A 72,089-nucleotide genomic window follows, 5' to 3' on the forward strand; every position below is an offset into this window, starting at 1 on the left:
AGATGTGTAATTCTTCACTGCAGGATTTGTCTATGCAAATAATGGAGAGTGTGGGAAATTAAGAAAAATGTAATTTCCACTGAATCAACTTCAGTGTAATCTTTACTACTAGAAATGAATAGATGTCTTTAGAGGGCTTTTCTCCGTATGGTCTCTCAGTCCCCTTTATATACCATCCACGAGAAGAGAGAAGAACCACCGTTACCTAATTGAGCATCAGTCATTCCACACCTGTACCAAGGCCACATAATGACAAATATAGTTACCTGGCATTTTTCCAGCATGACTAATTGTCACAGTACTAATTCACTCACCTGTGGAAGTTTCAACTTCCCCAGCCTGCTGTCAAGAAGATGCATAATAATGGAATAAAGGTTTAAAAATGCTGAACACTGTGAAATATTTCACTTATATTCCAACAGAAAACTTCCACTTAAACATGTGTTGGGTGGCTATAATTATTCATTGCTGAGGTTAAAAAAAAAAAACTGGTCATATATACATTTACCTGGTATAAAAATAGGAGAAAAGGGAACAAATCTTTTCTGACATAGAGGGAAAAAAAATACTGATCAGATTACCTACAACCTGTTTCTTTATCTGCACTTATTTATTAACTGTACCAGCTTAATTACTACTATGTTCTACATTACAAAGCCCTTCATTTTTTTATTAGTATTATTTAAGAAAATATATTTTCTATATCAAATAGTAAGATGAAGGAGTAATTTATTGGATTTTTTTTCAAGAAACATGGGAAAGTTTAGGAAGGAGATATAGGCATGTATTACTTAATTTACATAAGATATTAAACCAAATTGTGACATCTTTGCCAGGCACTCTGGCCCAAGGATTTGTTTCAAATGCTAGGTTGTGTTTTTGAAAATTAGTATTTGTCATGGAAAATTATTACCGCAATTATAATAGCTGACTTATCTGAAGATCTTGACGTCGATTGCCCTCACTGTGGTATTGAGGTATATCTGATGTACCTGTGAAAATTACATAGAAATTGTTGGACCAATTTTAATATATATACTTGGTTGCCTCTGATACAAGTAAAATTTAGAGAGAAAAGCCCACCAGGATTTCCTAAAGAAATTGGAATAGAATTGTTCATTTTATTCTTTATTCTATTAAATACAAATTCCATAAGTTGTTCATTAACCCATCCTGTAGTGTTAATTGGGTTGTATGAGGAAAAAAAGTTTCCTGGTCAAGTTTGGGAAATACTGGATTAAATGCAGGCTTATCATCATTGCTACAAAATTTCACTTCAGAAACATCAATATGTATAAAAATATATTTTTAAGACAAAAAAACTTCAAAAAAAAAACAAAAAAAAAGAAACCTCAGTATGCTAATGAGCATCCTGAAGGGAAGGCATTAGGTCTTTTCCAAGCTTATTTGACCCAGGCTGTTCCATCACAACACATCTCCGAAGCCAAGAGTCTGCAGAACAGGCTTCTGCCTCCACATCACAGGTGCTCGATACACTGTAGTGAAATTTCAACATTATCCACTTTCAATTGAATCAAAACTGTCTGTGATATTCTTTCATGAGGATAAATATGCAAATAGAATCAGAAACACAAACTCATTTCCTCTAACCAGATCTCACCCCACATACTCAGAGGTAAAAGAGTAGTGAAATAATCCACTCTGGCATGTTGACCTACAGCAATGCTATTACTTAAAATAGGATTTTTAAGTGATAGAAAAGGAGAGAGGAAAACAGCAGCTTCCTACTTCCATTTAGCATATCTGAAAGACTGTTTTCCTCATTTCAAAATTGATTGACAATTTATTTTTTGTTGTTTTGCTATTCAAATTTATGTCCTCTTTTTTCCCCAGAGCTTATTTGCTCTAACGCTGAATTTTAAGCATCTCTAAAAATGCTTAATATGTTATTATTCTTTCCAGATATCCTCTGAGAGCCAAGCCAAGAACATTAAGGAAGAGAGGAGGAATGAGGCTGGATACAGTGCAGTGAAAAAAGACACTTCAGGGAGAAGGGTACCCACTACTCAGAGACTGGACTGTGTCATCAAAATGAGAACTTACCGATACTTCTTGCTTCTCTTTTGGGTTGGCCAGCCCTACCCGGCTTTCTCAACTCCATTATCTAAGAGGACTAGTGGTTTCCCAGCAAAGAAAAGGGCCCTGGAGCTCTCTGGAAACAGCAAAAATGAGCTGAACCGTTCGAAAAGGAGCTGGATGTGGAATCAGTTCTTTCTGCTGGAGGAATACACAGGATCCGATTATCAGTACGTGGGCAAGGTAGGATTCCACTGGGCTCTTTGACATTCTGGTTTTAAAAGCCTGAAGAAGTTACTTCTCATAAATAGATGGGGAAGATGTGAAATATTCCCCCAGTACAGTAAGAACTGTTGCTTATCTGGTAAGACTTTTTTTTTCACTTGAGTAGTTTCAGGAAGACTGTAGCAAGAAGCTGAGAAATGTTAGCACTGCAACAAAGAAAGAGAAATGCTTCCACTGAAAATGAAACACCTACAACCAGCTGCATAGGATTATCATAAATCCTTGAATTTTTACTTTAGCTTGAAAAATGTGGTCCAGCTATTCTATAAAGTAGTATGTATTAAAAAAATAGGAATAGAGCGATTAAGCTGTAAGGAAAAGAAGTTTCCTTTTTCTCATTGTGAAAGGAAACATTCTGAGCTTTAGTCCTTTGGCCACATTCAAATTAACTATTTTTTAACTCCGCTACCTACAGCGCCATCCATTCTCTGAGCAAATGGAGCCCTTTTTCCTCAAAACCCACCACTGCCTTAGATTTAGTTGTTACTGCTGTTGCTGCTGTTTTGTCTTATCTCCAATAATTGGCAAGAGCCAGGCATTTCAAAACTTATGATTTAATTGTGGCAAGGTTCACAAAAGAGAAAAAATGGTTATGTAAAGGTGTTATTTCAAAATATCATCTGACTATCTTATTGACTCCAGAAAGTAAAATGAGGACGTATCGCTTATTACAGCCCTTCCAGATTACTGGAGCTGAGTCAGGGAACCAGCTTAGTTATACTGTCATCATGAGTTTCACTGAAATTTTATCATCAGCTACATTCCCACTGCAGAATATCTGCATCCCACAAATAAGTGAAAAAAGACAGGGACACAGGTTTGTACTTCGTAGGTTCTCTGTTTCAGAACATGGTATTGATAAGAAAAATAATTGTCATACATCCTTTACATAAACAAACTGGGAACAAACATAATAGAGATGATAAAATGTCTTTATGATTACAGCTACAATTTTAGAACATCTATATTTGGATATCACTCAAAAAGCATAAATTTTACAGATTCCAGGGGCTGCATGTTCACGCTTCAATCTGTTATCAAATATCCCTGAATAACCCTGTGCCAATATTCTCTTTAAGCATTTACCACAATAAATGAAGGAAAGCCATCCATGGCTTGGGCTGAGGTAACCAGGCATCGTTCCAGTGAAGTGAATTATTAATGTGGAATAAAGTAGGAGAGGAAGTATTCAGTGAAGGGGTGAACATCAACATGGATCCCCAAGGGTCTAACCTTGTATTTGCTGTGAAATTCACATACTGTGTGACTGCTGAAGACAGTCCACTTACTTGCACTTCACTCCATTTCCTCTGGGAAATTTGAATAGCACTACACTAACAAGGCTAAAAAATTATTGTAAAAATAACAATAATCTTATAATCTTTAAAGCACTTTCTACAATACAAGTAACATTATTGTTATAGAAGATTAAGTTTTTTAAAGTGCTGTATTTAAATAATTGATCCCCCCTTTCTTTTCTTTTTCTTCTCAAATTGTGATGCCATTTTACATAAAAATACATGTATTTTTAAAGAAAGGCCAGGTAGGGCTTCCCTGCTGGCGCAGTGGTTGAGAGTCCGCCTGCCGATGCAGGGGACACGGGTTCGTGCCCCAGTCCGGGAAGATCCCACATCCTGCGGAGCGGCTGGGCCCATGAGCCATGGCCGCTGAGCCTGTGCGTCCGGAGCCTGTGCTCCGCGACGGGAGAGGCCACAACAGTGAGAGGCCCGCATACCGCAAAAAAAAAAAAAAAAAAAAGGCCAGATATTTCAAAATACTAGAAGCAACAATGGATAAAACCTCAGAAGAATCAGTTTTATGATTATAATTGTGAGAGGTAATATTGCCATGGGGAAAAATTGCAAGCTGTGGAGTCAAGCAGATCTGAGGCTGCATCGCTGTGCTGCCAATTGCCAGTTGTCTGGCCCACGGCAGGTTATTAACCTTTCCAGACTTTAGTTTCTTCATCTAGAAAATGCATGGAGCAATGCCTACCTACGGCATGGAGTTGCAGTGTAAAGTGAGACAAGAACTAGTGGCTGGCACGTAGTAGGTGCAGAAAGAAGTTATTGATGAAAACTCCATTGTATACACTCTATTAAATCTGTCTGTAATGCATGGAAGTGGATTATTGACTTTTATATCATTGAAAAAGTAAAATGATATAATTAACGGATCTCTCAGTGGCTGGCAAATGTAGAGGACTGTGGGAAAACCCCTTCACAATCACAGCTTCAGTTTGATTTGTTGGACTTGGATATTTTATTGGCAGCAAGATAAGTTTCCTTTCCTCATCATTATCTGCCCCTGCCCCACCTCCTTGAAGTTATAACCCATAAAAAATATACACTGGAAAAAAAAAGTCAAGGGCAATAATTGAAGTTATCGTAGGTGCCAGCATTGCTACATCAGATGCATGTAAGAAGTGTTATTGAACTATTGATAAGGCATTTTCCTGAATCTGTCTTTGGACTATATGTTTTATCAACAGACAAAGGGATTAGACTACAATTTGTTTTTTACCACAATTAAACGTAGACAAAAAAGAAATATTTAAAAAGAAAAATAAAGGTTCGTTCTCATGTGGCAACAGGTTGGTCCACTTTTAAAAGATTTGTAGTAAACAGGTACCTGATGAGATTATCCAAATCCACAAGGTCAAGAAATTTGGGGGAGAAAAAAAAATTAGACTATAGCAGAGGTTCCAAAACTTTCTTGGTTCGCAATGCCTGTAACATCTCGATAATTTTTTCACAATGCCCTTAGGCCAAAAGGAATAATTAGACACAAACAACTTAATACATATTTATGTTCTAACAAATAAGTAACCAAAATAACAATTAATAGAAAAAATAATATTTTTATTTCACTCTTAAATAACCAGTTACTTCCTAATGGAATGTGGGCACGTATTGGAATCTGCACAACTTCTCAGATTGGACACCGACCCCTGGTTTCCTTTTCCACATTGATTTTCACACGGTACTTGCTTTTTAACACGGGCACTGTGGGAAACCCATCTTAATAAGTATATGACATCATCGAAAGGAATGTAGCACCACCTACTGTTGAAACTGTGATCTACGCTGAGCTAGTAATTCGCAAGATGTCTGATAGCTCGTGTTGCTGTTATTTCCCTCAAATTTTTAAAATATTTCCTGGTGCTGCAGTGAGTTCCCTGCTGCACCCCAGGGTGCCTTGGTGCACACTCTGGGAACCATAGGAATGTGGTTAGATTGGTATATAAAGGTGTACAAAGGCTAATAGAACCTTAAGTTGTGCCATTAGCCCTACTAAATAATAGCTACTTAGAGCCTATTCTTGAGACCTAAAACTGAAAAGGTTGATCTGTACATGTAACATATAGAAGCATTAACTAAGGAAAAGTAATGTGGTTGAGCAAATACACTTAAAGTAGAAGAAAGAAGTTTTTACATTATAAGCAGCTGTTTATATGTGTGTTCCTTGGTTCCAGTTATTTGGAGGTAAGTCAATAGGGATGACAGTGACTTCACAATGGGGGAAAATGTGAGAATGGGTATGGGAGCAAGAGGCTACCTGGTGTAGAAGGAGAAAAAGAAAGTCACATAAGCATCCAAGAAGCAGCAGAAGATGGAGTCTGGAGGCTGGAGTGACAATGAAGTGAATATACAAGATCATGCTTTAAAATTGAAGCACAGGGACTTCCCTGGTGGCACAGTGGTTAAGAATCCGCCTGCCTATGCAGGGGACATGGGTTCGAGCCCTGGTCCAGGAAGATCCCACATGCCGTGGAGAAGATAAGCCCATGCGCCACAACTACTGAGCCTGTGCTCTAGAGCCCACGAGCCACAACTACTGAAGCCCGTGTGCCTAGAGCCCATGTTCCGCAACAAGAGAAGCCACCACAGTGAGAAGCCTGAGCACTGCAACGAAGAGTAGCCCCCACTCGCTGCAACTAGAGAAAGCCCACGCGCAGCAATGAAGACCCAAAAGTAGGTTAATAGCCAAAAATAAATAAATAAATTAATTAACTAATAATAATTTAAAAATTGAAGCACAAGCAAAGGTAGCAAGACCTTCCTTCTCATGCTGTCTTAATGCTCCTCAGCATTTCTCTGTGTCCAGTAAGATTAACGCAGAAACATGGACATGGCACAGCTAGGGAGGGAGGGACTTGTAAATAGAAGTGAGGAAGGCCAGTTACAGCTGAAATATTGACACCCAAACTCTGATTTATGAGACAGTTCTCAACACCTCTACATACCTGAAAAGGTGGTGGCAGGTAGAGGTATCAGAGTAGAAAGAAGTGGTCTTATATTGGGTAAAAGTTTGTGAGCTTAAGATATAGATGTGGATACGGATACAGATAAGGAAGATACTATTTTCTGAAACAGGGGTCACAACCCCTGGGCCACGCGGCCTATTAGGAACTGGGCCGCACAGCAGGAGGTGAGAGGCGGGCGGGCGCCCAGGCGAGCAAAGCTTCACCTGCCGCTCCCCATCGCTCGCGTTACTGCCTGTACCATCTACCACCCCCTCCCCCGCCCCACCGCCGTGGAAAAATCGTCTTCCGCGAGACCGGTCCCTGGTGCCAAAAAGGTTGGGGACCCATGTTCTAAAATACATAACCATTTGGGGGAACGTTTATGCTGATTTAGCATAAGTGGCATCTGTGTCTGGGAGCCTGTTAGAACTTTAGAGTCTTAGGCCCCACCTGAGATCTATTGAATCAGAATCTGCTTTTCAACAAAAGCAGAATTTTAGGTGAATTTTATGCATATTAAAATTTGAGAAGTGCTGCTTTTAACAGTATGTACGTTGTTCTGGGTCTCACTTCCCCAGAGATTCTGATTTAGTTGGTTTTTAATTAAGTATTTATGATCCGAATATATGGCGAAACTTGAGAACCATTGCCCTAGGAGAATATTATTGGCAATAATTATAATTAGGTGTGGCAAGCTCAGTGATGAAATGGGCATCCCCAAAGTATTGTGGAAATATAAAGGAGAGGGGCCACCTGGGCTCAGGGGTTCAACAGAGCTTCCTAGAGACAGTGATGGTGTTGGGACCACATCTTAAGGGAAAAACAGATGTTAGCCCATCTGGCAGAGGGAGAATTACCAGGACTTCCCAATTAACTGTTTGCAGAAGCCAAAGGAGAGAATGCAGGAGGTTCAAAAAGTCGGAGATTTCAAGATAGAACAATCAGAGTAGTGAAAGTGTCACTGATGCTGGCACAGAAAACAGAAAGAGGTACATATTTTCTTGTCAAGGGCTAAAGGAAAGAGTATTTGACTTTATGAAGACTCACTTAGATTATCTTTGGCTTTATGTAAGCTGAATAGAAAAATAAGAGGGAAGCATTGTAATTCCACATTTTCAGAAAACCCCATGCCCCTTCTTCCAGATTTACATAATACAGCAATTCTTTGACAATAGCTGGTATATGGTCTAAGATTAAATTCAATAAGAAAAAAACATAGGTAGATATAGATTAAATTTTGAAGACATGGTTATTCATTAATATAAGAATGAATATCTTTAAAATCTCAAAACTATACACAATTTTAGGCAAAAGATTCGCATTTTATCATTAAACAACCCACAGCAACACTTAATTTCCTTGTCTTCACCATTTTATCCCTCACAATGTTCTTAATCCTCTCCTTCCACACAATGTATAGTCTCCATTAGAGGCATTTAAGATGCTTCTATTTTTAGCAGCATATCAAGAGATCTGTTTTTGTGGAATCTGATAAACCATATATTTCATAGATATTTTCTGATGTTAGCTTTTTGGAAGTTGGTGGTGGTTTCTTTTTTTTTTTCAATCTGCAATTTTTTTAATTCCTAATATGATTTATCTATGCCTGCCCCCTTGGTTTATTTATTAGTCTTGCTCAAAATCTTCCTATTTTGTCTTTTTTTTTTTTTTTTGGAAATTTTGAATTTTATTTTATTTATTTTTTTATACAGGAGGTTCTTATTAGTCATCCATTTTGTACATGTTAGTGTATACATGTCAGTGTATACAAGTCAATCCCAATCTCCCAATTCATCCCACCACCACCCCCACCCTCCACTGCTTTCCCCTCTTGGTGTCCATACGTTTGTTCTCTACATCTGTGTCTCAACTTCTGCCCTGCAAACCAGTTCACCTCTACCATTTTTCTAGGTTCCACAGATATGTGTTAATATACGATATTTGTTTTTCTCTTTCTGACTTACTTCACTCCTTATGACAGTCTCTAGATCCATCCACGTCTCTACAAATGACCCAATTTCATTTGTTTTTATAGCTGAGTAATATTCCACTGTATATATGTTCCACATTTTCTTTATCCATTCATCTGTCGATGGACATTTAGGTTGCTTCCATGACCTGGCTATTGTAAATAGTGCTGCAATGAACATTGGAGTGCATGTGTCTTTTTGAGTTATGGTTTCCTCTGGGTATATGCCCAGTAGTGGGATTGCTGGATCATATGGTAATTCTATTTTTAGTTTTTTAAGGAAACTCCATACTGTTCTCCATAGTGGCTGTATCAATTTACATTCCCACCAACAGTGCAAGAAGGTTCCCTTTTCTCCACACCCTCTCCAGCATTTGTTGTTTGTAGATTTTCTGATGATGCCCATTCTAACTGGTGTGAGGTGATACCGCATTGTAGTTTTGATTTGCATTTCTCTAACAATTAGTGATGCTGAACAGCTTTTCATGTGCTTCTTGCCCATCTGTATGTCTTCTTTGGAGAAATGTCTATTTAGGTCTTCTGCCCATTTTTGGATTGGGTTGTTTGTTTTTTTAATATTGAGCTGCATGAGCTGTTTATATATTTTGGAGATTAATCCTTTGTCCATTGATTCGTTTGCAAATATTTTCTCCCATTCTGAGAGTTGTCTTTTCATCTTGTTTATGGTTTCCTTTGCTTTGCAAAAGCTTTTAAGTTTCATTAGGTCCCATTTGTTTATTTTTGCTTTTATTTCCATTACTCTAGGAAAAGGATCAAAAAAGAACTTGCTGTGATTTATGTCAAAGAGTGTTTTTCCTATGTTTTCCTCTAAGAGTTTTATAGTGTCCAGTTTTACATTTAGGTCTCTAATCCATTTTGAGTTTATTTTTGTGTATGGTGTTAGGGAGTGTTCTCATTTCATTCTTTTACTTGTAGCTGTCTGGTTTTCCCAGCACCACTTATTGAAGAGACTGTCTTTTCTCCATTGTATATCCTTGCCTCCTTTGTCATAGATTAGTTGACCATATGTGCTTTCTATCTCTGGGCTTTCTATCTTGTTCCATTGATATATATTTCTGTTTCTGTGCCAGTACCATATTGTCTTGATTACCATAGCTTTGTAGTATAGTCTGAAGTCAGGGAGTCTGATTCCTCCAGCTCCGTTTTTTTCCCTCAAGACTGCTTTGGCTATTCGGGGTCTTTTGTGTCTCCATACAAATTTTAAGATGTTTTTTGTTCTAGTTCTGTAAAAAATGCCATTGGTAGTTTGATAGGGATTGCATTGAATTTGTAGATTGCTTTGAGTAGTATACTCTTTTTCACAATATTGATTCTTCCACTCCAAGAACATGGTATATCTCTCCATCTGTTGGTATCATCTTTAATTTCTTTCATCAGTGTCTTGTAGTTTTCTGCATACAGGTCTTGTGTCTCCCTAGATAGGTTTATTCCTAGATATTTTATTCTTTTTGTTGCAATGGTAAATAGGAGAGTTTCCTTAATTTCTCTTTCAGATTTTTCATCATTAGTGTACAGGAATGCAAGAGATTTCTGGGCATTGATTTTGTATCCTGCAACTTTACCAAATTCATTGATTAGCTCTAGTAGTTTTCTGGTGGCATCTTTAGGATTCTCTATGTATAGTACAATGTCATCTGCAAACAGTGACAGTTTTACTTCTTCTTTTCTAATTTGTATTCCTTTTATTTCTTTTTCTTCTCTGACTGCCGTGGCTAGGACTTCCAAAACTATGTTGAATAATAGTGGTGAGAGTGGACATCCTTGTATTGTTCCTGATCTTAGAGGAAATGGTTTCAGTTTTTCACCATTGAGAATGATGTTTGCTGTGGGTTTTTCATATATGGCCTTTATTATGTTGAGGTAGGCTCCCTCTATGCCCACTTTCTGGAGAGTTTTTATCATAAACAGGTGTTGAATTTTGTCAAAAGCTTTTTCTGCATCTATTGAGATGATCATATGGTTTTTATTCTTCAATTTGTTAATATGGTGTATCACATTGATTTGCATATGTTGAAGAATCCTTGCATTCCTGGGATATAGCCCACTTGATCATAGTGTATGATCACTTTAATGTGTTGTTGGATTTTGTTTGCTAGTATTTTATTGAGGATTTTTGCATCTATATTCATCAGTGATATTGGGCTGTAGTTTCCTTTTTTTGTAGTATCTTTGTCTGGTTTTGGTATCAGGGTGATGGTGGCCTCATAGTATGAGTTTGGGAGTGTTCCCTCCTCTGCAATTTTTTGGAAGAGTTTGAGAAGGATGGATGTTAGCTGTTCTCTAAATATTTGATTGAATTCACCTGTGAAGCCATCTGGTCCTGGGTTTTTGTTTGTTGGAAGATTTTTAATCACAGTTTCAATTTCATTACTTGTGATTGGTCTGTTCATATTTTCTATTTCTTCCTGGTTCAGTCTTGGAAGGTTATACCTTTATAAGAATTTGTCCAGGGCTTCCCTGGTGGTGCAGTGGTTGAGAGTCCACCTGCTGATACAGGGGACACGGGTTCATGCCCCGGTCCGGGAAAATCCCACATGCTGCGGAGCGGCTGGACCCATGAGCCATGGCTGCTAAGCCTGCGCGTCCAGAGCCTGTGCTCCGCAATGGGAGAGGCCACAACAGTGAGAGGCCCGCGTACCGTGAAAAAAAAAAAAGAATTTGTCCATTTCTTGCAGGTTGTCCGCTTTATTGGCATAGAGTTGCTTGTAGTAGTCTCCTAGTATGCTTTGTATTTCTGTGGTGTCTGTTGTAACTTCTCCTTTTTCATTTCTAATTTTATTGATTTGAGTCCTCTCCCTCTTTTTCTTGATGAGTCTGCCTAATTGTTTATCAATTTTCTTTATCTTCTCAAAGAAACAGCTTTTAGTTTTATTGATCTTTGCTATCATTTTCTTTGTTTCTATTTCATTTATTTCTGCTCTCATCTTTATTTCTTTTGTTCTGCTAACTTTGAGTTTTGTTTGTTCTTTTTCTAGTTCCTTTAGGTGTCACATTAGATTGTTTGAGTTTTTCTTGTTTCTTTAGGTAGACTTGTATAGCTATAAACTTCCCTCTTAGAACTGTTTTTGCTGCATCTCATAGGTTTTGGATTGTCGTGTTTTCATTGTCATTTGTCTCTAGGTATTTTTTGATTTCCTCTTTGATTTCTTCAGTGATCTCTTGGTTATTTAGTAACATATTTTTTAACCACCATGTGTTTTTGTTTTTTACGTTTTTTTCCTATAATTGATTTCTAATCTCATAGCGTTGTGGTCCGAAAAGATGCTTGATATGATTTCAATTTTCTTAAATTTACTGAGGCTTGATTTGTGACCCAAGATGTGATCTATCCTAGAGAATGTTCCATGCACACTTGAGAAGAAAGTGTAATCTGCTGTTTTTGCATGGAATGTCCTATAAATATCAATTAAATCTATCAGGTCTATTGTGTCATTTAAAGCTTGTGTTTCCTTATTAATTTTCTGTTTGGATGATCTGTCCATTGGTATAAGTGAGGTGTTAAAGTCCCCCACTATTATTGTGTGACTGTTGATTTCTTCTTTTAGAGCTGTTAGCAGTTGTCTTATGTATTGAGGTGCTCCTATGTTGGGTGCATATATATTTATAATTGTTATATCTTCTTCTTGGATTGATCCCTTGATCATTATGTAGTGTCCTTCCTTGTCTCTTGTAACATTCTTTATTTTAAAGTGTGTTTTATCTGATATGAGTATTGCTACTCCAGCTTTCTTTGAATTTCCACTTGCATGGAATATCTTTTTCCATCCCCTCACTTTCAGTCCGTATGTGTCTCTAGGTCTGAAGTTGGTCTCTTGTAGACAGCATATATATGGGTCTTCTTTTTGTATCCATTCAGCAAGCCTGTGTCTTTTGGTGGGAGCATTTAATCCATTCACATTTAAGGTAATTATTGATATGTATGTTCCTATGACCGTTTTCTTAATTGTTATGGGTTTGTTTTTGAAGGTCCTTTTCTTCTCTTGTGTTTCCCACTTAGAGAAGTTCCTTTAGCATTTGTTGTAGAGTTGTTTTGGTGGTGCTGAATTCTCTTAGCTTTTGCTTGTCTGTAAAGCTTTTGATTTCTCCATCGAATCTGAACGAGATCCTTGTCGGGTAGAGTAATCTTGGTTGTAGGTTCTTCCCTTTCATCATTTTAAATATATCATGCCATTCCCTTCTGGCTTTTAGAGTTTCTGCTGAGAAATCAGCTGTTAACCTTATGGGAGTTCCCTTGTATGTTATTTGTCATTTTTCCCTTGCAGCTTTCAATAATTTTTCTTTGTCTTTAATATTTGCCAATTTGATTACTATGTGTCTTGGCGTGTTTCTCCTTGGGTTTAGACTGTATGGGACTCTCTGCGCTTCCTGGACTTGGGTGGCTATTTCCTGTCCCATGTTGGGGAAGTTTTCGACTGTCATCTCTTCAAATATTTTCTCTGGTCATTTCTCTCTTCCTTCTCCTTCTGGGACCCCTATAGTGCAAATGTTGTTGTGTTTAATGTTGTCCCAGAGGTCTCTTAGGCTGTCTTCTTCTTTTTTTTTTTTTTTTTTTTTTGTGGTACGCGGGCCTCTCACTTTTGTGGCCTCTCCCGTTGCAGAGCACAGGTTCCAGACACGCAGGGTCAGCAGCCATGGCTCATGGGCCTAGCCGCTCTGCGGCATGTGGGATCTTCCCAGACGGGGGCACGAACCCATGTCCCCTGCATCGGCAGGCGGACTCTCAACCACTGTGCCACCAGGGAAGCCCTGTCTTCATTTCTTTTCATTCTTTTTTCTTTATTCTGTTCCACAGCAGTAAATTCCACCATTCTGTCTTCAAGGTCACTCATCCGTTCTTCTGCCTCAGTTATTCTGCTATTGATTCCTTCTAGTGTAGTTTTCATTTCAGTTATTGTATTGTTCATCTCTGTTTGTTTGTTCTTTAATTTTTCTAGGTCTTTGTTAAACATTTCTTTCATCTTCTGGATCTTTGCCTCCATTCTTTTTCCGAGGTCCTGGATCATCCTCATTATCATTATTCTGAATTCTTTTTCTGGAAGGTTGCCTATCTCCATTTCATTTAGTTGTTTTTCTGGGGTTTTATCTTGTTCTTTCATCTGGTACATAGCCCTCTGCCTTTTCATCTTGTCTATCTTTCTGTGAATGTGGTTTTTGTTCCACAGGCTGCAGGATTATAGTTCTTCTTGCTTCTGGTGTCTTCTTGCTTCTGTAGTTCTTCTTGCTTCTGTCCTTCTAGCTTCTGCTCTCTTCCCTCTGGTGGATGAGGCTATCTAAGAGGCTTGTGCAAGTTTCCTGATGGGAGGGACTGGTGGTGGGTAGAGCTGGCTGTTGCTCTGGTGGGCAGAGCTCAGTAAAACTTTAATCCGCTTGTCTGCTGATGGTTGGGGCTAGGTTCCCTCACTGTTGGTTGTTTGGCCTGAGGCAACCCAACACTGGAGCCTACCCAGCTCTTTGGTGGGGCTAATGGTCAACTCTGGGAGGGCTCACCCCAAGGAGTACTTCCCAGAACTTCTGTTGCCAGTGTCCTTGTCTTCACGGTGAGACACAGCCACCCCCTGCCTCTGCAGGAGACCCTCCAACACTAGCAGGTATGTCTGGTTCAGTCTCCTATGGGGTCACTGCTCCTTCCCCTGGGTCCTGATGCACACTGTACTTTTTGTGTGCCCTCCAACAGTGGAGTCTCTGTTTCCCCTAGTCCTGTTGAAGTCCTGCAATCAAATCCCACCAGCCTTCTAAGTCTGATTCTCTAGGAATTCCTCCTCCTGTTGCCGGACCCCCAGGTTGGGAAGCCTGATGGGGGGCTTGGAGTCTTCACTCCAGTGAGTGGACTTCTGTGGTATAAGTGTTCTCCAGTTTGTGAGTCACCCACCCAGCAGTTACGGGACTTGATTTTATTGTGATTGCGCCCCTCCTACCATCTCGTTGTGGCTTCTCCTTTGTCTTTGCTTGTGGGGTATCTTTTCTGGTGAGTTCCAGTGTCTTCCTGTCAATGACTGTTCAGCAGTTTGTTGTGATTCCGGTGTTCTTGCAAGAGGGAATGAGAGCACGTCCTTCTACTCTGCCATCTTGGTGATGGTTTTCTTGGGGGAGTTTTTCCATAAATTGATATGCTGTGCTTTTTTAAATATCATGAAAATTTGGGTTCTCTTTGATGCTCTAATGTACAGGTCCTCCTAATATGCCTTTCTCTTGAGTCATTAATGTCTACCCAATTCAGTGAGCCACTGGTCATAGGATAATTAGACAGTAATGATTTAACAGCCCATAAAAATAAAAGTTGTCAGCCATATACACCTTTAAAATTAGGAAGGAACAATTATTTGTTTCTAATTACATAATCCAAATTCAGTCAACATGAAGCCATATTTTATTAATCTGAAAGACCATTTAAAAGATGCTGTCATTGGGCCTCCCTGGTGGTGCAAGTGGTTGAGAGTCCGCCTGCCGATGCAGGGGATACGGGTTCGTGCCCCGGTATGGGAGGATCCCATATGCCGCGGAGCAGCTGGGCCCGTGAGCCATGGCCGCTGAGCCTGCGCGTCCGGAGCCTGTGCTCCGCAACGGGGGAGGCCACAACAGTGAGAGGCCCGCATACCGCAAAAAAAATAAATAAATAAATAAAATAAATAAATTAAAAAAATAAATAAATAAATAAATAAATAAAATAAAAAGTAAAAAAATAAAAGATGCTGTCATTAAAAGATTGCTTTCTTATATTCCTTTTTTTTTTAAGAGCATAGACTTAGGAGTAGAGACCTCCTAAGGTGATTCAGAGACTAATTAACCACTGCTGCTTAAACAGGAACATCAGATTAAAGCATCTTCATAGCTAACACTTACTGAGTATTGTTTTGTTCCAAACACTCTGCTAAGTGCTTCAGGTGTACTATTGCAATGTATCCTCACCAGTGAGTTTCCACTGTAATCCCTGTTTTACAGAGGAGTAACCTAAGGCTCAGATTCGGCCAGTACTTTAGCCCAAGATCTCTGACTGCTAGAACCTGGCAGTCGACCTCTGTCTGACCTCGCAAGTACTCAGTTATATCCCCTACCCTGTGCATCCACTACTTCACAGAGACATTTTGAGGCACAAATGAAGAAACAGTCCTAGAATATGCTTTGGCATTCAATGATTGCATTCAACTCAATACCACAAATACCTACTGAGGACCTGCTGTGTGAAACCCAAGGGTAGAGAGAAACAGAAAAAAATTTTAGAGACTACTTTTAAAGAGCTACAGAACTGTGTTGCATTATTATTCCACGCATTCTTTTTAATTTTTCTTGTTTTAATTTCCAGAACACATATCAGTGTTATTCAAAATAGTTGTAGGTCAGCATTTTAAAATTAGATATGCAATTAGTGGTGTTTCTGGTCATCATGATGAAAAAGTCACTTTTCTTTTTATTTCCCTTGATAAACTTCTCTAAACATCTGTTCTGATTCAGTCAACTGCAATAATCTTTTCTCCCTGTGTCAGGACAAGTGCCTTGGGCACATCTCTCTTCTTCATCATTTAAATTTAATGCTCAGACATTTAACATTTTCATATTTCAACTGGTTAGTATATTTAAGAGAATGTGCCTTCACTTGCTCCTTGAACGTACTTTTTAAAAATGTTTCAAGAAGCAACTTCCCAACTGTCAATAACTGGCAGTAATGCTGATTTTGTTTCCACTGTCGGTCAACTGATTTCACTTTCTTTATGACAAACGCTTCAATTTGCTATCTTATGCGTAAGAGAATGTCCTGTGTAACAGCAGTTCTCTGAGTCTTAAACCTCCCTCTCTGCAGTCACTCACATGGAGAGCAGAAGAGTTAGAATGTCTGACCTTGGTCATAAACCCAAAGGCACTGTTTGGCTACCTGGGTCACACAAGCAGAGTAAAGTATAGAAAGCCAAACAAGGACCCAATCCCAAATCCTCCAACTTCCATGTTATTATGCCTGTGAACTCCTATATCCTCTGCTTATAATTCAATTTGCTGAAAAAAATGGAGGGATCAAGTTGAACAAAAGAGAGTTAAAGGTTCAAATCCTTTCCATTCCCACTGAGTTATTTTGCCTCCGTGCTCACAAGCCAAACAGAGCTAGAGGCTGTCAGAAAGTTATAGAGACTCTGCATGCTCGTTATAACAAACCCGCCAGAATCTAGCCTATGGACATTGTTAAGTATTTCTTTACTCATCACCTTAATTTGTTTATGAAACCATGTAAATATTTGATTTGCACCACAGTTCTTCATTTTTTGTCATGTATGGGTCCACCCTAGCAGAATGGGAATATAAATATACAGAATGCCAACATCCCAGTTTACATATCTTTTAAAATCAAAATCCCTAATTATCATTTTGATTGACTCATTTCAAAAATCAGTTAAAAATCCCTGACATATTGGCAGTCAACGGTCAACATATTCTGAAACCACTGATTTTCTTCATTTCCATTGATGTGAATTAGTACATTATTTTAAATATGAGAAACTAAGAATATATTGTAACAAGAAGTATAAATTTAACTTTTAGAGTACCCTACCTCTAGTCAAAATTAAAAACTGTCTTTCTAATATTCTACCCTTTTCTACCAAAAATAAATGGGTTTTTGGAAGGGGTCCTGCCTTTAACAACCTTCATCAAATTTAGAGATTATGTTTAGATGTTAATGTATCATTGGAAACTCAAGGATTCAACTCTTTTTGTATAGATGTAGGCTGCTGTTAGCAAGCTCCACCTTCCTACAAGTTTTTATGTTGCCAGTTATTAAGATGATAATGTAATATACATTGTCATCATATATTGATATATACATCATATATATCATATCCTCATGAGCGTGCTAAATATATAAATATTCTTTGAATACCTATCTTTCCACCTAGAATTGAAGAAGATATTTAAAGAAAGTACAGAGTTCTCCATAGAGAATTAGAGGTTTTTTTCTTATTGCCATTATTGATAACTAAGTAAAAATAACAACAGCTATTCTCAAAGGTCAATGTGAGGAATCAAATTTGAAATTATACAGCCTGGAGTAAGAAGAAAAGCAGCATGCCAAAATGTTTCACAGGAAAAATATTTATAGTTTCTTCCAGTTTTCTATTCACAGAGAACACATATGCACAAGAAAAGGGAGGCACTTTAAAAGATTAAAATGTATACATGTTTGAGATATATGGATAAATATTTTAGGTGAATTGGTGTGTTTCAGAAGACCTGAGGGCGGTAATGAAAGCATAACAAAAAGCCTGAAATATCCGTCTGGATGTGGGATTTAATGCTGACTAGAGGGAACAGAGATTGGAGTTAAGAAGGCAGTTGAAGAATTTATCTCAGCTATGGCATTTTCAAATAGATTTGGAGAGAAAATGGCTTTCATTCATTCAACAGTTATTCACCAGAGACTATAAAGTTAATAGCATGGGCAGCCTGACTATGTTTGAGCCTCAGCTACACTGTGACTATCTGGGTAATATTGGGCAAGTTATTTAACCTCTCTCTGCTCTCCATTTCTTCAGCTGTTAAATGAGGGGAGTAATAAAGTTGTTGAGGTGAGAATTAATTAAGTTAATACGAGAAAGAGCTTAGGATGGGGTCAGCATATGGTACTCACTAGTAAGGTACTAAGGGAGGACCAGAATAAGGAGGGAAGGCATCCTACTATCAAGTGCATCTTCAGAAAACAGGAAAGGTGAAGAGGATGAACCAAAAGTGCCCAGTTGATGATTCCACTAATGTTCAGTCTCATTCTCTGAAGTCAAGTATTATGGGCCAGAAGATGGTGCCAAAGCAGCTAAAGCAGCTGCAAACACAACTCATCACTAGCAATTCAGAGGGCCAAGTATATATAACAGTACAAAGTTTCCTTTATTATCCCAACCAAACTAAAAATAAAATGAGCACTACACTTTATGTAATTTGATGATCCTGGTAACTTTTATAGATCCTCCTATTAAGGCTATATATCATTTCATTTTAAAACATCATTACTTAACACCACAATTTGGAGTTTATGTTTTTGAATATTTAAACTACTGTGAAATGTTAAGAGTCTGGTTAGGTCTTGTTATTTTTTTCAATAAAACTTCAATGCATCTAACAATCAAAAATGACTATCACACTTAGGGTATAATAATGTTTTAAATTGGAATTATCATAGTTAAGTTAAGTAGGATTTAATATCATGAGATCCTTATATTATTGCCCCAAAGTTTATTATTGTGGGAAAATTACTTTTGATTTAATTGTTTAATTACATTTTTTAAGAGCAAAATAATTAATTCCTTGTTTAAGGTTAAACTTTGACCTTTAATATATTGAGTACTCTTTTATATTGGGTCCTAGGTCTGGTCTTTCAAATTAGTACTTTAGATATTGAACTTAAACCTTTGAATACTTATATCTTTATAAACTCTGCAGGACCTTAGACTACACCTCACTCATATTTTTATCCTTAAAGATATCTAGCACAGATTTTGCACATTGGAAACAGTCAAATATTACTTCAATTAAGCTGCAGGGACCACAAAAGATAAAAAACTGCTGTGTTATCTAAAAGCTGCCTCCCAATTTATTGATGTGGATGATTTGATATGGATATCATCAGTAGTGTTTTGTGTTGTTGACAACTGAAAATCTAGTCTTTAAAGTTCAAGGATATATTAGATAGTTAACATATAAACCAAATCATCATGAAAGTCTTTCCACAGAAACTACCTCTGGAAATTTCACATCAAAATGACATAGGTATTTTATGATATAATAGCAGAAAACTCAAGCTTCCTTAGTGCAAACCAGAGAAATTAAAGATAACACAGTTAGTTGTATGTGCATAAACTAACAGGAAAGATAAAAATGAAAATATATAGCAAATAATATCACATAATAAAAGTTGGTTCCTTTAAGACCTGTACGAATGAAAAATCAGACATTATTTAGGATCTCAGTAGAAGAAAGTTTGAAACAAAATGAGAAAAAGCCGTAGTTCATTAATAGAAAACAAAATTTTTTCTTAAAATTCCTAAGCTACACTGTGCAGATAATTCAAGTGCTCAGTAAAAGAGAAGTCATTTAAGACCTGAGAATGTTGATTGCAATGATTCACAAAAAAATCAACTATACAGAAAAATAGGATAACACAGAGAGAGAAAAATTCTATATAACGACCAATTCTTTTTGTACCAATTATATATTCTTCTAATCAACATATTTTGAGTTCTCACAAGAAATATAATCATTTCTGGAAAATAATCACATCTTAACTCTTTCTACTGTTTATATTATGAGTACAATTCAGAAGCGAACATGAAAGAGGAGATGCAAAGACAGTTCTGCTTTAAAACAGTTATGCAAAACTTTAGCATGCTTTATTGTTTTCTTTTCATAAATCGTGAAGCATAAGAATGTGGCTCATTTACTTAATCTACATCTAGGGTTTCTTTTTTGTTTTTCCAATGAAGATACATACCCTCCAGGAAGCAAACTTTCCCTTTAGAAATCATGTAAAGCAATTTTTATATTTGCATCTTCTCTAAGTTTGAGATTATTGCCAAATAAAAGTGTTTAAAATTTTTTAAAAAGAAATCAATAAGGTAGAGTGGAGTAAAAGAAATTACTTTATTATCCATTTGTATCTTGAGTGTTCTATCTGCCCTCCCAACTGTGTGTATTCTGTAAAAAGAACAAAAGGGGGGGAATCGTTTACCTTGTCTGAAAGCTATGATCTTGGTGATTACCAATCTACCTGCCTCTTAAAGGGAAATATTGTTTTAAAATCAAATCAAGAAAATGAAGTGACTTGGGCAGACTTCAGTGGCAGTACTTTATTCGGTTTTATCTCTTTTTCAACAGTCTAGACATCACTTACTTGAGTTTTAAAACGATAAGGAAACAGTCAGAATCTTTACTGCAATTCAAACCATCAAGTAACTTCAAGGAAGGGGAGGGTGCTGGGTGGGGAGGGACAGAACAGAAAACACAACACAAGGGAAATCAACCCCTGGTAGGTGAAGAGGCTTCTTAGATGGTTTTTTAGCAGCGTTTTATTGCAGAGAATTTGTAATGAGATAGGAGCAGTGATAATATTTTTCCACATTTTATCAAGTACTACAGTTTATAAAGTGTTTTCATGTGTACAAGCATTCCTCATGATCTGCCTAAGCACTCTTTCAGTTGAGCAGAATTCAATCATGGGTGTAAGGAAACAGTCCCAGAGGGGTTAAGAGACCACAGTGCCATTGCCAGCAGAGTGCCAAAGGTGAAGCTGGAGTACATGCTTTTTGACATGGTTTAGTCTAATACTCTTCCCTTATACCACATTATTACCATGTTCAAGTAGTAGAGAGTATTTCAGGCATGGTGGGCAATGGAAGAGTAGCACAGGGCTTAGGAGTTGGAGCACTTGAATTTAGGGCACTAACATCACCATGAGAACACTTTCCCTAGCATGACCATCCAGACAGCACACATTTCTCTTCACTGATTGTTTCCCAGTTATTCCCTTGAAGAAAAAACAAAACCAAAAAACAAAGCTGTTCAAATTATTTAAAAATTTATAAGCTGTTCCCATGCAATAAAACTAAAAACTAATTAATGAACTCATAATCATTTCTCCTAGAATTGCTCACCATTATTTCCTTGAGTATATGAGTGGGTTACAGAATTCAGTTTAATCATCATTTATTGGACATGTACAGGATGCTTGAGAGTTATGAATTTGAATGAGAAATAGTCTCTCCCTAAAGCAAACTACTTGTTTTATAAAGATATGGCTTTAACTTTTTAGATTCTAATTAAGAATCTACATAAGAATATTATATCATATATATATATATATATATATATATATATATATATATATTATCCAATATGTTTTTTACCTTTGAAGAAAATCACATTTGGGGAAAAGTCCATTAACTAATGAGGAGCATAATTTTTTTTTAATTTCTGCTGCTTGAATCATCACGTCTCAGATGTCTGCATTTATCTATTAATATTTTCTTCCAAAGTGTATTTGTCAGAGAGAAAGAGACAGGAGGCAAGGGGAGTGTGTGTGTGTGTGTGTGTGTGTGTGTGTGTGTGTCCTTAGATTTGATAAGTGCTGAAGAGATTACATTATAAGGCAAAAAGTAGGATTGTAATTGGTGAGTTACAATGCCTTATTAAATCAATTTTTGACTGGATATCTGGCTCTCAGCTTGATTTACCACTGGCTTTTTTAAAATGAAAATGTTAGACTAAGCAGGAGCTCAGACTAATGTCTCAGTCTGCCAAAGACCTTGGACTTCCAGAGCCAAGCAAAAGGCAGTAAACAATGCCTTTTTGGGGAAATAACTTCATGCAGTGAATAAACCAAAATGCATTTGTTTAGTTGATAAATCCCCAATGAACAATAACATCTATTACAATTTGTACCATTTGTGCCAATAGAATTTACAAATAATTTAGCCTGGGGTCTAATATAATAATATAATGAATCCAGAAACGTTTATAATCATGGTAGGGAGTGCTTTTTGGTAGTATTCTCTGATGTGAAGGAACAGACTTTGGAGTCAGGCAGATCTTGGTAACCTCCCTGGCTCTGCTCTTAACTTTGGATAAGTTACTTAACCTCCCTAACCTCAGTTTCTCTGAAACAAGTGGAGAAAATAAAGCTTACTTCCTGGAGTCATTATGAGTATTATTGATTAACAAACAAAGCATTCCTGCAGTACCTAACACATAGTAAGTGTTCACCAAGTGTTAGTTTTCTTCTTTCTTCACTGAAATTCTTGAAGGACCACATGCAGTTCCAGCTCACCTTGAATTCCAAGGGTAAAGAACTACCTTAGTGGGACTTCCCTGGCGGTCCAGTGGTTAGGACTCGGCACTTTCACTGCCATGGCCCCGGGTTTGATCCCTGGTCAGGGAACTAAGATCCTCCTCCCTCAAAAAAAGAACAACAACAAAAAAACTCCCTTAGTTTCCTATTGCTGCTGTAATGAATTACCACAAACTTAGTGGCTTAAAATAGTACAAGTTTATTATCTTATAGCTTTGGAGGTCAAAAGTCTGGAATGGGTTTCTCTGGGTTAAAATCAAGGTGCCTCAAGGTGTCTTTCTGGAGGCTGTAGGGAAGGAGCCGTTTCCTTGTCTTTTTGAGCTTCTAGAGTCTGACTACATTCCCTGGTTCATGGTCCCTTCCACCAAAGACAACAGCATACCATCTTCAAATCTCTCTCTATCTCAGTCACTCTCTGACCTCTGCTCCATTGTCACATTTCCTTCTTTGACTCCAGCTCTCCCCTACTTCTTTCCCTTATAAGGACCATGGTGATTACATTGGGCTCACGTGGTTAATCCAGGCCAGTCTCACTACTTCAAAATCTTTATCTTAATCACACCTGTAAAGCCTTTTTTGCCATGTAAGGTAACATAGTCATTGGTTCTGGGAATTAGGACATGAACATCTTTGGGAGAGCCATTATTCTGCCTACCACAACTATTATAGCACTAAAGTTTTGTTCGTTTAATAGTTACTCTGGTACTTTTGACATTAAATTCAAGGTATTGAGTGTAAAGGATAAATGTCAAGGGAATTAATACATTTCTTCTGAGTTTAGATTTAAAATTCTTCTGCTTTTAGCAGTTTTGTCAAAAATTCTCCTTCACATAACACAAGGTCTGTTTCAGTGCTTATTAAATCTAACAAAGGTAAAAGATTGAATTGAGTAGGGTCATGTGGAATCTCTGCAAATGCAGAACACTTTACGGTATTATATGAATGTATTTTTAAAGTTACAAGGTATGCAATGAGGAAAAAGAGATGGAAGGATAGATTAGATAGATAGATAATAGATGATAGATGATATTGATAGATGATAGATAGATAGATAGATAGGTAGGTAGATTATAGATAGATGATATTAACAGATAGATAGATATAGGATTCAATCAGTGGTTCTCAAAGGAGGCTATTTTGCCCTGCAGGGGACATTTGGCAACGTCTGGAGACATTTTTGGTGGTCACAACTTGAAAGGTGCTACAGGTATCTAGTGGGTAGGGGCCGGGGATGCTGCTAAACATCTTATAATACACAGAATAGAGTTACCCAGCCCAAAATGTTAATAGTGCAGAGGTCAAAAAATCCTGAATTAGATAGATCTTTGTAACTCAGCACTTAAAATATTGTTTGGTACAGGATAAACCTTTAATGAATGTCATAGAACTGAATGTAAATATCCAGAGAAAATATTTATGTTGCAGTTAACAGACTAGACTGTGGTGTCAGACTGCCTGGACTCCAATCCTTCTCCCGTTGGTTGTATGATTCTGAGAAGTTGCTAAACTCTTACCTTGCCTCAGTTTCCTCATCAGTTGAGGTGATAGGAAGAGGGTCATAATGAGTAACAAATTATATAATCTGTGCAACAGCAGCACATTTCCTGGCCCATAGGATGGGCTTCATAAATGTCTGCTATTATTATTTTCCCAAATTCCAGACAGACCCATTGCCAAATGATTGATCATATAAGAGAAAGCTTTAAAGATAAAATATTTACACTGTTCTAAAAATCAATCAAATTATGTATATTATATAGAAGGATATATTGTTTTCTGGTCATGATAAGAGGCAATGCAGTATAATCGAAAAAGAACTTGGGAGATGGAGGCAGCCTGATCTTAGGTTTTGTCAGAGGAAAAGAGATTGTTCTGATTCTTTTAGAGCCCATTTAACATATCAAGAGATGAGCCTGGCCAATTAGAATAAAACTTACAAATCCCATTTATAAATGTAGTTACCAAAAGTTATTGGTGCCAGGCTCTGGGCTATTTGTCATTCTTACCCCCCAGTTATCTTCTCGTTTTTATGGTGGGAATTGTCTCTTCCTCCCACCAAAACTTAAGTGGTGGGGTATTCCTGAAACTGAGGGAGGGATTTCACATTCCTGGCTATTAAACACAAAAACACACAGCCCTGTGTGTATCTAAAGTCATTTCTACTTCCCTGAGACAGTGTATCTGAAGTCTGGAAAAGGGGGAAGTGGGAAGCAGTGGCAAGTTTGTGGATAAAGGTGAAGACAAAGTGGGTTTTTGCCTGTTTCCCTTTGAGGCAATCATGTGGTGGAGGAGAAGCTCCTTTTAGCTCCTGGGCTTCTCCAGGGCAAGAAAATGGTGGATGATCTGTTTGATGGTACCTACCAAGGACAAAGCAACCCTGTGGCTAAGTCCACATTTGCTAAGGGCAATGGAGGAGTGATACTCAGACATCAGGTGGTATGTGATACCAAGGAGGCAGGCAGGGTGGGACTAGTCACCTTGGACCCTGGAGAGCTGAGATCGTGATTCCACTTGCCAAAACCATAGATGCCCCTGAGGAAAGTAATGGATGAGAGCTATTGTCTAGTGACCAGTGGACCAGAGGCAGTACAGGACTGCCCTTAGCTCCAAAAGCCCCGAATTTCCCTCTGATTTGTGCCATGTGGGTCTCTCCTCTTCATACACCCAGATGTCATCTTGGAATGAATCAGGGGCAAAGAGAGAAAGCAAAACCCAGAAAGACTGGGATTTATTTAAAATAGTTATCTAAAGAGACTGAATTATTGAATCAGGCAGATTTTATTGGACTGCACTAAATTACTAAATATTGACTGAATATTCAACCTAATATCGAGTTCCTAATACTCAATGGAATTAGAGCTTGAGGGATAAGCTATTAAAATAAAGAAAGAAATAATAAGGAAGCTGCATCTTTCCATGCACATCTGAATGCAGTGTGAGAAAATATGTGACCCTGCACCTCAAGGGAAGGACGCTTCTATTTTAGCTGACTTTATTGCTTTTATTATTCCAGGCACATACTCAAGGCCTTCTCTGATTTTCTCCCACACAGAGGCTTGAAACCATGCCACATGCTCATACTGGTTGCCAAGCCATTTTCCTCCCTTCGGTGATCCAACCTTCTCCAAGAAGTCTTCCTAAACCATCAAAGAGCTAACATGTCCCCTGACTCCACCTTGCCCAACTCACAGGTTCCCTCTGTATTGTTATCTAGCGTTTCCTTTACCTTGTTATTCCTAACTAATACTTAATAAGAATACCAAAGTGTCTAATTTCTGCTTTTATTTGCTTTCTTCTATGTATGGGTAAGTATTTCCAAGACTAATTTGCAAAGGTATAGAAGGCAGGTATTAGATGTTTTTTATTCATTGCCTTATGCGCTCTTCAGGCCAATAAGTGTTTTTTTTTTTTTTTTTTTGCGGTACGCTGGCCTCTCACTGTAGTGGCCTTTCCTGTTGCGGAGCACAGGCTCTGGATGCGCAGGCTCAGCGGCCATGGCTCACAGGCCTAGCCTCTCCGCGGCATGTGGGATCTTCCCGGACCGGGGCACGAACCCGTGTCCCCTGCATTGGCAGGCGGACTCTCAACCACTGCGCCACCAGGGAAGCCCCCAATAAGTGTTTTTAAATGGTCTTGGTTGACAGTTAAACCATACTTTAATAGAACCATGTTTCTGTGAAATGGAGAATTTTCCATTCATTTTCCATCAGCTTTATTCTTGAAACTTCTTCACCCTTAACAGATGACTTCTGTCCCAGCACTTATAATGGTCAAGGTACTTATAACTTCTGCTCTTTTGAACAAATCCAATACAGGTTGGCTTTATTATTGAGGTTTAATTGGTTATTAAAGAAAATTTTTTGTATCTGAGGTGATAACTTGTATTGCTCTCTGACTGCTCAGATTAGACAATGTGCTTAGTGTTTGGTAGTAATTGCTAAATCATCTGGCAACTTCAGGAACATATATTCTTGATACATAGAATTATCCTAAAATCAAGTGAGAAAGGGGGTGGAGGACACTAAGATTTATTGATTACCTTCTATGTTCCAGAAACCTTCATTGATTATTGATATTTTATCCAATTTTATCTTTATAACATTCATTCATTCTTTCTTTGCAATCATTAATTATTGAAGATCTATAATGTGCCAATATGTTGGGTGCTGAGAATACAGAAGTGAACCAGACAGGCTTGATGCTTTTTTAATCATGAAGTTTGCCATCTAGCTGTTTGCTGACTGAAACATGAAAACAGCTGTGAAATTCTCAAAAAAAAAAAATTGAGAATGTACTGATGGCTAACTGGGGAAGAAATTGGGAGTGTAGAAGAGGAGGCTATAACTTAGACTAGCAGCTCAGGGAGAACTTCCCTGAGGAAATCAAGATTACACAGACCTGATATATGAATTGGATTAACCAGGTGAAGATGTTCAAAAGGACTTTACACCAAGGGGACCACATGCAAGGAGGCCTAGATATGAAAGAGTCTAATGTATCTCCAACCAACTGCAATACGTACAGTACACTAGAACAAAGAGTGCCAAGGACAGAATGATGGCTGATGAAGCTAAAGAGGGGCAGAGACTGTGGTGGACTTTGGAGGCCATGCTGAATGGGGCTGGGGGCCTTATCCCAAGAGTAAAGAGAAAACACTGAAGGATTCAGTTAGAAAAGAGTGGTATCTTGAAAGTTGTTGATGGTGTTGTTTAAGTTCATCTAGTCACAGAAAGGAAAATAGATGGAAAGGAAGCAAGACTGAGTGTGTGTTCAGAGAGCCTCATTGCAATAGGTCAAAGAGAAATGGTGGTGAATTGGACCAGGGTGGCACCAGTGGGAATGGAGACAAGTAGGTGGTGAGTCAAGATATAGGTAAGAGGTAGAATTGGCAGGAGTTAGGGGCCTAATGAATTTGGAAATGGAGGCAGAAGGAAGGTTCTAGGGTGACTCTCTGGTGGTCCTTACAGAGATGGGACATACAAGAGGAAGAATGGTTTGGGAGAGAAGGTAATGATGTCAACTGGGAAGTACTGAGTGTGAGTTGTCCAAGAGACTTGCCTGGGAATCACTGTATCCTTGACTCTGTATCTCATGAAAATGTCTGTCCTGAGGTTATATAGAAATTTGGACATTAATGGCACAGAGATAATAGTTTTATCCATGAAAATAGATAATCTCATTTGGAGAGAGTATGTGAAATGAGGAAAGACAAGGACCTAAGACATAGGCCTAAGGAATATCCACATTTAATGGACAAGTAGAAGAGGAATATCTGGCAAAATTAATTATTTTGAGTTTTGTCTCAAAGATGACCTATGAAAACTATGATAACTTAATTAATTAAGTTGATTAATAGGAAAGTCAGAATTCAGACCCAAATGTTTCCACCTTCAAAATCCACCTTCTGAATACTTCCTGTTTGTGATGTAAGAATAATTTATTGATGCATATCTCTGAGCTAGGCCTTCTGTTAAGCATTTTACATACACTGTTTTATTAATTTTCAGAGCAACCTACCTGTAAACTAAGTATGGTATTATTCTTATGTAGATGAGGGAGATAAGACTTGGAGAAATTAACTAAGTTCCCCAAGGTTACCCAACTACTACATGCCCACTCCTCTCCCTTGCCCAAGACCATGCACGCATTATGATTGTACTAGTTAAGGCAGTGATTCTCAAACTTGAGCTCTCATCAGAATCACCTGGAGGGCTTCTTAAAACACAGATTGTTGGGCAACACCCTTTGAGTTTCTGATTCTGGAGGTAGATGGGGCCTGAGAATTTGCATGTCTAGTTCCAACAACCTGCCACAAAAATACGCTGCCCTCAGCATTTTAACTTGTAAAAAAAAATTAAATATAAATATAAATTAGATATAAATTAGTTAACTCATAATAATCATTAACATCCAAATACAGCATATTAAAATATGTAATATAAAATTTTATTAAAAGATATTTTTATTTACCTACCCCTATGATCTCTGAAACAGAATCTACTCCTAATCCCTGCCATGTACTTCAAGAAATTTCTTCCTGACATAAACTCTACCTAACAAGCTCTTCACGATTTTTACATTAAGCATATTTATTAGCATTATGTATACATGCCTTATGTAGAGAGATGTATGTATATACACACTCATATATACATATACATATTAAATTCAGTTAAGCTTCAATTTGTCCTAAGTTGATTGTAAATTTATTTTCCCAATTTAAAATAATATTCAATCTATTTAGCACAAAGGTGTTCTCTCTGCTGTAACTCCAGTTTCTATACTTCAGTCCCAATCAGACAACATCTTTTCACCACAGCTGTTCTCTGATTCTTATAACATCTCAGATTAGCAATCATTACATTTCTTATAGGGCCACATGACACTCTATGAGCATATAAGTCATAATCCATTTTTTTATTTCAGCAAAAAAATCACATAATTCCTTCCCTAAGCCCCTTTCAGGCTGTTGTAGGTACTTCCAGATGTGCCATGTGGGTAAACTTCTGTTTAAACTCTGCTTTCTTGTCTCAACGATGCGTATGCTTAGAAGATTCAGTTTGGTTACTGACTTAAGACAAGTGACTCAGTGACACATAGGGAATGGGGGGAATGGGGCAGCATTAACTAGCTCCATAAACCACTAAAAATCTGTACAGTTAGTGTTATACCTTTGAATTAGAGACAAAATCAAGTTGGGAGGTGGCATACGTAGCAGATAAAAAGATACCGGCACTGCTTTGGTGATGCCTGCAGTGGGGCCATATCTACAACCCCAGATCCCTGTATTTATTTATCAAGATGCTGCACTTAAAAAAATAATGATAAGTCAACAGAAAAACAAGCAAAGACCAAGAGCTCCTTCTGCAACAAAATGCTCCAGGTACAGTAGTAAAAAGTCCTGCGAGCCCCAGATGAAATGTGACTTTCCAAGGGAAGTGGATAATTTTTACTTGATGGTGAATCGTTAAAAGTGAACCAGATGATTAAACTTAATGGAACAGCCACATTAAACTGAAATTAGTAAAAACATGCCTCGGGCAGCCTACAACCTTTTATTTGTTGTTGTTTAACTTCTGCCTTTTACAGTGGCCATGATGAATGACATCACAAAAGAAAAAAATCCAATTAAAATCTAAGAGCTCAATAAACCCCTAATGTCTGCTTGTCACCACCGCTTTCACTTGCACTGATGTCTTATGTTTCCTCTTTCCCCAAGAAGAGGAAAAAGAACTGGCCTCAGGGAGGTTCAGTGGAAGGGGAGTAGAGGGGGGAAAGAGCACGCAAAGGCTTCTGGAGGTTTCTATTCTGTGTGCTCCATCAGATGCAGACACTACACTGGGAGGGGGATGAGGTTAAATTGTTTTATTATTATACAATGCCTGAGTGCAGAGATGCATTTTCCCATTAGTTTTCAAATATTGATAAATCAGAATTGGGATCTGCAGAGCAATCCCTGTCCACGCTCTTAGTTGGCATCTCCACTGCCCTTTTATATTGTCTTGGTGTTTGTTCTATAAGTCATCGAAATGGTCTCTCCTGACAGCTAAAAATGTTTCTGATTACTTTTACCTGAATAAATCTTGTGATCCAATATGGTATTCACCTACTAATTGTGCAACAACTATATATTGAATGTGATGAAAGAACTGGCTGAGAGGAGTCTATAATTTTGTGGAATGCAGAATACAATAAATCATGTGGAAAGATAGCAATGGCCACCTGATAGAAGCATATTGGCTTTTGATAACAGATTTTACCTTAGAGATACCATGTGTTTGTAAAATTAGGTTTTCAAAGTCCTCAGAACAAAGTTCTCAAAGTCAAAAGCAAAAACCTGTTTATTGTGAACTAAGAGCTAATAATAGTAACAATATCTTAAATTTGGAAGACACTTTATAATTTATAAAACACATGCTTTTATCGCATGTTTATGTAGGAATTAACATAGTATTTGTATATAGTCTCATAGTATTTGTATATAGTCTCTTAGTGCTTCACTACAGCCTTGTCCTGTAACTCAATTATCTTCATTTTCTGATAAGGATCCCAGGGCTTGGAAGTTAATTGACTGTTCTATTGAGAGAGAGAGAGTGAGCAAGGCCCACACTTGGGACTCCTGGTGTGGTGCCCCCTGAACTGTGCCAGGCTGCTGACCATGGCTGACCTAGAGCCAGATCCAATGAGCAGTGACATTGGTTTCATTACTCATGAGTTAATGAAATAGCTTTTTTTTTTTTTTGGCGGTACACGGGCCTCTCACTGTTGTGGCCTCTCCCGTTGAGGAGCACAGGCTCTGGACGCGCAGGCCCAGCGGCCATGGCTTACGGGCCCAGCCGCTCTGTGGCATGTGGGATCCTCCCAGAATGGGGCACGAACCCGTGTCCCCCGCATCGGCAGGCGGACTCTCAACCACTGCGCCACCAGGGAAGCCCTGAAATAGCTTTTTAAGAGCTCTCTTCAGTCATTAGAATTTGATGATGGAGAGTTAAAACTTTCCCCAGTGACTCTTTCTGTGTAGTCAGGGTTTCAACATTTTCTTAGCATATCACATTGCACAAATCATGGAGTGCTCTCGTTTTACATTTCTTATTGCGTTTGTCTCACTTCTAAGCAATTTCCTCCCCGTTCGCATTTATCTTGCATGATTTCTGTCAAATTGCTTTCAAGGCCACTAATTGTATAAATAATATTCTCTTCCTCAAACTCTGCTATTAACTAGTGGTAGCTGTGTGGCATTAGACACAGTTTATCTCTCAAAATGAGAAGGTTGCACGGAATAATCTATAAGCCTCTTCTTGCACTCAAGTTCTAATCTGACTCTCACATGAGCTGTGTGATTTGGGAAACAGTACATATAGGAGCCTCAGTTTTCTTGACTCTTGCAGTGATGGATTCAATTATCTCATGTTTCCCAAAATGAGTTTCTTGGAAAACTGTTTTGGGGAATATCAATATGGATCACACCCAAAAAGGACTCATTACATAAGAAAATTCAGGAAAGCTAGATTAAATGATGTTTAGTACAGTTTTGGACTATAGGTACTCACAGCCTTTCCTAAGTTAATGGGCACTGGGTGACTCTAAGAATGAGGAAGAATATGAAGTATTTCCCAAAATTATTGGGTCACAGAACGCTTTTTCCTCAGCATTTTGTGTAAATGATATTCCATGGGACACACTTTTAGAAAGGCTGGGTTACATATTTTTTAAGTCCCTTTTTCCCCTGAGACTCTATTTTCAAATGTGTTTGTAGACATTACTCTGAACATTCCATTCAGTATCAATCAAGAGAACACAGAGATGGTTTACCTGCTGCTGTTGTTGCCATTACTGTTGTAACATAGCCTATACTCCACTTAGACAGAGTTGAAATAAGGTAGAGATTGTTGCCAAACAGAACTTGGGTCTGCTCACCTGCTGCACAGCAAAGCCAATCTACTGACACCAGGTTGTAATGAAGGAAAGTACAGTGTTTATTGGAGGCACCAAGCAAGGAGAATGGGCAGCTCATGCTCAAAAGACCCAAACTCCCCAATAGCTTTCAGGAAAGGGTTTTTAAAGGCAACATTTGGCATGAGGATTGCAGCTCATGGACCTTCTTCTGACTGTTTGGTGGTGAGGTAACAGGGTGATGTTTCAGGAATCATAATCATCAACCTTCTGAATCTGGTGTCTGCATGCTTGTGGTAACATGTAATCACCATTCTCTACCTTGTGTGGGGGAGCTTAGTTTCTGCAGAACTCAAAGATATATGTCAGATTGTTATGTATATCTCTTCAGGAGGAACTAGGACTCTGTTTTATCACTGAACTATTTGCTTTTCCTTTGTTTCTGCATTCCCTCACTTACCTAATTAGTAACTGCTTGAGTCTGCTCTTTGGAACTCAGGAAAGACCTAGGAGACTAAAGCCTTTCTCTACAAACAAGAAACAGGAAGCATAGAGGGGCTTTTGTACCCAGGAGGGCCCCACAGGGTCCTACTAGCCATTAAAGCTGACTTGTCTGTATGTAGCTGATACTTACAACTGAGATCTTACAACTTACAACTGAGAACAACAGTTCTCCTTGGTAAAAAGCACTTTTTGAAAAAAACTGTGAATAGGGTTAGATTATCAGAAGACCTATGAGATACTGCCTAAACTTTTGCTGAGGTGGGGAAAAGGGAACTAAAGAAACAACAGGGAAGTCAATAGAGTGGATATAAAGTTCAGGACAAGTAACCCATGGGCTGCTTTTCCAAGTTAGGATCGCCCTCTTCACTTCAGTGGTATCTTCATGTTCATTACCGCAGCCCTTTACCCAGACCCATTTCACTGGCTGTTAATCTTATCAGAGCCTCTGCTTGATGACCTTCAGGAACAGAGAACCCACTGCTTCATAAGGCAGACTATTCAATCTAATCTTTTAGAAGGTCCTTTCCCATATTAAACTAAACTATGTGTTAAATATTCTTTTCCAATTTATCTTGTAAATTTATCTTATTCCAATTTATCTTGTAAATTACCTAGTCAGGGTGGTTTCAAGGCATTGTCCCTGGCAGCGCTTAAGATGTTTCTCAAACACTTTGAGTTGAATTTCATAAATAAATTTCACATCTTCCTAGAAAATTGACTATAATCTCCATCATATTAGAATCAAGAAGATTGACTAGCTTTCCTAAATTTACCAAGATAGCAACGTGTAGAGGCAAAATGTACACTCTGATTCAAAAACCAAAATCCTTTTCTCAGTAGTATATTGCTTGTCTAGTGTATCTGTGTACATAAAAGTGAGGGGGAGAGTATAGTAATAGATCTGAAAGCTGTAGTGAAAATAGTTTCGTTCTAGCCAGGCCTATTTGTCCTTGGGCATCTTACTATTGCTGTGGCCTTTAGTTTTCCATTCTTCAAAATCAGGATTACTAAATTTTATCCAAGCTCTGTTCCACTTCTGGAAATCTCTGTGATTATAAGGGAACACGTCCATTAACGAATGGCATTTACTACTGAGGATTTAAGTAAATAGTAAAAGAAAAAAATCTGCAACCCTTAGAAAGACTTTAATGAAAATTAACATAGCATTGCAGCATAAAGACAAACAGTTTAGGATCACATGCTTGACTTTTACTTTCTTTAATTTTTTTTTCTACACTAGTTACATTCAGACCAGGATAGAGGAGATGGATCACTTAAATATATCCTTTCAGGAGATGGAGCAGGAGATCTCTTCATTATCAATGAAAACACAGGAGATATACAGGCCACCAGGAGGCTGGACAGGGAAGAAAAACCTGTTTACATCCTTCGAGCTCAGGCCATAAACAGAAAAACAGGGAGACCCGTGGAGCCCGAGTCTGAATTCATCATCAAGATCCATGACATCAATGACAATGAACCAATATTCACCAAGGAGGTTTACACGGCCACTGTTCCTGAAATGTCTGATGTCGGTAAGTGAGATGTGATTCAACCATTTCCTCTAGTACATCAACTGAATAACAAGTCCTATGAGTGAAATTTGCTGAATTGAATGAACTTAGCTACTAAATTCTAGAAACACTGTGTTTCAGACAGTCTATTTATGTCCTTTTTGTAAGTGCACTGGTGTCTCCTAATATTACTCTAGTCTTATTATTTTTAAGAAAACAGCATTTCCTTTAGTGATTAGGGTATGAAAAGTGGCAGGGTGAGAGGGGGAGGGAGGAGAGACCATTTCATCTAATTCCTCTCCCACTCAAAATGCCCACTTTATTTCTTGGACTGAAAGGCAGCAGCCCTCTCTATTTCTCTTAGCCCATAGTGGTATTAGGCTTCAGGTAAGGATCTCCCCAATGGAAAACAAAAGCCCTGAATTTACAGTCAAGACTAAAGAGTAATTATATTTGAGAAAGAGACTCAAAGAAAACTTTTTTAAAAATCCATAAACAGTATGCAGACGATATCTAGAGGATATGTTCTTTACTAAGTGGTAACAATTAAGAGAATTTCATGACATTAATATGGTAAATTAATATTTTGTGCACAACTCTACTACCAATTTTAAAATTAATACGTGTGCATTTAATTTGCTTAGATTGGGAAAAGGTAAATAGAATTTAAATTAAGAAAAAAAATCCTACTGACATCACTGTCAGCCACATTAAAACACTTCAGGGGAGACAATGACAAATGTTCAACTATTGTGTAAAGGGTTATTTTAAGTTATATTCAGTGTCAAGTTCAAAAGGGCTAAATTACATAATAAAAAACCTTTCCATAATTCTGCAAGTCAGATATCAGAGACATTTCAGTTCACAATTCTAAGACTTGGAAAATATATAATCTACAGAAATGATTATAAAACATCTCAATTTTTCCCATAAAGAAGTTACTCATCTCATTACTTGAAGTCGCCTTTTGTTAGAAAAATCACAAACCATCACCAAAGTTAAGAGGAGGATTAGAATTCTTTTAAGAGGAAGATTTGTTAGGAAAAATATTTTTCCTCTATGTGGTAAAGGGCAGGAAGAATTAATGAAGGACAGCCTGGTCATCAGCACCACGCAGGGCAACTCTAACCAGATGTGCAAAGTGTAACTGCACAGTATAAGGGGCAGCATACTCTTGAAGTCATTATAGAATTAAATATGTTTTATAAATATTTGAGGATCGCTGGCAGTAACAGGTCTTGAGGAAGAGAAGGCTTTTTCCAATCTGCACACAGGCACAGTTATGTTGACATTCATCATTATCATAAATTAACATGTCACTATTGTGATAGTAAAGGCATCCCAAAGGAAGTACATGAAGGTAGTGGGACAATAACAAGGTAGTAAAAATGGACTTCGGTGTCAAACAGACCTATGTTTGAAACTATCCCTACTAATAAGCAGCAATGTGGCCTTAGGTAAATAAATGACTTGATGTCTCTGATCCCCCAGTTCCATATCTATAAAAAAGAAATAATAAACATCAACTCCTAATCCTTATCATAAGAATGAAAGGAGAAAACAAGTGCAGAGCCCCCAGTACCACATCTGACAACTAATAGGCACTCAAAATATCCAGATAACCATATTCTAAAAGCAATCAAATTTTGTATTGATGTCAAATAAGAATATAGGTGTTTGTTGACTTCTACTACTCCTCGCTTTAAAATCACATGCTCTCATTTTCCCTACATACCTTGTCAAATTACAAGGATGGGTGCTCTATCTCATGCATCAACATGCTACATCCAGAGCATCCAACCCTAACACAGTACAGTATATTTGTTCAATAAATGGAACTGGTTAGATATTACAAAAGCAATGTAAAAATTCTAATATTCCCTAAATGTGGCTTCCCTGCCCTGTTGATGGACAGGAGAATTCTAGCAGTATGCTTACTCTTTGTCTAATATGAATACCAAAAGTCAGCCATAAAATGATCTTAATCAGAGGGTCTTACCCTTTTTGGAAGTCACAGACCCCTTTGAGAATCAGATAAAGTCTATGGAACTTCTCCTCATTGTAATATACATGTAGGCATACACATAAAAATTTGCATGGAATTTCTTGGGGGTTAGGGATACTTTGAAGGTTATTATTAACTGTGGCCTCTAAGATAAGAATGCCAATCTAAAACAACATAGCCTTCTTTGTGCATTTAATTATAATCATCTTTTGGGATTATAAATTCTGGATGTGTATCCTCTGCTATTCCAATTAATTCTTTATTTAATCCAAAACTACTTCTCATAAGGTTCAAGGTCTTTCAACCTCTTAGAATTATCAGATAGATTTATCACTTAGGATGCTTTTATTTGTAAGTAACAGAAAACGCAATTCAAATTACTTTAAACAATGGAAGTATTTATTGGTCACATTACTTAAGTCCAAAAGTAAAGTGGACTTTGAACATAGTTTGATTTGTGTTCTAGATATTTCTCTGTAATTTTCTGTCCTATTCAGCTTTGTCCTCAGGCTGTCATTGCTAAGATCACAAAATAGCTACTGCATTTGCAGGCTCCACATCAGCACGTTATAGTCCAGGAGTAAAAGCACCTATGACAGAGCAAATTTCCAGCAAAATCACGAATGGCCCCCTGATTAAACAATACCTACACTAATCCTTGTAGAAAAAATAGTGCAAGATGCCAATAGATTTAGGCCTAGATAACTTGAAAGAATTGCCGTAGCAAGAATCCAATCAAATCTCACCCTTGGAGATGGGTTGGAATCAGTTACACCCAAAGTCATGATCATTCCCGTGCTTCCCTTTAATTTAATCCTTACAATATTTATTAATGTTGATCACATTCCTTCAGAGAAATCCAAGGCTTTTTAGCCTAGCATCCCACTGTAGTTCTTCACTCCCTTGCCATGATAGTTTTCTGTAGAAGTAAGATTGTGCTTTTTCCTTATGTGTGGGTATCCAGGACCCATCATTAACCCTTAATTTATTTTCAATTCATGTTTCTGTCATTACAGGCACATTTGTTGTCCAAGTCACTGCAACTGATGCTGATGATCCAACGTACGGAAACAGTGCTAAAATTGTCTATAGCATCCTACAGGGGCAGCCCTATTTTTCAGTTGAATCAGAAACAGGTTAGAATTCCTTTTGTATCTTCTTTTTACAATCTGTAATTTTAATTGACATGCTCAACTGAGCTAGCATATTTTTTAATAAAAACAATCAGTGTGATTGAATTTTCTTAGATTCATCTCCCAAACACCAGTGATACACTTGTAAATATGACATCCAGATCATTTTAAACAAGAAATCTGACATGTTTCATCCACCATGTTTATTCAGAGGAGATTCGGAAAAATTACACATTGTTTTATTGTCTTTTCCAGTTTGAGATGAAGCTAAAAGGCCAACCCCTTCTGATAGCCAGTAGGGCTGTTTATACATATTCTGATTCTTCTTTTTCTAGTTATTTAGTAGGAGTGCATCTCTCTACCCTGCTGGGAAGCTATATGTAGCCATGTGATTTATTTGGGCCAATAAAATGTAGCAGTGATACGAGTCATTTCCAAGCGAAACTTTTAGACCTGGTGCACAATCCACCATGTTCCCTTCCTCTTGCCACAGTGATCGTGGATGGAAACCAGTATCGAGTGGATCTCCAGCCTGAATGCCTAAGGGTTTTCACGAGCAGAGCTTCTTACTGGCCTGCACAGAGCACTACAGCTCTGTTAAACCACTGAAATTTTACTTTTGTTGTCATGTTGTCTAGCTTATCCTAACTGCTACTGCCCTAAAAAACAAAAGGGATTGCCTTAATGGAATCATTTTTCAACATCTCATTTTTCTGCACTATCTCCACAAAGTAGCATACTATCTTATGATGAACTGTTTTTTAAATAAATATCACTTGTATTGTATAGTAAATTCTACACATATTTTTGCTGTCATAGTAGGAGTAGAGTTCCTTTTATACGATTTTTAAGCATCCATTATTGTTAGTAGAAATCAAAACCTTTCTAGGTTACTACATCCAGTTGGAAATCGATATAAGAGGTGCAATGAACTTAGAAAGAATCCCAAGGAAAAAGAAAATGCTGAGTTTAAAAACAATGAGGATGAAAAATTAGAATTATTCAACTTAAAGGACAGAAGGCTAAGGTGACCTCCAGTGTTTAAATAGAGAAGTACTATTATCTGGAGAACAGAAAGCAGCTTCACTTTCACTGAAGCCAGCACTGCAGGAATGAAATTGAGGTATTCATTCCTACCTATTGTCTGAGGTATTCTTGTTAAAAATAAAAAAAGATCTTTTCAGCTTCACTAGTCATTAAGCACTGGAATGTGCCACCTGAGAAGGTTATAAAGCCTTCTCCAGTGATTTTTGAAAGAATGCTGCTCATTTAAGCATACGCCTTACATAGAAATTAGACAAACTTTTAGAAGTTCTTTAAACTAATTATTTTATAACTACCTAACAATAGAGATAAATTTTACCTAACTGAAGAATGTTGCTCACTGCTGGGACCTGTTGAACTAAAGTTCACATCAGCTTTAGGGAAGAAATTCTCTAGGATCATACAATATGACCATTATGAGACAACTGATGTTGTGTTTTTATAAGACCACAGTTTTGTGGTTTAGAAGATCCTCAGAACATTCATTATGGTGGGTATATTTGATGAGGAATTAGTTAATTCAGCAATGTGAAACTCAGGAGTCAGTTCAAGTATATATGACTTTATTAATTTCCTCATAATGCACCTACTGTCCTTTATCAAGCAGCTACAGTAGTATAGCACTGTGCCACATGCCAAGTTATATTTTGCTGTGTCATCTTATACCACTTACAGTCTGCACTATTGCAGGATGTGACTTGTGCTTGTTTTCATTCTCCTTGCATTATAGGTGTATGTTTTTTTCAATGTATCTATGTAACTACCTCCCCTATGTGGGTTTAATTTCCTTCAGTACAAAGGCTACCTATCATCAATCATCTTTATGGTCACCCACGACATCTGCATAGTGTTATGCATATGGTGGGTGACAATCTATGTTTGTTTGCGTAAATAAATGATTGTGTAAAGTATTTTTAATATATCCCTTTCCATTTCTGAACTTCATATCCATAGGTATCATCAAGACAGCCTTGCTCAACATGGATCGTGAAAACAGGGAGCAGTACCAAGTGGTGATTCAAGCCAAGGATATGGGTGGACAGATGGGGGGATTGTCTGGGACCACCACAGTGAACATCACGCTGACGGATGTCAATGACAACCCTCCCCGCTTTCCCCAGAGTAGGAACATTTGATTGAATGGGTGTCTTCAGTACACTTTTGTAAAACTGTAACTTTAAGAATGATATTTATTTCCCATTATTATTATTAATTGCCAAAGTTAGTGAACTTAGTAAGAACTGGCACATTTATTAAAATGAGTTGACAACACTGATGCTCAGTAGATGTGAACATTTATTGGTAATTAGCTGAGTAATAGCCTGATATGGCTGTTATTATAAAAGCAACATCATTGTTTTATTTTTCCTTATTAACAAGACTACCACAGGCATAAATATGCTTGTGCAGAACATATATATACAAGCATGCTGCTACTTGTTAGGAAAAATTTGACTTTATATTTTGTGAATTTAACCAGGCATATAATCTCCCTTAAGTCATCACGAGGCTTTGCAAGGGGAGGATTTATCATTTTACTGTTTCTAAAAATACAACTGTGGAAGTAACTATGTACTTAATCCATTTGTAATCATAAATAGTTGTCTACATTATGGTTAATTGAGATACCAAAAGTCATCTCTAAAATCTTTAACGCTCATGATTAGGTAAGAAGGAAGGTAAAGGAGAAACCAGCATTCATAAATGCCCACTCTGTCTCAAGCAGTACACTTGACCCTTTCACTTAGAGACCTCAAGTAGGTACTGGTTTTAATGTCATTTTTCTTCCAGGATCAAAATTCCTTTCTGACTATGATTTCCTAAGAAAACTACCTGAATCCTGTCTTCCAGGAGAAAATAGCTGCCATCATTAAGTAGAAAACCCACTTACTCAAGCGTGGCCCTTTTGCAAAGCTGGTCAGCTAATAAGGGCTTCTTTTATAATGGAGATACACACAGATCAACAGGAAATAGTTTTATCTTGTTTATTTTTTCAAGTATTTTAGTCACAGTTAGTTAAATGCAAAAACAGAATAGCTAACTAATTTCTGATTTAACGGGGAGAAGAAAGGTTTTATGAACGCTAAAACATCCCCCACAGAAGCCTGAAATGAAAATATCAGGATCACCAGCACTTTTCCCAGAAACCTCCTTTTCCATATGGGGATGTCTTGGGGAAGGATAACAGAAGGATTACCCATACCAGGGGACCTTCCCCCTCTGTGCTCTCTCCTTGAATAAATAGACTGTGATCATTACTGCGTAATGCCCCGAGGCAAGGGACCCGAGAATATAGAAAGGGGCTGGAGGCACCGAAAGGGAAGTGGAATACACTAGAGAAAAACTTGGCATGTTTTATCATTTTACCAAGGATGAGCTCAATCAATACTTAGTGGATTAAATATTGTTGAAGGACTATATTTTAGTAGTGTCAAAGTCTAAATTTTTTTTTCCAAAGCAATTTGTGTAAATAGTTGGCAAAATGTAATGGGTGAGAATAGAATAACTTTTGTTTTTACTATATGTCTGTTCCTAAGTACATGCTGGCCTGACAGATCTAATTGAAACTCACATGTACTCTCCTTCAACGAATTTTCCAACATGAGAAAAGTGTACGTCTAGTTTTTTAATTAGTAATGTAAATACAAGAATGGGAGAAATCTATGCAAAGAAAAAACACCAGTAAAATTTAAAGGAAGAAATTAGTCAAAATTAGAAAAAAATAAGAGCTTTTTTCTCAATGTATCTATCTATATCCCTAACTGCAACTAGACCAGCTTCATGTAGGAGTGAAGGAATCTCTACTTGGATACATTCTGGAAGTGCTATAATTTGTTTTCACCTTCAGTTATTATTAGCAATGACAGAAAGAGCTCTTTTAAAGAACACCTAGTAATTGGCTTAAAGTCACAGTTCAGGTTAAATTCTTTTTTATTCTTTCTGCTAGATTACATTAACAGGGGTCTTCACAACCTTCTGCGCCCTCCCTTCACAGTTCAGACTTTCTCACAATCACACCATAAACTTGGAAGCCTACTTACAGGACAAGAAAAGTGTTTTCCCTTTTCCACGAGACAGGTCATGAAATAGAAGGAATATTCTTAACAATCATGAAAGGAAAAACGTTAAGGAGACTAGGGCACCATTAATTATTTTAAGGAAAGCACAAATCTGCCTGCATCCATGGTAATGTCTGAACGAACTGCTAGAGAATGGGTTTTGTTTTTAGTATGATGGAGTGTAATTAGTCTGTGTTTGACTTATTTCTGTCTGGTGATTAATAGGTACATACCAATTTAAAACCCCTGAATCATCTCCGCCGGGTACACCAATTGGCAGAATCAAAGCCAGTGATGCCGACCTGGGAGAAAATGCTGAAATTGAGTACAGCATCACAGAGGGAGAGGGGCTGGACATGTTTGATGTCATCACCGATCAGGAAACCCAGGAAGGGATTATAACTGTCAAAAAGGTAATGCATTTTTAAAAATACAACACAAATGAAGGCATTTACTTTTCTCTGGTCCCCAAGTAACTGGGGGCAATTACATCTCACATGAACGTTCCTCTCAAGTCTTATTTTATTAATTTTCTTTTTAAGACCTAGTCTAATCACATTGAGAGTTCTTTGGTTGGCTTTCAGGGGTCCTCAATAATCTTATACATTCATTAATTCCATACTTTCAATAAATTTTTATTAAAAACTTCCTAAGTAAATAAACTATATAAACAAATGATATACAAAAAATACATGAAATAAATAATGTAAGTGAAGAATAATAAAAACAGTTCCAGACAGTGTTCTAGATGCTGGAGGTGCAATAGTACATTCAACAGGATGGTCTCTCCTCTCAGGGAACTGCTCCCATGGACAAGTAAGCAAATAAACAAAGAAACATGTATAACTACAAACTCCGTTACATGCTTTGAAGGAAGAGAATAATACAAGCAGTGATAAAGATGGTTTGAATTAGAGAGGATATATAAAGACCACAAAAATAAAGTAGCAAAATTTCCTGCAAGCTCTTTAGCTACTTTTTTGGAATACAATAATAAAATTTTTATATTCTAAATTCCTATTTTCCCCTATGTACTTATTCACTATTTAACCCCCAGAATTGTTTGGTACCACGGAGCAGTATACTAAAATATGGCAAAAATTAAAAACCAATAAACTGTGTGCTTCAAAGCTAAAAATAATATTCGTTTTGGTTACTTTTTTTAAAGATTTCACTTTTATCATGTATGGTGTAATATTTTCTCTCTCCTGTTGCATATTGTTGTATTTGCTGGTAAATATAAGCGTAAGTAGATGTAAATAAGAAGAAAAATTTTCCTCTTAAGCTTTGGATTACATGCCTTAATATCTGGAAACACAATAAAACATGTTTAAGTGACATTCAGATCAATGTTTTATACTATAATATAATTAGGAAGCCCATTAGTGTGCATTAACCTTTTTAATATTCTTGGTGCCTTATCATATTCAAACTGAAATTTTGCCTAGCCGACTAAATCACATTCACTAACGTCTTGATTAACTGTGTTTCTCGTGAGCCTTGTCATATTATCATCTAAAACTAAAAGTCAGCAACAAGCATTTGGGTTCACTATGTCTCCAGAAGCAGAGATACTTCTCCTAAAGACCTCTGACAACAGTGATCATTACTTTCTTTGGCAAGTAATTAGCCGGACGCCCTTATCAGGATATCACTTGGAATATTTTATCAACTCATGCCCCAAAAAAACCCCATTTTTAATCTATTTTATCTGAATCAAGAACAGGGAATCATGCTGCAGACCAGTGGTTCTCCATCCTGGCTGCACAGTAGAATCACTAGGGGAGGTGTTTAAAAGTATAGATTGCCATCCCCACCCCAGATATTTTGGTTTAATGGTCCAGGGTGGGGCTCAGATATTGGCAGTTTTTTTAAATTAAAAAAATTTTTTTGGCCGTACCACGCAGCATGTGGGATCTTAGTTCCCCGACCAGGGATCGAACCCACACCCCCTGCAGTGGAAGCACAGAGTCTTAACCACTGGACTGCCAGGGAAGTCCCTTGGCAAATTTTAAGCACTCATTAGCTGTTCAATTACAGCCAAATGTGACAACATCTGACACAGAAGGATCTACTACATATTTGCCAACCTGCCCCTGGCGAGGCTCCCTGTAGTCAAATATAAGGATTTTTTTAAAGAGGGCCTATTCTAGGTTCCCTCCTGCTTCTAGGTTCCCTCTCCTGCCCATCATAACTTGCACATAAATCACCCTGGTGCGTGATTTCAGCCCACACTTCCATCAGGATTGTGTGGTATCTGAACTCCAATGTCTTTACCCAATATCATGCTGTGTAGTGATGTCTCAAAGCAACATGATCACTTTCATTTATCAGTGATTTGCACTAAAAATGGCTCATGCCTTGGCTTTCTGTGTCTTGGCTGCTTTAAATATGTCACTTCTTCCTCCCCACATCCCCCGCAAGCTCTTGGACTTTGAAAAGAAGAAAGTGTACACCCTCAAAGTGGAAGCCTCCAACCCTCACATTGAACCCCGCTTTCTCTACCTGGGTCCATTCAAAGATTCAGCCACAGTTAAAATTACGGTGGAAGATGTAGACGAGCCCCCTGTCTTCAGCAAACTGGCCTACATCCTACAAATAAGAGAAGATGCTCAGATAAATACGACAATAGGCTCAGTCACAGCCCAAGATCCAGATGCTGCCCGAAATCCTGTCAAGTAAGCACACTTCTGTGACATGTCTCTTCCATAAGTTTGTTGATTTATATTCAAATATTCACTTGTAAGTTGGAAAAAAGGAATCCCGTTTTTCCAATTAGTTTTGTCTTCCTGAAAAACTGAAGTACCTTTACTAACTCTGCTCTCCTTGCTCAACATAAAATATTATTTTAGCAATGATGTAAACCTAAAAAACTCAAAATTTGGGGTGAAAAAACATAAAATGAGCTATAAGGAGGTTACTGCTTACATGGAAGTGGTACGAGGTAATGCAGCTGAATGGTCTGGTTTTTTGGTTTTTTTTTTAGATCTTAGATTTGTCAGAGATTGGTGTGGAACAGAGAAAGTATTTTTAACAAACAAGGCGCTGTGCTTGAAAGTCAGTTTTTCAAGCGTGGAAGAACCCACCATGTAACACTTACAGGCAGAGTTATGCTCCATTTGGATGCATAATTTTTTTCTGTTGCAGACATGGATAAAAACAAGCACTGTTTCATGATATACGTCTGTGAAATCCTGGGGAAATTAAATTAATAGAGCTGAATCCAAATATATACTATGTAAGCAAGCTCTATTTTCCCTGTACTTTCCTTACACCTTTGTTGTAAATCATGTTGTAAGAAAGACTCATTGCCCTTTGAGACCACCACTGCTTAAGTATTCTAGAATCTTATCATGAAAGCACTGGAGTCAACAACTTTGAGCCTTTACCAGTAGCTTAGTTGACTAGATGAGAAAAGTGCTAAACCAGAATATTATTGTGTAAATTATTCCTCATGAAGAAAGTAAGCAGACTGAGAAGCTGTACCAGTGAGTCTACAGATCTATTCTGATCAGGGCACTTGCTGTGTGCCAGGCATGTTCTAGGCACTAGAGATGTGACAGAGAACAGTACCAAGTCCTGATCTCATGGAGCATACATTCTAATTGGGGAAAACAGAAATAAGCAAATGATAAATATATGCTATGCCAGGTGAAACTAAAGTGTAAGCAGTAAAATAAGACAGAGTATAGAAAACAAAGGGTATCTGGGGTGCTATTTTAGATAGTGTGGTCAGGCTTGGCCTTGTTGGAAATCATCTGAGTAAAGATTTGAATGAAATGAAGGGATGAACCACACTGCTCTCTGGGGCAGGAACATGCCAACAAGAGGGGAAAGCAAGGGTAAGGTCTGCTATCAGAGCTTGCTTGGCAGGTAGGAGTAGAGGCCTCCGCAGCTGAGAGAGGGACGCAGGTGGGGAGTGGCATGGTATGAGGTGACAGGGAGGTTTGGTAGGTGGTGAGTGAAGCAGGGCCTACTGGGGTTTGTAGGTGCTGGTAACCACTGGATTTTATTCTGATTGAGGTAGGAAGCCGCTGGAGAGCTTTGGGTAGAAAAGTTAAGTAATCCAAAGCTACTCTCTAAGAGGACCACATTGGCTGCTGCATGAAGAGTATTATTGCAGATGAAAGAGTTTGAGGCTCTAAGGCAGTCGTTTTCCAACTTTTTAGCCATTGAGCCCTTGAGTTCAACTTTTTAGCCATTGAGTTCAAATGAAACCTCATGGCAAGTCCCACATCTAAGACTCAAAAAATCCTGGCTTATTTTCAGGGACTAATTTTAAATCTTTGGGAAAACAGACTCTGTTGTCTTATCATTCTACTGGAATACTTGTAGACTCCTTAAATTGGATGATGGGCAACCCAAAGCAGCCACATGAGAGCCCCATGGGTCAAGTGTTCCTCCGTATACATTTAACATTATTAATAAGGAAAATGAATGACGGCCTCTGACCCTACAACACAAATAATCTTAAGTACTTTCCCAACGTGCAGAGTTCGTTCTACTGCATAAGACAAAAATCTTAGCAGGTCAACATCAAGACCAATTTAAAAGTGCTAATGCTGGAAGTTTATAAATATGAGCTTCGGTTACCTCTTTGATCAGTCAACATGCTTTTAATTGAAAGAGATAATGTCTTCTGGGAAGGTAGGCTTCATTTTTATGTCTGTTTTACTTTTTATACCAAATACCACTTTTACCCATTGCATTTATTTTATGTTTTATTACAGGAGGTAGTTAGCTTGTCAGGTTAGGTTGGCTGTCAGCTAATTTTAAAGTTTTTTCTGCCAGCCTTCCCTTGGTACATATGGATTTCATATATAGATATAGCTTTAAGAATAAAAATGCACATAGATATATTGGTATATAGATGCATATTCCAGTGGGTTTTTTTATAGGATAAACTGATTCTTATATTCGGAAATTACAACCACACATAGTTTTCAGTTATGCAAGACATAAATATTGCACAAGTAAGTGCTAGACACAATGTTAGGTGCACAATTAATACTGGAGAATCCTTCCCCCAAACAATGCTTTATCATTATGTAAGCACAAATCTTTAATTCTTTAATCACATAAAATAATTTTCTTCCAACAACTTCATATCACAAATGTCCTTGATTTCCATGGAAGTCTTATAAAATGTCACTCTGAATACTTATTATGAAAAATTTACATGCAAACATATTTTCTTTTCCTGACCCACAAATCTCTCTTCAGGATACATGAGAAGACAAATTACTGAATCACAGAATACAGTAAAGTTCTAGGGGAAAAAACGAGGTACCTAGCAGAATGATCTGCTATAATCATGATGAGATTGGTTACATTTTTCCTTATCAGTTATTAATGTGACTGAACAGTAAATTTCTGGATATAAGTAGAAATTACTTTGGAAAGGAAAACAACAAACAAATGAGGCCTTGTGTGCCTCAAATGAGATATCTTTCCTAAACAATGTAGACATTTTAGGTTTTCTATTAATTTTTAAATCCCCAATTAAGGAAAGAAAATAATATACAATTATGGTATTTCCTAAACAGTCCTCTCTCTTTAAAATCAAAAGCCACCTTCAAGTAAAAATTCCTCACCCCCTTACCCTTTATTTCAAGGCTTGATTGGAAAATATGATTACTTGTAAAACTTAAAACTATAGCAGGAAGAAAAGAGGCAAAGAGCAAGAAAAGATTAGTGCTGTGTATAATTGTTAACAGCTTATGAAGGCAATAAGCGTCATGTCTTAAACTTGACATTTTTCATGAAAGAAAAAAATATATTTGTAGAAAATTATTAAATTCCTTACAGAGGCTATGAATACTGAGATTTCCTTTTTGGTAATTATGTCCTATAAATATTTATCATTCTCAGAAATGAAGAAAGGTGATCAAGCAAGTTCAATGCAATCGGCTAAACTCTTAATGAATGTTGATTCATGACATAAATGGCAAAACAGTAGCTATTTCATCTGTTTCAACCCTTTTGATAATAAAACACTAGATTTATGTCAACTGAAACTGAAATTCCATCTTGACATATATGAATCCATTGTGAACTTCATTAATTCTCTTTAAAATCAAGTTTAATTAGCCTACAATAATGGAATATATATTTTTTAGACACCTGCTAGATGACAAAAATAGATTTTATTCAGATAACATTGTTTATTATAATTCACTAGTAGTACTTTAAAACAAAATAATTAATTGAAATAGAATCTTGGAACATGGTACACTATTTGCAAGTTAGTAACAAGAGTTTTTTAAAAAAGCATTCATAATACTTCCACATGTGTATGACTAGGTAGGACATTTACTTAAAATATATTTCTACTGAGTTGACATTTTAAAATCTCCTATCATGATGTTCATTTTGAGAATTCAGCTAAAATAGGCAATTTTTTGTTCATAATGGCCTTCGCATATCAACTTTCTTCTGAGTTTTCTCTTTAATGCTCCCCCCATAAAACAGGGTGTATACATATTTTTCCCTTACATATGACTATTCCAGACACTAGTAATAAATTTATAAAGAAGATAACATTTCTCAAAATCTACTAGTCTTTCATCAATTTCAGCGTTGAAGACTTTGTCCTGTTTGGGTTTCTAAAGCACCTCTTGGTTTTCTTTGAATTCTCCAAACTCTCCTTTTTAAAGATTTGTCAGATTCCTACTCTACTCTGGGCACTGTTCTAGTCCCTGTGGGTCTCCATTCTCCCGTTCATCCTTTAAGCAACTCCATTCTTTGCATTTTTCCCCATTCTCTTCCTAGAGTGTTGAATAGGAAATCTAGATTGTCAGTCTGGATGTTTATCTTGAGCTTCCTGAACTTTCCTCAGGCACCTCAGCCTCAACATATCAAAACTGGAACTTATGATCTTCCCCAAATCCTGTTCTTCACTCCTATCATTTGTGACAGCACTGTCCAACCATTCTCCAAATTCAGCCAGTGATCTTTGTTAAGCATGAGTTAGATGGTGACACTCCTCTGCTTAAAATCCATTGGAAGATCCACATCAAGTTCAAATAAACTCCAACTCCTCCCCACAGCCAGCCCATCCTTCTACAGTCCCAACTGTGGATCTCTCCGCAAGCTCATCTGCTATTTCCCTCTCCAGATTCACTAACCTCAGCCACATTAACCATCTTTTGCTTTTTCAACATAACAATTTTTTAAATAAAATGGATAACAGAAAAGTAGCCAATAACCGTACTTATGCACACACACACACACACACACACACACATTAAAGTCCTAACCAAATGTCTAAAAATTTAAGTTAAAATGTAACAATTACTATATAAACTTGATCTAAATTACATTTCTTAAAAATGAAACTTTAGTAATGATACTCAAAATCATGCAACTTGTCTAGTGGGTGTACTATTAAGACCTCAATTGTAAAGAAATAATTTATCAGAATATTTTGCTTAATATTAAGTTACCGATATTCAAATACGTGCTACAGGTACAAAAAAATTCATGTAACAGATTTTCTGGGAATAGTTTTAGGATGTGAGAATAGCAAATCAAAGAAAACCTTTCTAAATTCTGCTCTGCATTATCAGGTATTCTGTTGATCGACACACAGATATGGACAGAATATTCAACATCGATTCTGGAAATGGTTCAATTTTTACATCGAAACTTCTTGACCGAGAAACATTGCTGTGGCACAACATTACAGTAATAGCAACAGAGTTCAGTAAGTCCACCCTTTTACCACTGCTGTCCCTGATTGACAGAGAGAGCATCTCCACAAGGGCTAGTGAAATGTGGCTGAAACTCGTCACCATGTATTGATGATCCCACTCGATACTTATTGAGGGAAAGAGCTCTGCAATGATTTGCACTAATGTTTCTTCTAGACACATGTTGGTTCGTTCCTAAATACAGAAGCAACTGTGGAAGTTCTGCAGTTTGGGAACAATAAAACAGGAATGCATCTGTCAACCTAGGTTGAATTGGTACATGTTGGATTTGATTCCAAAAAGCTTATAAATCAGAACATTACAGAAGTAGCTAAAAGAAATGGGCTCACAGACATTGTGTGTGTGTGGCTGGGAGGAGAGGGTGGAGATCAAGTATATTCTAAAATGTAGGCATTGTTTAGAAATCTTTTGGATAGTCATCCTTTAGCTTTCTGTAGAATGTCTATTTCAAAATTGTTACAGAATTAAGAGATATAAATTGTAACTTTTTCATGGTACACCAAAGTGACTAATACTAATCACCAATACTAATCAACACAATGTTTAGAATGAATTTTATGGCAGTCCCCATGAAATTTAAGGCAGAGAAAAATAGGGCCAAAGGAATACTTCAAATAAAATGGTTATATACAGTGAAAACTGTATAATGTAAACAGAATGTATAGACCTAAGTAGATGAAAGAAAAAGGATCTTTAAAATAACATTTAAATGTTTGAAAACAGGCTTCTAAATTATAGCTCATTTTTTAGTTTTTGTTTTTGATTTTAAAAGTTCAAACATTTTTAGCTCAGTGGGGTATCTAGTGTGAAATACTCCATATCAAATGGTATAATACAGTAATATTCTTTGTCAACATAACTCATGAGATTTGAAGTGACTGAAAGATATTGAATAGAATAACAACCAACGTGGACAAAATGAAGCATTTCTTTCTGATAGTGATAAGAACTCCTCATTATAAATTTGTTAGGTAGGAATTTGATTTTCAGAATTTATGTGGACTATTGTGGATACCAATGACAGAATACTTAAAGCTTTAAAATTACAAAATTATTTCCCACTGAAAGGATCATTTTTTATAACATCATGAAATTTTATTTTTTACTGAAGTAGTCATCTCATGTGTATTTTAAACTTTGTACCTAAAAATTTCTGTTTTTAAGATTTAATGTTTCTATGATATCTTTGAAAGTACTAGTGATAAAGATCTTTTAAAACTTCATCTTCTGCAGCTCTAACTTGGGAAGAATAATGTGAGCAAAATTTTAGATGCAAAGGAACCTAAGAATTTTACTGTCCAAACTTCTTAACTACCTTTGATGCCAAGAGCCAAGAGCTTGTATTAAACCAACTGTCTCCCACTCCAGGGCCATTGCACTTGCCATTTCCTCTACCTCGAGAGCCGGAAATATTCACATGGCTTAATCCTTCTCTTCATTCATATCTCCATGCAAATGGCATCTCATCAGAGAAGCCAATCCTGGTCATCCCATAAAAAGCAGCACCTTCATCTCTCTCCAGTCCCTTTTACCTGTTTAATTTCTCCATAGCATTTGCCATCTGGCACATTATATATTTATGTGTTTACAGTTTGCCTACCCCCATAAGAACAATGCTCCAGGAAGCAGGATCTTTGTTATGTTCCCCATGTATCCCAGCACCCCAAATAGTGGCTGGCACTAGTTAGATATTAGATGCTCATTAAATATTTATGAAGTGAACAAACAAATAGACATGAGTGAAGTGAGTGAAGAGACCTGAGGTAAGAGATTCCAGCTCCTGATTCTTTGAACAGGAATCTGCCTTCCATACTACCCAGGAGATTATCAGAGATGACAGCCAAAATACTTCATTTATCTCAGGTCTTCAAACACTGATTCTGCTCTATCATTATCCTAGATGAACAGCCTAGGCTTTGGAGTCAGACAGACCCAAGTTTGAGTCTAGGCTCCAGTCTTTACTATCTCTGTGAATATGGTCATGTTACCTAACTTCTCTGTGTCTCATCTATAATATGATGTGTTTCCTCATCTATAATATGGGGGCAATAATTATATTTATCTCAGAAGTTTATAAGGATTAAATAAAATATAACAAAGTGCTCAGCACAATGTCTAGCTCTCAATCTAAAAAACTAAGACCATTAACAATCATTATTATCCCATCCTTTTTCCTTCTGCCCACATTTTTCCCATCTGCCTACTTCCTTGGCTTCCTTTAAAATATGCTTCTAAAATTCCTTTCCTGGAGAGCTTTTCTTTATTTTGTGTTACTCTGGGGTTTGTTATACAGTTGCACTGTACCAATAGAAGTAGCTTTGTCTCCTAGATATTTCCATCAGGTGTATCCAACTCCAGAAGTACCAAACAATCTAATTCTACTTTTTTGTGACTATGATGATACATAATGCACTGTGGTACTCACAGGAGCCTTGGAGAATCTATGTATGAATGAGAAAGGAGTGAGTAACCATCATCTAAAGGGGACTGGCCATCAGCATATAAATGCCTCTTCCTTTCTTTTTGGCATTTTGCAGATAATCCAAAGCAAAGCAGCCGAGTACCACTGTATATTAAAGTTCTAGATGTCAATGACAACCCTCCAGAATTTGCTGAATTCTATGAAACCTTTGTCTGTGAAAAAGCAAAAGCAGATCAGGTGAGTTTCATAAGAAACTAAATTAATTAACTCAGATTAATTTAGATCTTCTAATAATTCAGATGATACACAAAGCTGAGGGCAAGTTTTGAATTATCTATGAAATAAATGCCAACAAAATTCTTACTATAAATAAGAACGAGGATGAATGTTTAACTTGCATTAAGAGAACAAACAGTTTTTAAGAACAGGAAGTTCATCAGTGTCAAAGACTGATGCTGATCCCAAATCAGTCTTAAGTTTTGATATAAAATAGATTAGTCACAGCGTTATTGGAAAAATCTTTATTGGTGAGCAGATACTTTTAATTACCATATATACTGGAAAGTAAAAGCTAGAACATATTTTACAATTGCCTATAATTCATAGTTTCACTTACTTACATTGCCCATCTGTACAAGCAGTACAAATTCATGAATGTTTTACTGTTTTACACATTTGTCCCCACCTGAAATCAGTCTTTTCTGCCAGTGAAATAAAAACTATGTTACAGTTTGTCAAAATAGAATTGCACTGTTAAAATGCATGTTAAAATGAGAAGCTGAAGTTGTGTGTTTTATATTCAAACTAACTTTTTTTGCAGGTTGATGGCTTGTGTATATGCCAAGATTGCATTTCTAAGCAGGCTGTCCAAAGAGTGCCTCCATTTGCTTAAGTTGCAATATTGTCATAGATCATTGTGATATTTTATAGCTTGGTATCACTCTAGGGCCATGTTTCTCAACCCAGGTGATATTGCCCCCCAGGGGACATTTGGCAATGTCTGGGGACATTTCTGATTGTCACAAGGAAGAGGGTACTGCTGGTTTGAAAGGAGGAGACCAGGCTTGCTGCTAAAAATGCTACAGTGCACAGGACAGCTCCACAACAAAGTATTGTCCCTGGCTCTATTTCCGGCCTATTAGTTCTTTGCATACAGTGGATTCATTGTAAATTTTCTAGAGGCTATCATTTTAAAAGTAAAATTAGAAATCATTTGATCAAGCCATTTACTGCAAAACTGTAAGAAACACTTTTGAGTTAGCAGCTTTATGATTTCAATTTTGATGGCAGCTTTATGGTTTCAATTTTAGTTGATTCAGACCCTACGAGCCATTGACAAGGACGACCCTTACAGCGGGCACCAATTCTCATTCTCTTTGGCCCCAGAAGCAGCCGGTGGCTCAAACTTTACCATTCAAGACAACAAAGGTAAATGAGCCCAAGTTGCCTTGTCTGTCTATATATCTATATCTGCATCTATTATCTGTCTACTCCCATCACAATTGATCCAATATATAACATGGTTTCCACTTCCATTCACCACTTTGCTTTCTGGTTCCAGACAACACAGCGGGAATCTTAACTCGGAAAAATGGCTATAATAGACACGAGATGAGCACCTACCTCCTGCCTGTGGTCATATCAGACAATGACTACCCAGTCCAAAGCAGCACTGGGACAGTGACTGTCCGGGTCTGTGCATGTGACCACCAAGGGAACATGCAGTCCTGCCATGCGGAGGCCCTTGTCCACCCCACGGGACTGAGCACGGGGGCTTTGGTTGCCATCCTGCTGTGCATCGTGACCCTACTAGGTAAACTGCTTCTCCCTGCATCCTATCTCCCCATGCTGAGGGGCACACACTGTTACTGTGGCTCTCTAGATTTATCCGCCTCCCCCATTAAGGCATACAGCCTGATCTAGGTGAGTAGAGTTATGTGCTGAGAATCTTATGTTGTTCACCCATGAACTAGTTTTTGCTTGAAAATGGCTTTGGAGAATGAACAGCTGTGAAACTTGCCCATGTCTTTCCCTACCCAGGGAGTCATTCCACCAAAAGAATCTCTTTTCTATCAGAATGGGAATGAATCACAGGGGGATTTGAGGGCAATATAAATATGCCCTTTCCATTTCATTTGTTGTTTAATATTTAACCTGACAAATGTTAAATTTTCAAAGAACAAAAGTCATTGGACATGGGGTATGTGATGAAGGCCATTTCTACAAAGGTAAATTTTAAAGATCAATGGGAAAGTGGAAAGAGAAATGTGATGACTTTTTTTTTTCTCATACAGGAGAATAAATAGTGGTGAAATTTTCTTTAACTCAGAAAACTTATTTGGATCCACCCACTTAAATAACTACCTTCTTAGCATTGCTCTCTGATTGCCACATACATGATGCCTATTATTTCTCAGACTCTCAATAATAAATAACTTTGTGACTAAGGAAATAAATCTTTGACCTAAAAGAAATGAATGAATAGTGAAAATCAAGATCTAACGGTGATTCAAAGGAAATTTTTACCCCCAACCAACTAATTAAGTGCACAAGTTGAGCTCAAAATGCTCCAAAGTCCCTTGACTGTTGTGAACTAAGAAATCAAACGTTAGCTAATGCAGCCCTTCGAAAAAAGAAGTTAAGATTTGAGGAGCTTGCCTACACCATGGGGGGAAAAAGTAAGCCAGAGTTAACCTAGATTGCACAGAAGGAGAAAAACTCCTTTTTAAAAAATGACAATATAGTGACTTCGAAAAGAGGAAAGGAAAACCTCCATTTCTCCAAGAAGAGAAAGCCTAGGGATCCCTGTTCAAGAGTTTCACGTTCCAGATCAACTCTGCTAATTATAACAGAGTCTTGAAACTCGGCTAAAGAACTGTGATTCTCTTTGTCAACTAAGGTTTGGGGCAAGTATTTTAAGATAGGAGGGTAAATAAAAACTGACAGTATGCAAAGACAAATCAGTGTTCCAATGGTGTGAGTCTGTAAAAATTGTTTTCCAAGAGAAAGATATGAATATTCTTTTTGATTAGAAAAAGAGGTTATATGGGCTTCCCTGGTAGCGCAGTGGTTGAGAGTCCGCCTGCCGATGCAGGGAACACGGGTTCGTGCCCTGGTCCGGGAGGATCCCACATGCCACGAAGCGGCTGGGCCCGTGAGCCATGGCTGCTGAGCCTGCGCATCCGGAGCCTGTGATCCGCAACGGGAGAGGCCACAACAGTGAGAGGCCTGCGTACCGCATTAAAAAAAAAAAGGTTATTTTTAGAAGGACTAGACTGGCATGCAGTACTCAGGTAGAATTCCATGGACTCGTGGTCTATGGAGGAAGAGCCAGCCTTCGCCTCATAGAGGTCATGCTTCCCTTCCCTCATCATCTACCCACTTTGTCCTCCCCCTTAGTTTCCTTCTAACCAGCTCCCTATGTCCTCTCTTTTCGTCTTTTCCCTCCAGTGACTTCACTGTCTCCTCATTACTTCTAATTTGCCTCAGTGTTTCCCACATCTTGTCTAGTCTCTTTGGAATACTGTACCTAATTTAAAAGGAGAAAAATGGGATCTAATCTTTACTAGGCTCACAGCATGGGCTAGACACTGGGCAATACGCTTTACAAATGTCTTTCTCACTGAATCCTCAGAACCATCTAGTCTATATTTACCTGCATCTTACATATGAAAACTGAGGCCCCAGGGTGTGAAGCCAAGTTACACAGCTAACAGGTGGTAGAGCTAAGTTCCAAACGCAGGTCTTTACCCTGCCGACCCCTGGTGCTTCCACACTGTACTCTAGTTTCTCCATGAACTTATAGAATGCAGTGTAACTTTCAGGCTGAAAGAGAGCTCGAACTAAAAATGAGACCATTGAAGAAAATGGCAGCAAACCTGAGAGTTGGTAAGAGAAGGAAAGCCACATTGATATAGGAGGAAATCTGCCATCAAGAAAGTGGATCATGTGGCATCTGTTGTTTTTGTCAGTAAAGCAACAGTTAAAAACAACTACTACATCTCGTGCTTCTTTGGTGCTTTAGAGTTGGCATAATAACTTGCACACTGGGCACTGTGTTATTGCTTCTCTTTTACAGAGAAGGAAACTGAATTAGAAAGGTCGGATCGTTTAAGTGAACCTAGATCTGCTGATCTCAGATGCCTTGCTACCTTCCAGTTTTATGATGGGATTTGAACACAAATTTGTCCAAGCACCCTGGCCCTGAATATCTCACTGCTGTCCTCTGGCCTCAAGGTGGTAGAGAAAAGGGAAAGGCTCAGTTACAGAGAAGACAGCATTTTACTTTCTCAGAGTGTTTTTGTTCCATGTGCTTAGAACTCACATTTTCGGTTTATAAAAGTTAGCTTTGAAAAAGATCTTCCTTTTAGACAGTTACACCCTCAAGAAATTCTGTTCAGATATGCATTGGGCCAATAAGAAAAGATATAGGCAGTTGTAACAGTAGGAGAATTAGGCAGTGCACAAATGCCTTTAAATTACTGAATGCGCCCTCTGTCTTCTAGACAATTGCACTTTCAGGCGTGCACAGGAGTAAAAGACAAGATATAGGCACCTTAAGCTGGGGAAAAATCAGGAAGTGATAAATGCCTGCTATCTCGCCTTAAATGTTGGAATGAACCTGTGTCCATCAGAATGTATTTCTTTGAGCGACAGTTAGCTTGATCCTATTCTCTATCCCAAAGGCTGTCCTTACTTACAACCCTCTGTTTTGCAAATCCGCGTCACACTGGGTACCAGCATAAAAAGTAGATTAAGAGCATCCCTCCACCCAAAGCCATGCAATTTTCCACCCACCTGGACCCCCCGGGTAAAGTGAAGGCGTACAAAGCACCCACAGCCCCACTTGACATGGCCCTTCCTACTCCGCCCGTCTCCCCGGCACCTCACACGCTGCAGGCACACCCCCACCCCGTGGCCTTCCTCCTAGCTCTGCCTTCTTCTCCAGACAGTTCCTTGGATAACTCCTCGTCTCTTTGCTCAGATGTTACTTCCTCAATGACGCAGTCTCCCCCCAGAAAATATATACAGCCCCTCAGACGTACACGGAAGTCCTTCCCACCCTCCCTACTCTGCTCTACTTGTTTCCATTGCACTTATCACCTTATAATAATTTCCTTATTTATTACATACACTGTTTTTTTCTGTCTCTACCCGCCACCCCCCCACCACCACTCCTGCCTCCCTTTTTCAGACAGGCTCTTGATCTCTTTTTTTTCATTGATAATGCTTAGAACTATACCTGGCACAGAGTTGGCACTAAATATATATTTATTGAATGAACAAATAAATAAATACCCTGAATAAAAGGGATAAATGAGGCATCAGGATACTCTCTGGCAGCAAAAGAGAATGTCTACCGTTACACAACCGCATGCTTGAAAACAGCAAAATTGCATATCCTTTAGAAATAGTCTGCAATCCAAACATGCTTCAAAGCAGGGTAATTAAGAGTACAGGCTTTTTAGTCTGACTGACCTAGATTTCAATTGTTCGTACAAGAGACATCTCTAAACCTCAATTTCCTCTTATGTAAAATGGAGTTATAATGACAGTACCTACTTTGTAAGACTATTATGATAATTAAATTCGATTTGGTATGTAAAGCACTTAGCACAGCGCTTGGCACATAGAACTATCTCGATAGATCACCAATTAGTAACACTATTAACATCTGAAATGTTAAATATATAGACACCTGGGTGTGCCTATATCCATTAATATAGAGATAGATATACACATCCACCAAAACCCATTATTCTGTAATTCTTATTGTGATAATTCAATTTGCATGGCTCATAAAAACTGGACCATGTTATGGATGAGAGTAAAGAGAAGTTACTGGTACTAATCTCCCATGGACAACCCCAGGTTAACAATGCATTTTCTGCCCTGGATGGCAGTTTCCTCTCTAAGCTGTCAGTATGTTTTCACTTTCTCATCCATGTGTTCATTCGTGGATGTGTCTCTTTACAGTAGCCAGCTGTTTTCTACCCAACCAGCTATGAAGAAACACCAGGAGCTATTTAAACACAGTTCTTGCTTTGTCTCTAATCCGAATTAGGAAAAATCAAAAGAACAAACATTCCGGTCAACAAACTTACAGAACATGAAACTCTGAGAGATTTTTTAAGTTCCCACTTAAATGTGTTTATTTTGTTTAGCCTAAACACAGATAATCTGGCATGTGCACTATTACCTGCCCCCTTCAAACTGGCTGATCTTGAAGTCCAAAATGGCTTAACTGAATTGTATCTGGGTCTCTGCAGGTATTACCTGTACTTATATGTAAGAAAGGTATCCAAACATCCACGTCTCTACTTTGGGTTTTAAACTAACTTTATACTTTTCTCGGGAAAAAAAAGAAGGCATCAGTGCCAAAGTTATTTTAGAAGTGGAGTTATGCAAACCCTTCAACACATCCCCGAAGGTGCCAGCCTTGTGCTTATAAACAGTTTCAGAGCATTTCAGGTGCTCAGCATAATTTTCACTCTTATTGCAGTACTCTCACTGTGTTTGAGCTCTTTTTTATTATTATTATTCTTTTCCTTACCTTGAAACTAGTCTGCCATTTTAAAGCAACAAGGAACTACTGACAAAACATGAAGGTGTTTTATCCACTACTTAAATCCTAACTTTCTTTCAAATAGTTAGTCGATTTGGGGGTGGGAGAGGGTCGTGGTTTGATCATGCGTGGAGGCACGTGCAACCTTAAGGAAGCAAAAGTTGAGTCTCGAGTAGTTTCCTCAAAAACTTTGAAAACTTCGCTTTGGAGCAGTGTTTCTTCCTGACGTTAATTGGTCGGCAAATTAACTTTCCTTTCCCTCGCTGTTTTGTTTCTGCTTCCAGTGACAGTGGTGTTGTTTGCAGCTCTCAGGCGACAGCGGAAAAAAGAACCTTTGATCATTTCCAAAGAGGACATCAGAGACAACATTGTCAGTTACAACGACGAAGGTGGGGGAGAGGAGGACACCCAGGCCTTTGATATCGGCACCCTGAGGAATCCCGAAGCCATAGAGGACAGCAAATTACGCAGGGACATTGTGCCCGAAGCCCTTTTTCTACCCCGACGGACTCCAGCAGCTTGTGATAACACCGACGTCCGAGATTTCATTAACCAAAGGTTAAAGGAAAATGACACGGACCCCACTGCCCCGCCCTACGACTCCTTGGCCACCTTCGCCTACGAGGGTACCGGTTCAGTGGCTGATTCCCTGAGCTCGCTGGAGTCGGTGACCACGGATGGAGACCAGGACTACGATTACCTTAGTGACTGGGGGCCTCGGTTCAAAAAGCTCGCAGATATGTACGGAGGGGTGGACAGTGACAAGGACTCCTAATATGTTGCCTTTTTCATTTTCCAGTACGACACTGAAACATGTGAAGTGGTTATTTCTTTCTATTTATCCACCTCTCCATGAAGGGTTCTCTGTTCTACCCGTTCCAAAAGTCAATGGCTGCAGTCCGTTCGGATCCAATGTTAGAGACTTTTTTTCTAGTACACTTTTATGAGCTTCTGAGAGGCAAATGTTTATTTTTTAGTGCATCCAGTTAACCATGTCAGCCCAACAGGCACCGTGCTGGAGGAGAGGGTGGGGAGTAATCTTCTCCCCTGTTCTGTTAGTGCAGGTTTGGAACGTGCTCAATTTCACTGGCCTGGTCTCTTACTACATTGCATTGACTCAAGATCAGCTGACTGCTCTGTACATTTCACATGCTAATGGGATAAGGGATTATACCTTATAAAAATATAGTTTTAGTTAAAGAAATGAAGGAGGAACCACTGTTCCTGGTATATCAGCTCACAAGGAGATCATGAACTATATATGGGTGTGTATTTCTGTCACAAAGAATTTAAAATGATATTTGCCAGTCCTGTTTACCCTTCATGATCTTTTTCTGGCACCAATAACTATTCAAAACATCAGATCCACCAATGTTTTGAGATTCGCCTTCTTCTTTAGGAAATGATGCCAATTAAATGGTAACATTCAAAGATAACCAAAAAAAAAAAAAAATCTTAATAAGACCTCATTCCTTGTCACTGACTCATAATTTGTTATATATTAGACATACAAAAGTTTGCCCTTGCACCATATAAAGGGAAAAGAAAAATAGCTAATAAATGTTAACAAAGGAAATATTTAGCATATTTTAAAGTTTGGGCCACCAAATGTATCAGGGATCACTTGAAATTATTTCAGCCATCAGTAGGCTAATTACAAATAAGTCTAAATTGTTTAAAAAGTTCTTGAAGGAACTTTTCTGAGACAAAGTTTAACTCCTTGTCTGTAATTGTCAGTATTATTCTAATATACTTGAAAGTAGCAGTGTGAAGTACAGTAATTCATATTCTTCAGATACTTCTTATACACTTAAGTTGCATTAGTGAAGGTAGATTAAATAAAACTCAGATCCCTCTCTCAGAGTCTAATGGGGAGGTAAGAGCCAGTCACACTTGAACTTGACACCTTGTCCTTCACGTTCGGAAATATCCGTATATTTATATAACATGGTACATATAGATGAACATTGAAATCATGGTGAAAACCTACATATTACATGTTTGGAAGACACTTACAAAGGGAAAACTTGGATTCCTTTCAACAAGGGTGTTTAAGATTGTAATTAAAATGATAGCTGACTTTCAAAAGCATTAAAATTTTTTCATTGTTTTTAACTTTGTTTCCACGGCAATCCTGCTATCCTTGTCTTTGAAATAATGATAAAGTAATGGTCTCAAACTGCAACAGAAAAGTAATGTACAATCCATCGAATCCATTATTTCTCTAATTATGCAATTAGCATCATAGTTATCATCCAGAGGACCCAACTGAACTGAACTAATCCTTTTGGCAGGTTCAAATCATTTATTTCATATGCTGTTCTAATGATTTTTGTCATTAGACTCTTACATTGTGCAGTCATCAGAAATTTCCAAAGTACTGTAATGAAACATGCTTGTTTTGAAAACGTTGAAAAAAACAGGCTCTGTATGTATATAATATGTACTTAAGAATATGCTGACTTCAATTATTAGTCTTAGGGATTTATTTTCAATTAATGTTAATTTTCTACAGATAATCTTAGTGCCACTTCCATTTGGGGATAATGTCCTATCAGCACATACTTTCTATTTGGAAACACACTGTTGTTTAGTAGTTAAGTTCTAAATAGGTTTATTACCCAGGAAGTAAAGACAGAACCTTTACAATAAGAGAAATATAGTCTTTTGGGTTACCCAATGAGAGTGAAAAATTTTTACAACCATATCATTCCTTGTGTTTCCTGAATGGATGGACTTCCCTGTATACTAACAAGTATTTCATGGTTGGGCTGTTTCCTGCTTACAAGGTTTTCTTTTCTAGTTCTTCACACACACACAGACATAACACACACACGGGAATGCAGACAAAATACTACAGGAGGGCTTCACTGTAATGAATCGATATATATCATAGTCACAGGTAAGTGTTGAAAAAAAGATAGCTTAGTAAAGTTAATTAATAAGAACTAGTTATTTATAGCAATAGAACAGCACCTTAATCACACAACTTACTGTAAAATTTAAGAGCTCTCTATCCTTATATTTCATGTCATGTAATAAAGTATATCAAGAAAGATAGTCCTGTAAAAAGAATGGTATCATCAGAAGTCTTCCTTTTGAAATTTTGGCATTAATTGGAATGTGTGTGGGTTGACGCCAGCAACTTCCATGTTTAAAGGTAAGGTTTATGCTCTCCTCCTAAGTGAAAGTAAGAAGTTCTGTAGTGGAATTTCTGAGGTGAAATTGGAAGTTATCTTATTCCACCCTGAAGATGGGACAGTTATACCAAAAGCAGGTTAATATGACTAAGTAAATAACTGTTAAATCTCTTACCACAAAAGCTGATGATGAAGTGAATCTCTAAGAAATTGGATAGATTCGAGCTGAGTATTTTGCACTAGGGTCCTATAAATGTCAAGACTGAGTAATATTTTCCTAAAATTAAAGCTGCCTGATGTCGTGGAAACAATAAGAGCCATAGTTCCATCATTATGTGCTGGTCTCACTTCCTTCCACCAAGACATCAGGTCAAGAACCTGGGTTGACATGAATGATTACTGGAGAAAACATTAGTTTTCAGCTCAGTTTTCACATTGTCTCTGTCCTGATATTAGATTTTTGTGATGAGAAAGAAGGAAATTGAGAAGAGGTAAAGTTGTTTTAATATTTGCTTTAATCACTGAGAAACTAAAATTCATTAAATATAGGGAGATTGCCTTTGTGGGTTGTTTCAAGGACTTTGAGGCCCTTCTCACTTTTTTTTTTTTTTTTTTTTTTGCCCTCTATTCAAAGGGGAAAGTTTCTTCATCACTGAGATGTTCCCTAGAATAAGCTGAAATTTTAAAAACATTAAGCTATTGTGCATAAGTTTAAAGCCCCTTCACTTCATGGCACTTTCTTCTGAAAGGCCTGGAAAACATTCATTCCCAAATAAAAAACTAAATCAAATGAGGGAGAATCAAAAATGGTTTCATAGAGCCATAAGAGAGGGGACCTGGGCCCAGAAAATATATGTTTTTGTAAGAGCTTTCTTAGCTTTACAGTTCAGGTGCATATAGGGAGGTTTGGAAACAAATCAACTCCATTTTCAGATGGAATAACACCTGGTGTTATATTCTAACTCAGTATAAAAATTTTGGTTTAGTGTTCATTTTCAGCTCCCAAAAAGTTATACAAAAAGTTCTTATAAGTTGAATCTCTGTCTTAGAAGCATCCAAATTTTATGGATCCAAATTAACTTCAGAGTGTTTTCATTAGTTTCATTTTTAGGTAATTTTTAAATTTAAACATTTAAGTAATACATACATTTTAGGTGTTCTGATTTGCTGAGCAATACCTTATACCAAATGCTTTGTCTTGAAATGGGTATTTCATTGGAGATAATCATGTGTAAACTACGAATTGGGCATTCCTCAATTCTATATACTTGAGGACCATTAAAAAAGTATGCAGTTGAAAGGAAAGAAGAAACTTGATTCCTGGGCACAAACTAAATATTTAAAGCAGGTACAGCTAAATTTATTTTCCCCAGGGACAGAACAAACCACCAAATAAATTATTTTTTCATAGTCACTAGTGTTGAAGTGGTGTAATTACTTTGGAAGAACACTAAAAACTCATGATCTCCACTATTTTGAAAGGTATCCTCTGAAAAGGATCATTTTAGTGTAATTTTATTATTATTATTATTATTATTATTTTGTCTAGAGGAAATCTTTTTTGAATTGTGACAGGAGATTAAAAATCCAAGCAGTCTACTATTACCACTACAACCCAGCCTCCTTTATCAGATTATAAGAGTGGAAAGATTAAGACTTCGTGTGTGCATCTTCAGGAAAATGAACTATTTCCTGAGGTCTGACTGCAGCTTTCTTTTGTAGAGAATACAAAATTACAGTATCATCTCCTTAAAAGTTCACTGATTCTTACGGTTGCAGCATTTTTAATCTCCCTTTGGCATCTTTATGGAATAATTTTCTAAAGGGATAATTTTCTACTAAAAAATATCAGACCCTGACCATATTTTCTGTGCAGAGCAATACATTGACTCACACACTTGTTAAGTTAATAAAGAAATAGTTCATTTTTAAAGCCACAAGTTTATGGTCTCTGCATTGTCAATTTAATTTAAGCATTGCTGAAACAATCTTTAATCTACTCCCCATTTGGTAATACCTTATTTATGATGCATTTTCATTTTTTAATTTGGGGGGAACATTTGCCCGACAGAGCCAGCAGATGAAAGTGCTGAAAGGAGGTCAAATGGAAACAAAGCCTATTACCCACTGTATTTCAAACAGGACCAGGCACTTAGCCAAAGAGCCACTGGGTTATTAGATTAATTTCAAAAGAGCTTTTACAAGTTGCTTAATTCCCTCTTTTTAAAAACACATGGACCACAAACTCAAATTTCTCCTCAAAGGGGGTTAATCTGACAAATGAGGCATGGACCCAGCGTTGTGGAAAAAGCATTCCACTATAATGAGATCTTGGTCTTTCTTGCAAGACTATGCTATTTATGTAAATATGTCTAGAGGCACCTGCTATAAGCTTTTAGTTTTCTATGATCTATTAGTTTAGTGTTTATTAAGGAATCATATGTATAGAATTACTAGGCATTCAGGAGGAATGCTGTGTAGCAAACGTAAAACTGATCTGCTCGGGAGAAACATAGGAGCGATTCAAAACCACTGTACTATTTTGTTTGTGATTATTTTCATTGCTTTGAAAGTAAACTGCATAAGAATAGGACTTAAAATAATTGCTATGGGCATCTTCAGTAGCACCAAGCTAAGGCAACTTGGCATTCTCCTGCTGTGATTTGTGATTTTAAACCCCCAAAATAAAAGCTTTTTGGTATTGATTGTTTTTAATTAAAAATACTCCCAAGTATAAATTGAAGCTGATACCACCTTCGAAGATCTACTGACTGGAGTGCTCAGTTCATATGGTTTTTCTCGGTATCGCTCATGTCTTTGGCAACAAGAACACCTGATGGAAACAATCACTGCTCAGCTTTCATCCACATTTCTAGCTAGGGAGATTTTCATAAGTTCACAGTTTACATGAGAAAGTTTTCTGTATTAGAAGAATGGGGTTGAGACAATTACCTTTTAGCTCAGTGTGGCCGGGCCTTTTGTTGTAGTCAAATGGCAAATACACTCTCCTTGAAATGGCTTCTTTGATTTTCCTTTGTTTTCTTAGACGTAAAAATTTGAAAAGAATGCAATTTAAAAAGTGATTTCTCACAAAGAGTAAATATGCCTTTTGCAAATCAATTTTTGTAACAAGTTATTTATATGATATTACTTAATAAACTGGTTTTTTTCTAACTTGTTTTTTTTCAGTTCTCTCAAACTGTTGTTTGTAATCAGAGATCTTTAAAATGTACATACTGATACCCACTTTATCTTTCCAAATCTGCTGTTTTAACCTCTCAGACAGCTAGCTAAAACCAACTTGTTATACAATAATTAGCTTGTAAACAAGAGTTTCTCCCAACCAGCAATATATATCATTGGCATGGCCCTGCAGACTTCTTACCACTGAGACGTCAAGAATTCTACTGTTATTTATGGAATCGCTGTATTAAGAAAGCTGTTTATCCTCATGGTAATTGCTTTAGATAAAAAAGGACAGTTCTATATTTTTGCCCATCCCAAATCTCTATCCTTTATTTCCCTCCCATAAAAGCAATTGTCTATGGATCTCTGATTTAAAAAAGAAAAAGGGGGGCTTCCCTGGTGGCGCAGTGGTTGAGAGGCCGCCTACCGATGCAGGGGACATGGGTTCGTGCCCTGGTCCAGGAAGATCCCACATGCCGCGGAGCGGCTGGGCCCGTGAGCCATGGCCGCTGAACCTGCGCGTCCGGAGCCTGTGCTCCGCAACGGGAGAGGCCACAACAGTGAGAGGCCCGCATACCACAAAATAAATAAATAAATAAATAAATAAAAAGGAAAAAGAAAAAGGGTTAGTCCAAAGGGGAATAAGAATAAAATCCTTCGAGCATTCTGATACTATGAGTAAATAAAATGTTTTCAGCATATTCAGAGCTATAATATTTTACCCACTTGCTCTTTTTTAAGCTGCCTCCTATTTCTACAGAGGCAGTTTCCCACGTTTTTAGCTGGGAGAATTGAATTCATTGCTTTGCTACGGAGATTTTTATTTATTCATTCATTTGTTCAGTATACAGTAGGCACTCCACTGTGTGCTGTGGAATATTCAACAATAAGCCAGATATATTTTTCCCTTCTCTCCAGATGCCTGTCCATGAGGAAGGGCTGCCATAAACTCATAACTGGAGTACCTACCAGAAGGTGACATGGGATGTTTTCAGAGAGATATATATGAAAATGTTCATAGGACTTCATAGGATGGAGAAACTCTTTCTGCCCAGGTAGAGGAGGGTGTGGGAGGTTTAGGAATTAGTGGGATTGAGACAATAGCAGGAAAAGGAGAGAAAAGAGAGGGATGTTTAAACAATGCCATTGATCTCAGCTGAGGTTCCGTGAAGGGGACTAGGTTTGGAAAAGTCACACGTCACCAGAACACAGAGGATCATCACTGCCATAGCAGCTGCTTTTTCTTATTGCTTTGTGTTTTCATTTTTTGCCGTTTGGCTTAAAGTTAACTTGGTGGGAAACAGAAAACGATGGAAATGAATGATGCTACCAGAAATATACTTTTTGAAGGATATGTATATTGTACACCAGTATGCACGGTGCACTAGAGCTAAGCCCTTCCTACCCTGCTACCCCATCCCCAACTCTGGGCCACCCCAAGGCAAGCACAGTCTGCAGGATCTAGGAAACCTCCCTGACCTAATAGCAACATAAGCAGGAAGTGCAATGTGCTTTCTCAAGGACCCAGTTCAGGAAGCAGATTCCTGCAAACATTCAGACGGGCTAAGCTCTTTCCCATCGCCTTAACAAACCACTTCCCATAATGATATTTATTAGTAATTCACGCTAGCTGCTGCAGTAGACAAAATCCAAAATCTCTATAAAATTTATGTCTCACCCTTGTGAACGTCAGGGTTGTTGTGGGCCTTTCTCCCTCTTGTAGCTATGCCATCCGCAGCTCACTGCCTCCAAGGGCTAACATGCCAGGGGAGCAGAGTGAGCTGGATGATGATATGAGCTCTTCCTAAAGTCAGGGCCTACACATGGCTTATGCAACTTCTGCTCATATCTCATTGGCCAGAACTCAATCATATGGCCCCAAAGGCACTGGACAGAGGCTGGGAGATGTAGAAAGATGAGCAACATGTGAATCTGTTCAGCACACGTATATGTATCTGCCACATATAAGTTCAGTCTCTGTCAATCTTGCAATATCTTTCCCAATCCCCACCCCAATTTCAGTCACCATCATAAGCCATATCCCATAATAATCTTGAGTGTGTTATCAGAAGAGCAAGGAGAAAGTCATTTATAGGGAATTCCTTGGCGGTCCAGTGGTTGGGACTTGGCGTTTTCACTGCTGTGGCCTGGGTTCAATCCCTGGTTGGGGAACTAATATCCTGCAAGCCATGAGGGGCAGCCAAAATAATATCATTTATAAATTCAACCTCCAAGTTGAAAACCCTTGTAAGAGTTGTTTGTCTACCATCCCTGGACTCTTAACACCCCTGGTGGGCATTGCTGATGAATTGACTCATGGATTTCTAGCCTTAGCATCTCTAACAGGAACGCTCCAGCAGCCGTCAACAATAGAACAATGTTGACCTATTTGCCATCCCAAACCTTAGAGGTTAAGTCCTCTTGTAAAAGACTTGCTTTTTTTTTCATTCTAAATTTTGTTGACTACTGGCCACTGACATTTGGGGAGAGCATTCTGGTCTTGAGGTTATCAAACATTTGGAACAATTAAGGAAGCTAAAAGGCTCAGCCTGTCATTATAATTAGCTCTCATCTTTATTTCATAAATCTGAACCAACAAGCCTGAATCTCTTTCAACAATTCAGATGTAAATTTCAGCCTTGTTGTTGCATCTCTCCATAGTGATACTCATGATCCTTTATATTCATTCTGCAAAAACCATTTGAGAATTTACTATGGGCCGGGCACTGATCAAGGTGATAGGGATACAGGGGTAAAAAGACAGACACACACCCTGCTCGGTGCAGGGTGTCTTCCCTCAAGACTGCCCTGATTTAATCTCCTGTTATTAATCTTAGTTTACCTGACTAAACATTTTGTACAGAATGACACCCTGACTCTTTAGATCACTTTTCTGGGTCTTATATTCCTGAATTCAATACTTTTCTAAATAAGCTATGAATAGATATGGTTCTTTAGAAGGAGTAGATTGTCTCCTACTTGTCTATAATATACTTATTCCTTTTTTTAAATGTCTCCCTTGACAGATTAGATCATCTTTATTGCTTCCTGAGCCATTTAGTCTCAAAAACTTAACTTTTAATGGTGAATATGTCTTATTTGCACATTGATAAGAAAATGTGTCCTTATAGTCAGTAAAGGATAGGTTCTATTAAAGCTTTTAACTTTGCTTAGCTGCCTGATAATAATGCCTTACTTTTATGCAGCACTTTAGAAATAACTATCCTATACATGACTTAATATAACTCTCACAAATGCCCTGTACACTAGGCTGTATCACTCCCATTTCACAAACAAAGTGGCTATTTGTCCCTAGGTCCCATCACAGGAATTAGGATTAAACTCAATTCTTTTAACTCAGGCTCTGCAATCCTGCCACTGAATCCCCCATTTCCCCCTTTGTACACATAGTCCAATCCCATCCATCTGAGATAAATATTTATTGGCAGAAAAAAAGGATTCTTTTTTCCTTTATATAAATTCAGATGAGGTTGGACTCCACTGATGGCTGCAAACTTAAAGACATCCCTCTCGGGCTTCCCTGGTGGCGCAGTAGTTGAGAGTCCGCCTGCCAATGCAGGGGACACGGGTTCGTGCCCCGGTCCGGGAGGATCCCACATGTGGCGGAGTGGCTGGGCCCATGAGCCATGGCCGCTGAGCCTGCGCGTCCGGAGCCTGTGCTCCGCAACGGGAGAGGCCACGACAGTGAGAGGTCAGCGTACCGCAAAAAAACAAAAACAAAAACAAACCAAAAAAAACATTCCTCTCCATAACATCACTCCAAATGCTCCGTGAAGGAAAAAAGAGACTGAAAAGCAAAATTCTGCCTATTAACACCAATCATCCAACTGATTCCTATTATAACATACCACTGAAACAGCGTTCCCAAGGAAAAATATTCCTGAGAAACATAAAATTCCACCCCAGACTGCAAAAACTCTAGTTGTTTATATAATAATCATCTTGACAGTATTGATATTTCACACCATCAAATCGTGGTAAGCCCTCTGTAGGGTAACCATGCCCTTCAAGAGATGGGAGAGAAGGAAAAGAATTAGGACTTCCTGTCGCAATTCAGATTTCATGAGTTTGGAGGAACAAAGGAGACTTGCTCTAGCCAGGAGCATCCATTGAATCCAAGCACCCACACCAACAGCCCAGTGTCTGTTATATCCTTGGAAAACTCAACTGCCCAGTTAGGTGGTATCCATGTGCCAGAGCAGTAGCTACAGATCTTTGTTTACAAACTAAAAGTAATGTACTTTCCATATTTTTCTACAACTGAACTTCATTTCTGTTTTGAACCTTGATTCCTGTGAGCAACAGAGGCTCAACTTTAGTCATTTAGGGTTTCTTTCCACACCCTTTCACTGATATTATAGCTAAATTCTAAGGGGCCAAATTAACTTCAAGAGTGGGGATCAGGAGAAAGACGAGGCATAGTCAAAGCTTAAAGCCAACCTGCTAGGAGGAGTAGATGGATTCCAGAAAAAATATGATAATTCTCTTAACCCTCCCTGTCTGTCCTCCCACCTATTGCAAAATGGGGAAGCTGAAGTTTATTGATCAGAAATGCTTTTTTATGTTATTGTCATTTCTCATTCTCAGAAGGTCAGGATCAAAAGCTTAAGAAAGACACCTGTTTCTTTCCTGACTTATGGCTTTGGCAGAGATTCAGAAAGAACTCAAAAGTTGCCTTAGAATGTCACTGCTTCAAACTGAATGCTAATTTATAACAGTGCTTTCTTATTCTTTACTATCTCAAGCATTATAAAAAGTATTCATGATAGTATTAAAATATAATAAATAATATATTAAAATTGAGCCAATCTTCAAAGATTTCTGAACATCTCTTATGTGATGAAAACTTTACTACCTACTTTTTGTATAAAATATATTTTTCCCTTATCATAATCAAGAAGATCATGACAAGGTATTTTCTGATTTGTGAAAACATTTATACAAAAGAATCTTGCAAAGTTACAAAAATTAAATCACAAATGAATATATATTTAACAAATAATTGGTATTGAAAATAATAAATGTGCAATCCAGACTGTTTGGTTCCCTTTGGATCCAAAGAACTATATCTACCTTAAAAGAATTTGGCAAAATGACACCAAGATTCAAATGATAGCTCTCAAGTGAGAAAAGGTTGAGGGGCAGATTGATTTCGGCATTAAGACCTGAGCTGGGCCTCAGAAGGAGTGCTAGAACCTACGGCAGTGTCACTGGAATGCTTCTCTAAAATGCAAGTTCCCTGGTCCCATTCCACAAATAACCAGGGCTATTGTATGTACTCCAGAGGCTGTAGGCATTCCAAAGTTTGGAGGCTCCACCTTCATTATATTCAACATATTAAATTATACCCACACTTTACCTTGAAGATGTGAATCAAGCTGCAGTTCACTAGTTTACACAATATTGTTATATATTCATATATATATATATGTATACCATTAGACTTGTATTGATTTTATATTTGCAATTTTCCTTCTGTATTTTAAAGCCTTTTTTTAAAAAATTAGGCTTTTTTGGGGCTGCAGCTCATCTGAGAGCATAAATAAATACTGTGTGTACTGTGCCTAATATATTAAAAGATGTCATGGGGCTTCCCTGGTGGCGCAGTGGTTGAGAGTCCGCCTGCTGATGCAGGGGACACGGGTTCGTGCCCCGGTCCAGGAGGATCCCACATGCCACGGAGTGGCTAGGCCCGTGAGCCATGGCCGCTGAGCCTGCGTGTCCGGAGCCTGTGCTCCACAATGGGAGAGGCCACAACAGTGAGAGGCCCGCGTACCGGAAAAAAAAAAAAAGATGTCATGGAGAAAGGGAAGACAGGATTGGAAATCTGCATTTCTAGCAAGTTCCCCAGTGATTTTTATGCACACAGAGTTTAAGATAGAAGAAATTCTGTTGCGGTAACAAAGGCAAGGCATGCTCAAGGAACTTTGGGTAGATGGATTTGACTAGCAAAGAAGGTTCTTGAAGGGAGGAGGAGGGATAGAAGTTGTAATAGTTGCACGTGCATTCCAACTTTCCTTTACTTATTGAATACAATGCATGTACTTGCCTAGCAAATGATAAAGGAATTAAAACAGGTGCCCTCCCTAGAAAAGTTTGCAAGTTTCCAATGAAAATACCAGGAGTAGTTCATACACGTTCATTTAAATCCTCAGGTGAAGCTCTTCACTCTCCCATCTTTTTTTCAGAACTTTTCTGGCTATGTTCCCTGCATATGTCAGTCAATAAGTAAATAATTGAAATCCCTATAGAGTCAATTCTCTAGTCTTCCTAAGCATTTGCTTCTGTTTCTCTTTTTAAAGTCAGCTGTTATTCTATGAGCCTCAGCTGGGGAACTCCTCCTCTCCCAGGGTCCAATCAGAGTTCCACTTCAGTTAGCTTAATTGGAAGAAGACAACCAAATTTCCAATTAAAGTTCTAAATGAGCTATTAGAACAGGCTATTTTTGTCTTTTCAGAGAAAGCTCTTCTAATAGTCATTTTTTAAAAGGTAAAAATGCTTAAAGGAGGAAAGGTGAGCACAGTCCGATCAATTACCACTGTTAATCATTCCTCCTAGGAAAATGGGTCTTTTCACTTAGGTATTTTGGAAGTAAGCCACTTATTCATCCTTTTATTAATTTTAATTTTCATTAAATTAATATATGTATATCGTCTAAAATGCCAAATTGTTCTATAAAGCTTATAAGCCAAAACTTCCCACTCTACCCTCACTCCCTTTACCCAGAGGTAATCCCCTTCAACTCTTCCACATAGTTTACTTCCATATTTCTAAATAATGCTTATGTTAGGTTGAATCATAAGAAATTGCAATTTTTGTAGGTGAAAAGTTGTTAACATCAACGGTTTCAGATGGTTCAGCTTAATACTCTACTATCTCTGGGGTTTACAGTTCTGAACATTGTCTACTGACTTCCCACTATGGAGAGAAAGGGTTTAGATTTCCTACAACAACCCCCCAAACACACACACACACATGCACGCACACGTGTTCAATTCTCCCCCCCCATCCTTCCCATATAGTTATAGCACAACTGATGATTAAGAGTTTACTTATGGGGCTTCCCTGGTGGCGCAGTGGTTGAGAGTCTGCCTGCCGATGCAGGGGACACGGGTTCGTTTCCCAGTCCGGGAAGATCCCACATGCCGCAGAGTGGCCGGGCCCGTGAGCCATGGCCGCTGAGCCTGCGCGCCCAGAGCCTGTGCTCTGCAGCGGGAGAGGCCACAGCAGTGAGAGGCCCGCGTACTGCCAAAAAAAAAAAAAAAAAAAAAGGAGTTTATTTACATTATTAGCCTGTGTAAATATGTTGACTCACAGTTGAGCTTTACACTATACTGTGATTTCACGTCTTTTCTTGCCCAACTTTATTTTTCCCTGAAATTAGTAATTGCCTCATTTTAAACTTTGCTTGTTTTTTTTATATACCTGTCATAATTCAGCCACAAACATCCTGACGTGATTCTTAAATTTCTGTCAATCACATAAGGTAATCTGTCAATTCTCTTTTGATTGCATATCCGTCTGGAAACTCTCCATCTCTCTGATATCAGGAATTAATTTTTTAAAAACATTTTCTTCTACTCCTGTTTGCTTATCTCTATTTTTTCTGAATTTCTTTTCTGTTTGCTTTGGTCTTTGCCTTCCACATTAGAAGTCTTCCTCAAATGTTTAGCAACCCTTAGCTGTCTGTTCCTAGTTAATAGCGAGGTACTGAAAAGCTAATTAGAAGGTCTAGCTGGCGGCTGGCGGGCCTCCCCATAGTGTGACTGAAGTAAGAACCTATGGTTTCACTGGGGCACTCAAATGTTGGCATTCATGAATGTCTTGTCTTGGGTCAATTTCCAGTGAGAGGATTCTTCCAATCTCCTCCCCAGGGATCCAATCCTGGTTGCCAGTATTTAGAAACCTTTACACAGGGAAGGAACTGGAGGAATCACAGTGTTCAGAATAGAGATTTTTCGTGTAATTCACCTTTAAGGTACAGCTCTTCCCCCCTGCCCTCAGCCATACCTGTTGT

The 72,089-nt window shown here is 37.9% G+C and overlaps 1 protein-coding gene across 2 annotated transcripts; it reads left to right on the forward strand.

Annotated features, from left to right (window-relative positions):
• The first annotated feature begins 2,052 nt into the window (after positions 1–2,052).
• Positions 2,053–58,500, forward strand: LOC132485139 (cadherin-6). 2 transcript variants are annotated; one of them, XM_060091613.1, is made up of 11 exons: positions 2,053–2,280; positions 33,512–33,806; positions 36,807–36,926; positions 38,922–39,089; positions 41,252–41,439; positions 43,451–43,704; positions 48,595–48,731; positions 51,276–51,397; positions 52,471–52,588; positions 52,722–52,973; positions 58,010–58,500. In XM_060091613.1, exons 1-11 carry the CDS (start codon positions 2,053–2,055, stop codon positions 58,498–58,500), a joined length of 2,373 nt encoding a protein of 790 aa, XP_059947596.1. The 2 variants fall into 2 exon arrangements, with proteins under 2 accessions (XP_059947596.1, XP_059947597.1); XM_060091614.1 differs by lacking the exon at positions 36,807–36,926 and having other exon boundaries at positions 2,206–2,280.
• The last annotated feature ends 13,589 nt before the right edge of the window (positions 58,501–72,089 follow it).

This window comes from Mesoplodon densirostris, chromosome 3 (assembly GCF_025265405.1).
Source record: "Mesoplodon densirostris isolate mMesDen1 chromosome 3, mMesDen1 primary haplotype, whole genome shotgun sequence".
Lineage (NCBI taxonomy): Eukaryota > Metazoa > Chordata > Mammalia > Artiodactyla > Ziphiidae > Mesoplodon > Mesoplodon densirostris.

Bases quoted from the DNA above. Each gene is read 5' to 3' on its own strand.
- LOC132485139 (XM_060091613.1), top strand. From the start codon at position 2,053: ATGAGAACTTACCGATACTTCTTGCTTCTCTTTTGGGTTGGCCAGCCC. The intron at 33,807-36,806 runs GTAAGTGAGATG...CTGTCATTACAG, and splicing joins TCCTGAAATGTCTGATGTCG to GCACATTTGTTGTCCAAGTC. The intron at 48,732-51,275 runs GTAAGTCCACCC...GGCATTTTGCAG, and splicing joins AGTAATAGCAACAGAGTTCA to ATAATCCAAAGCAAAGCAGC.